At 50.4% G+C, this 71054-nt stretch overlaps 2 protein-coding genes across 2 annotated transcripts in view; both read right to left on the minus strand.

Moving 5' to 3' along the window:
• Positions 1-6797, minus strand: part of CSF2RB (colony stimulating factor 2 receptor subunit beta) — a 24153-nt gene extending 17356 nt beyond the window's left edge. The window contains exons 1-2 of the mRNA XM_026499677.4: positions 6500-6797; positions 44-282 (exon numbers count right to left, since the gene is read on the minus strand). Of these exons, the coding sequence (XP_026355462.2) occupies positions 44-119 (76 nt within the window). The 5' untranslated portion in view covers positions 120-282; positions 6500-6797. The remainder of the gene's footprint in view (positions 1-43; positions 283-6499) is intronic.
• A 30814-nt stretch (positions 6798-37611) lies between these two features.
• On the minus strand, positions 37612-55270 carry NCF4 (neutrophil cytosolic factor 4). The gene is made up of 10 exons (XM_026499681.4): positions 55070-55270; positions 49670-49754; positions 49161-49314; positions 46968-47038; positions 44153-44280; positions 42912-42969; positions 42162-42260; positions 39431-39561; positions 39127-39192; positions 37612-37993 (listed from the first exon to the last, which is right to left on the minus strand). The coding sequence occupies exons 1-10, from the start codon at positions 55099-55101 to the stop codon at positions 37798-37800; spliced, it is 1020 nt and encodes a 339-aa protein (XP_026355466.1). The 5' UTR covers positions 55102-55270; the 3' UTR covers positions 37612-37797.
• Between the last annotated feature and the right edge of the window lie 15784 nt (positions 55271-71054).

The following is a 71054-nucleotide window of genomic DNA, read 5'->3' on the forward strand; positions in this document are numbered from 1 at the left end:
TGTGAGGAGGAGCCAGGGAAGGGGAGGAAGCAACGGAGCTCACCTTGGGCCCCTGCCACGCTGGGCCCCCAGAACAGAGCCAGCAAGACAACGGGGAGCAGCCCCCGGATCAGCACCATCTCTGGGGCAGCTCTGGACGAATGGGGGGCCGGCTCCAGTGGGTCCAGGGCTGGGCAGGGACTGGGGGTCCTCACTGGCCTGGAATCTTGGATTCTTCCTAGACTGGGGGCCAGGCCAGACCCATGTCCCCGGGTCCGGTGAATCCTCTCTCCAGGACTCTGCCTGCAGAAGAGACATCAGCTGAGAGCCGGCCCCTCCCTTCCTGTAGCCCCAGGACTTGGCCCATGTTGCAGAGCGAGCCCAGGAGTGATGCATGGGCTCCCGCACCCCCTGCCACCTCAGCGTGGCACCCAGGGCAGTCCCTTCCTCTTAGCCTCAGTGCCTAGGGCTTGACTGTGAGGGAGAGGCACTTAATGGCTTCTGCAGAAATGGGTCCCCACCTGGTCGTGCATCAGGAACTCCTGTGCAAGCCCCTGGTGACGGGAAGACCTGGGAGGGAGCCCCGGTATTTGATCTGCTCTGGGCTCCCTGAGGGCCACTGACCTGACCTGCTTAGAGCAATCACCCAGTGTGGCATCCACGGGCTCCTGCCCTGGGTGGGATCCCTCACATGCTCACACCGGGCGCGCACACACTGGGGCCTGGTGCTGTCCCGCCCTCCCTGAATTTACTGTCATCCCTCCCACACCACCCTCAGAATGCCCGTTCCCTTTTCTCTGCAGAAGGTTGGGGATTTCCTCTTTTCATTTTGTCTAGCCCTGGGAAGTACCCAGGAGAGCAGAGCAGAGGACGGCGGTTCCTTTTCTCCCTGTGAGATTGTCTGAAACTCTGAAACTTCAAGATACACACACACACACACACACACACACACACACACACACACACAGAAGCAACTGTCTTCCTGGGAAAAGGACAGCTCTGGACGCAGCCGACTTGACCTTCAGCACAGGCTCTGGCCCTCCCATGCCAGCGGCCTGGGTTGACCCTCCAATGCACCCTGAACGTTGTTCTCTGCACCAGTAACGTGGGTACAAACATATGTATCTCACATGAGAAGAACCCAACGCGGTGATGTCTGTAGACCGGTTAGTCTGATAAAAGGTCAGAAAGGGGCGCCTGGGTGGCTCAGTTGGCTAAGCGTCTGACCTCGGCTCAGGTCACGATCTCAGGGACCTGGGATCAAGCCCTGAGTGGAGCCCCGAGTGGAGCCCCACGTTGAGCCCCTGAGTCGGGCTCAGCGGGGAGTCTCTTTCTCCCTCTCCCTCTGCCCCTCCCCCAGCTCGTGTATGTGCTCGCTTGCTCTCTCAAATAAATAAATAAAATCTTAAAAAAAAAAAAAAAGAGGCTCAGGAAAGAAGAGTAGGTTTGTTTGGAACGGGGGAGGAGAGGATCTGCGCACTTCAGCTCCTGCAAACGGGGGCAAGGCCGTGGGGAGGGGGTAGGAGTCCATGTGGCCAGTGCAGCTCGGTTTGCCCACCTGGGGCTAGTCTATAAACCCAGAGCTTCTGTTTGGGTCTTAACACAGGTAGAAATGCTACATATGTAAAAAGAGCGATTCATCCTAAAGTAAGTTAGAGGTTTCATACAATTCCAACAAAATTTACCACGATGGTTTTTGCAGGACCTCAGAAAAAAAAATATATGTGACAGCAGTTAATGAGATTTTTAATGATGAGGAGGGTCTCCCCAGTAGCAAAATATATTACCAATATCTGGTAAGGAAAGCAGTGTGTTGCACGCACACGCACACGCACAGGATAGATCAATGGACAGACTGACCAGGCGATTCGATTCTACCCGAAAATATAATACGTGATGGAGGATTCATGAATCGACGCGAAGGGACAGATAGAAAAAGTGCTAAGATACTTAACTGTAAACACCGCCACCTAAACCTCTACCCCGCACCATCCCCAACTATCAGGTTAATTACAAATTTAAATATAAGAAGTTAAATCATATTAAACTTGCAAATCATGTGGCAGACAGCGTCAACTCCTGAGCTGTCCCCTTCCTCTTTGCTAAAAGAAACTCCGGTTTCAACTGGGCTTGGTGCTACACAGAATAAAAGATTACATTTCCTAATCTCTTCCATCGCTAAGCGTGGTCACGTCACTAAATATTGTCGAAGGAGATGGGAGTGGAAACATTGAGTGTGCCTTCCAGGAATGGCTTCTTAAAGGGAGTTGGCTGAAGTAGGAGCGCCCATATTTGCCCTCCTGCCTCTCCTGCTTCTTCCAGCCTACAACTTGGAAGTGATGGCTGGAGCTCCAGAAGCCGTTTTGGACCATAAGGTTACCTTGAGGACGGAGCCCTTTGCAACAGAAAGAGGGAAGCCTGGATCCTTCTTGTCACTGTGGAGCAACGATACCAGCCTGAGAGTGCTTACCTCTCGACAACTTTAATGTGAGAAAAAAAACAAACTTCCATATTGTTAAGCAACTGTTGTTTGGAGACCAAACAAATGCAACTGGAAACAGAAGAAAACTTCCTAGGGCTTAAAGGAGACGACAGTCCACTGAGTGAAGGGCAAGCTCCATTTTTAATAGTCCATACTGAACCACTTGCTGGTAAGCTTTTCGTCATCCAAGAATAAAAGGATACTCCTAGAAGCTTCCAGAAGGAAACAGACATTATTTGCAATGGAATAAATGTCAGGTTGGCCAGATTTTCTCACAAGTAACCCTGAACTCTAAATAGATAATGATGTCTTGAAAATACTGAGGGAAAATATGTTTAAACCTGGAATCATTGAAAAAGTCAAAGTTACGTTGATGCTCGAGGGCAGAAAAACACATTTTGGAGGTGTAAGAACAAAAAAAGTTTTCAGATCTTTTCTGGGGAACACAATTACTCTAGGATGTATTTCAGGGAAAAATAATTGTCCAAGAAAGATAGTGTATGGTACTGGAATTAGTGGTGAGAAAAGAAGCCAATAAAACTTACACTAAGTAAAGAATTGTTACTTAGAAAGTGAAAATAAGTAAATTCACAATCACAATATTGAAGTAAAACGTAGATGATGTCAATGTGGGAGTTGGCTGAGATTAAGGGTGGAAAGCAGAGGAGAACCGAAAGCTCGCTAAGGAAAAGATCATGTCTTGTTTTGAGGAGCATATGTATGTTAATCACAACAAAAAGCTGATGGAAAATATACATTAAATACATGTGTTAAAAATGTAAGGGTCAAAAACCGTTAAGAGTGAGAGATAAGCATGGGAGCAAAGGGCTGATAGGGAGAGGGACAGGAGGAGGGAGAGGGAGAAAAGAGAAGAGAAAAAGCAAACACCTTTTCACTCAAAACAAACACGCACACCAAAATTTCCAAGCTTGTGAAGAAATTTAATGGTAGGAATAAAAACTGGAAATGAAAAAACAACAACAAAAAAGCAAAACACAAATTCATTCCAGGCAAAAAGAATGTCATAGAGCAATCTGACAAAGACTTTTAAAAGAACCATGCATCATGGCCACATGGGGATTATTCCAGAAAGGGATGAAGAGCCACTGAGAAATCTCTTCATGATTAAAAGAAACAGACCAACAGATTAAAAGTGAAAAAAGGACCAGCTTATCTTGACAGACGCTTCTCAATATTCGATAATACAAAAGCCATTCGCGATGAAACAAAAGAACAGATGAACCTCGACAAAGGAGGCATTGAAGGGAACGCTGGCGTTTCTGGGCGTCTATTACCAATCTGTAGTGACGTCAGAATCGAAAGGAAAATGTTCGTGTTCTTCTGGTCAAAGGAACAAACAGGGGAAGGCTGTCCACTACCACCATCTCCAGAGGTCAATCCTCCCTCCAATAATCTCTAAATTTGACACACTCCGAATCAAAACTCCAAAAGGATTTTTAATGTGCGTGACCAACTGATTCCAGAGGATAACAAACCCAAACATGAGAGATGGTTCTATTAGGCGGAAAAATAATGGGGCATGTAATCGTCAACAGATGGGATGGAAAACAGTAAGGAAAATAACCAAGTAGGAATTTGGGAGGTAAGAGTGGCATTTCTAATCACGGAGGAAAGGATGGACTACGTACTCACAATTATGATGTTGACACAGTTAGCTGGTAATTTTTTTAAAGTTGGATTATTACTGGGGCGCCTGGGTGGCATAGCGGTTAAGCGTCTGCCTTCGGCTCAGGGCGTGATCCCGGCGTTATGGGATCGAGCCCCATATCAGGCTCCTCCGCTATGAGCCTGCTTCTTTCTCTCCCACTCCCCCTGCTTGTGTTCCCTCTCTCGCTGGCTGTCTCTATCCTGTCGAATAAATAAATAAAATCTTAAAAAAAAAAGTTGGATTATTACTTTAAGTATTACCCACCCCTCCAAATCCTAGAAGGATTAAAGATCTAGAAGTCAAAGCCAAAATGATAAAAGTGTTACAAGTATTGCCTTAACCTTAGGGGTTGAAGGAGACACCAAATCCAAAAGCATAAAGAAAAAAACAACGAAATTTGAGTTAAAAGCGACTAACACACTTTCATAGGAAACAAGATATCTTAAACATGGTAAAGGAAAAAGCCAAGTGATCGTCTGGAAACATATTTAAAACATATGTAAATGCATTGCTAATACGCCTAATAAATGAGCCATTCCTACAGTAAATATGTAAAAGGCAAAGAACCCATAAGAAAAAGGACACAACATCTCCATACGTATCATAAAAGGAGCCTGGTTGGCCAACGAGCATACGGCAAATGCATAACTTCACCCATAATCAGGGAAAGGAAAAATCCAAGCAAGAGTCAGTTCATTTTCATCCAACCATTGGACACGGTTGAAAGATTGATCATCTCCTAAAGAGAAATCAGCCTTTTGTGCAAGACCGTGGGACTAGGTACATGTTAATTCAGCCGCTTGGAGGATGAGCGGACAATATTTATTACATTTTTAAACGCACAACCTCTTGCTTGGCAATTTCTGCTTCTAGGCATGTGGGCTGAGAAAGAAACATTGTCACAGGTGTGGAAGAATTGGAAAGAACCTAAACGGATATCAATATGGGATGGGGTAACCTGTGGTGTACCCCTACTAATAAATGTCCCTATTTCTTAGAGTTAATAAATGAGTTAAGTCTATATGTGTTATTGCGAAGCATTGTCCTAAATGTAATATTAGGTGAAAAAATAAGCCATAGAGTGATATGTATATTATAATCCCCTTTATGTACGAAGGCAAACTATATACTTGCAGCATGCTCAGGAAGATGCTTTGGAACCAGGGGACAGAGATAGCTGGCACCCGTCTTCTTTTGTGTTACAAGATTCTGGATCATTCTAACTGTTGGTAAAGCAGATACCCACGTATCCACTTAGTATTAAACCCGTCATCAGATTACTCAATAAGGATCCTGTGGCCTTGGTGGGCACGGCGGGGAGAACTGGTGACTGCGAAAAAGAGTGATCGAAAGCGAACAGGAAACGGTTCATTCTTATAAAACGATTAGAAAGCAGGAAAGATGAGACGTAGGGAAGATCAGAACCTGGTGATACGAAATTGCTACGGGGTCTTTGAAGACTAACAACTGTACATTGACAACTTGTCACTGGGGCCTGACTGGCAAGGCCCCACCTGCCCGGGCCGCGGTGGGGACCAGGGGAACCCCTGCGCCCCCACCCACAGGCCAAATGCACGCACCGGCGCACACCCTGAGGCAGCGACCCCTAGACATCTCCCCGCCCCCACACCGACCCCCTCACTCCGGCGGCCCGCACACTTGGGCGCAGAACACCCACACCTGGGCCTGAACCCCACGAAGCAACAGAGGCTCAGGGTGGAGCATGGAGCCAAAAAAACTTTCTTCCAGCGGGAAAATAGTCCCTGCGCAGGGGACTGGGCCCTTTCTCATTTTCAGAGTGAGCCTCCAAAGCCACACCAAGCTCTAGGCCGGAGTGTGACAAAGTTCCAGGTTTCCCACCCCGCCTTCGAGTCTCTTTGCACCCCTGCACCCCAACGGACAGCCACCCCCCGCAAGCGCGCACGCGCCCTGGCTCTCCCACTCTCCTTTCTAAACCAGCGTGTCAGGGACTATTGGAGCTCTTCCCGTTCCAGAGACTAGAAGGCCGAAGCCGGGGGCAGGGAGAGGATGTTCTCACCGCCACCAACATCTTCGCGACACTTATTGGCAAAGCGAGGACGTGCGCAGGTGTGTGACTCCCAGGCCTGAGCTCTCCACTTCCCTGGCGTCCTCCCTGCTGCCAGGACAGGCGGACCCCGCGGGGGACCTCCCCTGCCCCTACAGCCCTTCACAGGACACTCAGGCCAGGTGGCAGCGCTGGCTGTCACCTCGCCCCCTGGCTCCTGGAGTCCCAGAGCCACATCTGCCCACTCCACGCCCCCAGGCTCTCCTCATCCTCCGTTCCCAGCCCAGACACCCCCCAGCTCGCAAGCCCTCCCCTGAGCCTGCCCCTGAAAGCCAGACCATACCTCTTGGTGGTGGGACAGCTCAGCCTTCTTCTGCCGGAGTGTCCAGGCGACAGGAGGCCTCTCGCGCTTCCTATTTATGCTGACGTCGTCCTTAGGAAACAGAGAAGCAGAAAGAGGAAGCGACACCAGGCCAGGCCGGTTTCTGTGACTCTTCACAAGATTGCCCAGCTTCTGAGAACTGTGGACACCGAGATATTAACTTTTTTTTTTCTAGGCCTTCCTGAGTTTGCAAATGTTGTTCCTTCGGCCACAAGTACTGCTCCCTGTTCACTCCTACGCGTCTCCTCCTCCGTCAGCTTCGTGCCAAGTTGCTTCTCGCAGCCCTCCCTGAAGCCCCAGGGGATGCAGGGGGAGGTGACGGGCCCTAAACAGACAGACAGCGCCGCCCGGCGGGCTCCCACCTCTCCGACAGACAGTGCAGAGTGTGACCTTGTGCAAATCACCCAGTGGCAGCTTGTGACTTCACGGGGTCTCAGGACCCCCACCTGTTCCTCACTTACAAGGGCTGTCCAGAGAATCCAATGAAACGCTGCACGAGTTGCTCAGAGCTGGGCGCTGGGTAGCCCCCAGGTGTCAGCCTGTGTTCCTGTGATTTCCCTGGGGTCCTTCTGTCTTGCAACCCCCATACTGTCCCACAGTCCTCAATGTGCGTGGCTGTCTCTCCCCAGCGCAGCCTTGCGTGTGGCTCGAGTTTCTTGGCCCATCACCCAGCAGGTGTCCCGGCACGGAGGAGGCTCGTAGTGACCGTGTGGGGAATAGAGGAATGAGTGACTCTGAGCACAGCAGGCCTGGGGCTAAAGGCAAAGCGTGGGAGGTATGTCCTCCGGCGGAAAATGTAAGGGGGCAGCCAGACACGGTAATTAGGATGAATCGTATTTTAGTGTAATATTGTAAAAAAATAACACAAGAAATCCACAACAAATGAAATATGAAATTTTAAATAAAGATGCGCTCACCGGAGCTGGAGTGGGGCAGAAGGAAAAAGCGGTGCCGTCTCCTCTCCCGAGGAGAGACTTGGCGAGCAGAGAGGAGGACTCCGCCCAGGGAAGAGGGTGCAGTGGCAGGGGTGGGGATGAGGGGTGAGGGGCCCGGACCCTGTCACAAAGCCACTGGACTTCTGGCCTTCCTCCTGCCAGGAATGGCTCGGAATGGCTCACGGGGTGGGGGGAGGGGGGAGAAGCCCATGCTGGAGGGCAGAGTGGCTGCCCTGGGGGAGGACCTGGGTCCTCCCAGGCTCCTGCTCCTGTGAACTCCCTTCCTGGCAGGGAGACGTCATGCAGGGGTGCATCCAGGGCTGGAGAGGAGGGGGTCGAAGTAGTGTCCCAGACCTTTCTTCCCTCAGGCCTGGTCCCTGGGCACCGGGAGCCTAGCTGGGAGGGGAGAGGCCCTCCTGGGGGCCGCGTGAGGCCGCGTGCGCTTGCGGGCAGGAGCGCTGAGGCCTAAGGAGGCCCACGTGGACGCTGGGCTCTCCAGGCCACGGGACTTCTGCTACCAGGAGCTTGAGAAGCTCCGTCTCGTGGCCTGGAAGGGGCGTTGGACCCCCCACCCCCTTGCCCACCAAGATTGGGCAGGAGACCCACACTGGTCCTGGTTGACAAGCTGTGTGTGACTCCTAGGCCCGGCCGTAGGCGATCACAAAGCCTTCCCAGGCAGGCCCACGGGGGAGGCTGCCCTCCCACACCAGACTCAGGGCCACTGTGCCTGCTCTGAGGGGGCCTCTGAGGGAGGTGCGGCCTCCGCTGGTCATACTCGTTCACATATTTGCATCGCAGGCCCCGGGCAAAGGTCTTCTCGAGGGGCACCTGGAGGACACTTTCCCCTGCTCTGACTCACTCCCTGTTCTTTCCACTCCAAACCCTCACCCTCACCCTTGAACCCCAGCCTCCGTAAAATGGCCTTTTTTCCCCTGGTTCCCTTGACAGCAAGAGGATCCTTGCACCTTCCACTCCATTCTACACGGAAAATGGAGAAGGGGAGTCGGCGTTTTCTCCGGATGTCCAGCCCGGCTTATTACATCCACAAGGGATGGAGACTTACGCACCTCTTTCCCCGGGGCCCCTGGGCCGAGCTCCTGACAGCAGGAGCTTTCATCAGAAAGCTCCTTCCTGGGGTGGGCCAAGTGCCCCCCAGCCTCCAGGCTCCCTGTGTGACCAGCACGGACGGGGAGGCATGACCAGGACTCGGCAGTGAGGTGGCCTGAACACAACATCAGATTTGAACAGTGTTCACCTTTTAAAAATAAAGTTGCCAATGATATAAAAACAAGCAAGCAACCAGACAAGCAAATAAAACAAGAAAAGTTGATGTTCTCCAGGGGGTGCCTCTGATGCGGGGGTGAGAGCCCACAGGGGAGCGGGGCGCGTGATTACTCAGCGGGGTTCTGATGAAAGGGGGCAGACAATGCGCAGATCCCACCCAGTTCCCTGGAAGCCTGCTTTTCTCGACTCTGTGATTCCTGGACAACGGCCGGCATGTTCCTCTCCTCCTGGGACTCAGGAAGTTTTGCTCATACAGTTTAAAAAAATTCTCTATTGTATTTGCATTTAATAGATTTTCCCCTCCCTCCACTTGCACTCTCTCTCTCAAAACAACAACAAAAACAACACAAAAAAACCCCAAAACTTCAGGGGTACCTGGGCAGCTCAGTCGGTTCAGTGTCTGGCTCTTGAGTTCAGCTTAGGTCATGATCTCGGGGTCATGAGATTGAGCCTCACGTCGGGTTCTATGCTGGGCACGAAGCCTGCTTGAGATTCTCTCTCCACCCCCCACCCCCGCTCCTCCTCCCAAAATATTTTCAAGTTCCATACGCTAACGTGCACCAGTCCTAAGTGTGCAGTGCATACTCATAAATCTATACACTCCTGTAACCACCACTAGATCAAATACAGAACATTCCCGGACGCCAGAAGCCCCCTTTGTGCCCCCTCCCCATCACTGCCTCTCAGAGGTCTCTGTTACTCCGATTTCTCTCCCTGTAAATTTGTAGTGCCTATTTTTTACAATCGTAAACTATATGTCACATAAAATTTGCCATTTTTACCACTTTTAAGCACACAGTTCCGCGGCATCAAGTTCATTCATACGCTGTGCGACCATCACCGCTGCCCACCTCCAGAAATTGTTCATCGTCTCCAACGGGAAGTCTGTCCCCATTCAACGATAACTCCCCATCCCCCCTCCTCCCCGCCCCCGGTGACCACCATTCTACTTTCCACCCTTAGGAATGTGACCATCCCACGTGCCTCACGTACGTACAGTCGTACAATATGTGTCCTGTTGTGACTGGCTTATCGCACTTACCGTAATGGCTTCATGGCTCATTCGCATTGTGGCATGAGTCAGAACTGCCTTCTTTTTAAGGTGAGTAGTATTCCATGGTACAGCTAAACCACATTTTACCATTTCATGTGTTGATGGCCCTTTGGGTTGTTCAGCTATTGAGAACGATGCTGCTGTGAACATGAGTGTGCAAACATTTGTTCGAGTCCCCACTTTCAGTTCTTTTGAGAATATACCCAGAAGTGGAATGAACTGCTGATCAAATGGTACTTCCTTTTTTTTTTTTTTTTAATAACACTGTGATGAACGTCTTGGTATATCATCCCTACTGAATTTTTGGTGTCACTTTTTTTTTTTCCTCAAAGATTTTCTTGCTTTATTTATTTGAGAGAGAGAGAGAGAAAGAGGGCTCACTCACACACGGGGGGATGGGGAGGGGCAGAAGAAGAAGCAGGCTCCCCTCTGCGTGCGGAGCCTGAGGCAGGGCTCAATCCCAGGACCCTGAGACCATGACCCGAACCAAAGCCAGACGCTTAACAGACTGAGCCACCTAGGCGCCCTCGTATGGTACTTCTGTTTAAATATATAGAATTGTTGAATCATTAGACTGTACACCTGAAACGAATATAACACCGTATGTTAATTCTACCGGAATAAAAAAATTAAAAAAATAAAGCAGCTCTCTCAATAAATATGAAACCTTCTGACTGAGGAATCACATTGTCAGTTTAATTGGGCATGTTTTTACTTTCCCCGTGGCATATAACGCAAAAACATGTCTTACACCAGGTGACATCTAGATTCTATGAAACACACTACGTTATCGACAAGACCGTAGCACAAATAATGACCACGGCCTGAGCGTTTTCACGATGTGGCCAGACAGTGCAGACCCCGTGCTTCACTCACACGATTTCTTCCACTCCTGACAATATCCTTTAAGTAGCCAGGATTGTCTTTCTATTTACAGATGAAGAAATTGAGTCATAGAAAGTGAAACAAACTGAGGGCTTCAGAGGGGAGGGGGGTGGGGGATTGGGATAGACTGGTGATGGGTGGTAAGGAGGGCACGTATCGCATGGTGCACTGGGTGTTATACGCAAGTAATGAATCATGGAACTTTACATCGGAAACTAGGGTTGTACTGTATGGTGACTAACATAATATAATAAAAAATATTATTAAAAAAAATAAATATATATCTCACTTAAAAAAAAAAAGAAAAAAAAGAAAGTGAAATAACTTGCCAAAAGTAACATAGCCAGTTTATGGTAACGCTGCATTATTTTTTCTTTTTACTTTAATTCCAAAACAATTCCAAAACACAGAACGTGTTAAGGACAGCACAGAGAACCTCAATACACCCTTTGCGTGAAAACCCCATTCAAGCCTCACTGTCTTTTATAACAAAGGATCCAACCCAGGACCACGTGCCGCATGTGGACAGCACGTCTCTCTGGACTAGTAGCCCCTCTTTCCTTCTGTGAAGTCTGCAGGCCAGGAAAGAGGGGCTACTAGCTTCTCTATTGTAAAGTTAGTCCCCCACGGACCCTTTAAATCAGTAAGTATTTTGTGGAGCGATACCTTGAGACTGTGTGAAATCCCATCATCAATCTCCTTCGACCCCGGTTCAGTGAGCAGTGATGCCCCTTAATGAAATTAAATACGATCAGATTGGTCGCCCCGTTAGACCGTATCGTTCCTTCCTGCCACATATCTTGACATTCCACTGTAAGAAAGATCTTCATTTTCTTCCCTTGTTTTTATTCACCTGTTCAATCAATGCAAACTTATGGATTCCTGTTTTATTGTGCATACCATCAATCACAATGATTGATTATTTGTTTCGGTGTTTTCATCCCCCCAGGTTTGGCCAGGAAGAGCTCCTTCGAAGTGGCTCTCGCGTCCTTTGGACATACCCCCATCATTCCTTAGGCCGTCTTGATTTCCAGGCACCGTAAGATACTCCCGTCTTATCTTGGACTTCTGCCCCAGCTTTAGGCTCAGACATTTCTCCAAGATACGTTGACATCCTAGCCCCCAGGACTTTACCTAGAAAGAGAGTCTTTACGGGAATAACAAAGTTCAAGTGAGCTCACGAGGGTAGACCTGAATCCATTATGACTGGTGTCCTCATAAAAGGGGAATTTGGATGCAGAGACGTGCGCAGAGGGGAAAAGATGTCTAGACACACAGGGAGGGGTACAGGTACAAGCCAAGCAACACAAGGATCGGGGCCAACACCGGAAGCTAGAAGGGGCAAGCAACAGTCCTCCCCTAGGGCAGTCATGTCAGAGAGCGCATGGCCCTGCTGCCACCTGATTTTGGACTTCTAGGCTCCCGAACTAGGAGGCAACGCATTTCTGTCGTTTTGAGCCACCAGGCTCTTGTAACAGGCTCTGTTAGAGCAGCTCCAGGAAAGAAACGCCCCCTCGTTGGAGTTGTCCTGGCACATTCCTGCCCTTATCAGGCCTCCTTAGCGACTGACTTAAAAGGAAGGAAGGGAGGGGAGGGAGTCTGGAATCAGAATTAGGATATAGGCCCAACTGTCTCCAAAGGCTGGGTTCTTAATTATTTCACTCTTTTCATAGAATAATAAGAGATGGCCAAATAAACCTATTAGCAAGCAGATCTAAATAAGTTCTATAGCAGGCGTTGGCATACAATGGCCTGCGGGCCAAATATGGATTATAGTCTGTTTTTGTTTTGCATGTGAGCTAAAAATGGCTTTAATTTTTCTAAGGGTCAGAAAAAATCAAAAGAAGAATAATATTTTGTGATGTATGGAAATTACATGAAATTCAAATTTCAAGTTTTATTGGAACACATGCTAATTCATTCATGCTTTGTCTCTGGCTGCACTCTCTTTTAATGCTGCCATGGTAGTTGGTAGTTGAAACAGAGACCTATAGCCCGCAAAGCCGTATTTACTATCTGGTCCTTTATAGAGAAAGTTTGCCAGCCCTTGTTCTGTAGTAGATGTTCAGAGCAGCCAGTGAGAGTATGAGGAAAGAAGGTGACTTTTACCTAGGGAGACAAGGGAAGGCTTCCGGGGGCAGTGATGTTGGCTCTGGGGAGTGAAGGAGGTTATAAAACTTTGACATTCAATCACTTATTTATCCATCCAACAAGCACGGAGCACCTGCTGTGTGCTAGGTAAGGGAATAGGAGGAGGAGTAACACCTAGTGCTTAACCACATGGAATTCACAATCTAGGAAGGGTGCTGTGCAAACTGAGACACCCCCTCCCCCACTACCACCACAGTGGAAGCATGTGGAGCATTGATTCATCTCCTGGGAGGTCAGAAGAGGCTCTACATTAGAGGGCTTTCCCAGAGCTGGATCTTGGAGTTTAGGGAGACTTTTTCCAGACAGAGGAAAAGGGATATCTGGGCCGCCTTCTTGGAGGTGAGGGCTTTTGCACTAGATCTCATCATCCCTGGGATCTACTCATTGATCTGACTAGCTAAGGTAAGCACCAAGCCGTCAAGAGGGCCTCCACGTAGGAGCAGGCCTACACCCCTTCTTCTAGGCTCATAGGTAGTGAGCGACACCCCAAGGTCACAGCCAGCTAGTGACTGAGTCGAGTCCAATGTTACCTCTATGACTTTGAGCACAGTAAGGGATCCCAGGAACAAATACGAAATCCTGAGCTTCTTGTAACCTTTCCTGCCCCTGGATGCCCCAGCTCCTGGGACTTTGGGAAGAAAGATGACCAAGGAAAGCTCAATGGTGGCTTGTCTCCATAGGAAACTCAGAGAGAGAAGGAGCCTTAACCCTCCCAAACTTCTGCCTCTGGCCTCCCTCGATCCCCTGCAGATCGATTTAGCACCTTCCACATTCTGTTGTAGTTGCTCTTCTCTCTCCCCCTTTTCAGCCTGACAGCCAGTCAGGAATAGGGACCATTCCATTTAATACTTATGCTGAGAAGTTGTAGATTCTCAATTAATGTCTGTTGAATGGAGTGGAACACAGTTGGATTGAATGGAGTGGACAGAATGCTATTGGATCCCATAGGAATGGTACAGGCACCAAAGATGATCTCAGTACGACACGGGTGGCCTCCCTGCCTCAACCTCAAAAGTCACAGACTCTTCCAATAGCCCCCTTTTTAAAGAGTAAATACTGAATTCCCTTTATGGGTCTTATCTGGTAATTTATCTGTAATCGTACTTTAAAAAATTTATGATATCTAAGTGGACTTCCTTCTTCTTTCTTGAGCAACTGCAACTACCAAAACCTCAGTTCATTATCTCCCCAGCACAGCCATCCCGTCCTGAAGGTCGTTCCATAAACAATGTATGTTCAGTACTTCTGACCCCCTTACCTTCCCACCTACTATTAGATCTGGATTTGTGTTAACTCTGCTCTGGCAAAAACTCGGGCTTCTGTGACGTTCAACCTGTTCCTTGTGCCACTTTCTCTTCAGGCCTTATCGTGTCTCTAAGAGCTTGCCATCAAACAGTCCTACCTTGCATTGCTCTCGGTGCTGGCCTTTTCTCGCAGGGCTGCCACGTTGCACAACTTCAGGGGACACCCAACACGTTGTGCGCTACAGGGTTGTGAGTGGTGTCTCCTGAGTTCTGCAACACGGTGACCCTGAGAGGTCCCCACAGTGAACTGTCATTACCTCTTTCAAAAAGACCATCAGTCTGGGATTTCCATTCCCCAGGACATTAGCTCTGAGCCTACTGGAGTTGTTTTAGACACTCAATGAAGCTACACTCCCAGCCTTATGTGTCACCACTCACAACTTGCCCAAACTTGATTCTTCTCTCCAAGTGCTCCCTGAAACGCATCGTGTCCAAGACCTTGAGTCATTAATTCCCATTTCTCTCCCCTGTGTTTTCAAACTGGAGAGTTTGCCTAAGCCGTACACATAATCAGGCTACTGCCATCTATAAAGACAAAACCCTCCTTTGCCCGGGCATTCTTCTCAATCCCCATCCTTCTCCTCATTCATTCATTCATTCAACCAATATTTTTGAACACCTACTGGGTGCCAACCCTTTGTTCTAGGTAGTTAGGATTTTATTGGTTAATGAAACAGACAAGGGTCTCTACCTTCAGGAGTCTCACAATCTCCCAAGGGAGATACACAATCAACAAGGAATATAACAAATTAGTAAAGGATAGAATGCATATAGTATTTTGGAAGGAGGTGAGTGCTATGGAAGAAAGAAGTAGATCTGGGCAAGGGAATTGGGTGGGCATGGGGAGAGCTAGTTGCAGTATTAAATGGGATGATCAGGGTACATCTCCTCGGGCAGAGGAGACATTCACCATTTCTAAAGTGTCTTGTCTACATTCACTGTCACCACTTCTTACCTCCCACTTATTCCTCAGCCCAGGGAAATCTGCTCCCTAAACACTGCTTCTGACAAGACCAACAAAGACCTCCATATTGCCAGATGTGGGGTCACCCTCCAGCACCGTGGAAGCAGAGCTTGAGACTATTCAACATGCCACGCTTGACACACGTTTGTGCCGTGGCCTCTAGGATACTACACTTTCCTGCATCCTTCTATTTCTCTTTTATCATCTCTTCTTTCTCTGCCCATCCCTTTAGTGATGGTGTTTCCAAGACCCCTCTGTGCTCCTGGCTCATCTCAAGCTGCGTTTCCCCTAGAAAGTTTCATCCACACGCACATGCTGTGAAACCCAAATCTGTTTCAACCCTGACCTCTGGAGAGATCCACAGGCTCCTTTTTGCTTATGAAGGGTGAGTCTCCTGTGCTCCTACCAGAAACTTGCTCAGCATAACTAAGTTTCAGGAATTTGGAGGGCCCCTTGGCAGAACAGGAAGAAGGCAGTGGAGGGTTTGGGTTAGGGCCTGAGGTCTGGGGTAAGAGAAGGAACAGAAGGCTTGTGGTGGGTGTAGAGGCCCGGGAAATATGGTTATAAGCCCAAAGAGAGACACCACCAGTGAGAGCTTCTTGGGCTGGGAATGGCCATTTTTGGCAGTGATGGCCTTTTCTGAGTGGACCCAACCCTGGAATCATGGCAAAAGCAGGATGCTTAGATTGCCTTGACTCTTAGCATAGGGTTAGGAGAGAGAACACCCTTCTCTGCCTGCCCTGGGTTCCTGCCCATGATTTACCTCTAGCAGCCATCTGGTAAAGGGAGCAGGTGTGACAGAGCAGACATGAAATCACATGACATACCAACATGACCAGTCATCAGGAGGCACAATGAATCAGCTCAACCCCAAGTGTCTCTCAGGCATCAAGCTATAGTTACATGTTTGTAAGAAACACCAATTTTTTTTTTTTTTGGCCAAAGCACATTGACTTTCCACATATCCTTCATACACAAGCCCATGAGTAATAATCACCTAATCCACAAGGAAGCAAGTCACCATGGGAGAGAGCAAGCAGAAACAACAAGCAATAGACATAGACCCCTAAGAACCAAAGACAGTGGATTAATTAGATCTTGGCTATAAGATATATTCCTGCCCCTGGTCCCAAGAAGGCAGAGCTTGATTAATCTAAGTTACTGATGATAATTCTCCTCTTTCCCGTGATTGGCTTAGAAAGGAGCATGTGTACTCAGTCTGGCCAATGAGGCATGAGGGTAAACCTTTCCTTGTGATGAAAAGTATCATTCCTGCTTCTGGGCATGCCCCCAGTCCTCTGCCAATGACACCTGGAACCACTCCAGCCATCATCAACCAAATTCTGGGCCGTGAGAGCAGGAGGAGGGGCAGCACATGGGTGCATGGTGAGGCTGAGACCCTGAGACCTGTTGAGATTCACACAGCACTGCCCGAACTTCGAGCTCTGTATCTTGTAACCCAGCTACTTTCAGTGGTTTTTGGTTGCTTGCAGCTGACAGGTCCTCACTGCTGCACCCCTTTATGTTCTTTCCCCTTTGTGACGTCTTTGCTCCACAAACCCTCCCAGGTCTTCCCCCAGGGTGATGCTAAGCAGGCCCTTGCTGCTCCAAGGGTGGTTCCAAGACCACCAGCAGCAGCATCACCTGGTGTTACGTCAGAAATGCAGAATCTTACTCCCATGGAGCAGGGTTTTGTTTTACGACCACACTTAGCTTCAAGGAAAACTGGGAAACGCAGCCTCGAACACGGTGACTCCGTGCATTAGTTTCCTAGAGTTGCAGTGACAAATTACCACAGACGTGGTGGCCTGAGACAGCAGAAATCTTTCCTCTCACAGTGCAGAAGCCAAATGTCCAAAACTGCCACATCAGTAGGGCTATGCTCCCTCTGGAGGCTCTAGGGAGGATCCAACCTTGCCTCTGCAGCTCGCAGTGGCTCCCGTGTTCCATGGCTTGTGGCTGGGCAACTCCAATCTCTGCTTTGATCTTCATATGGTCTTCCCTCTTTCTCCCTGTGTCTATCCTCTGCCTTTTTGTTATAAAGACACTTGTCATTAGATTTAGGGCCACTTGAATAATCCAGGGACAAATTTCATTAATTACCTCTGGAAAAACTTTTTCCAAATAAGGTTACATTCACATGTTTGGGGGGTTAGGATGTAAACATATCTTCTGGGGGGGCCACCATTCAACCCACTACATTATGTATCCAGCACCAATTCTTTTATTAAGAATAAGGAAGTACAGACACTGGGGGATAACGATGGGCGTTCTTGGGAACCCACAGAGCCAGGCTTTACAGAATTGGGGAGGCCACTGGGGAATTGCAGGTGGCTGAGAATCTGAAGCAGCTCTGGTTTCACTATCATCCGCTCAGCAGCAGCACCTGCCACCACTGTGACCACTCCCCCCTATCTCTGTCCCTATTCCTCCTGCCACTCCCCATGAGCACCCCCGATTTGACTCCCTGAACTACTATTCACGGGTCCCTTGGGCTCTTCCATCTCAGAGTCTCTGTTAGCTGCCTTCTCTCTTTGTCACAGGTTGGGCTTCCTGTCAGACAGACCCTCAGTGGAGTTTGGTATTTTGCAGAGTGCTTATTAAGATGTGCCCTTGGGATCAAAACCTATAAGAAGGAAGGAGAGGAAGCAGGGCTGGCAGCTGAAGCTGAGCTGTGATGCACGTCCAACCACAGCCTCACCCATAAGTCTATATTTATTTTATTTTCCATGCAAAGTAAGTGGCCAAATGCTCCGCCTAAAACTCTGCCCATTGGAGGATTTTCCCTTGCCACTGTTTTACAAGACCACTCCCATGTGGGCCTGCAGTGCAAACAGTATGCTCTTACTGCTGGCACCCACATACCCAGCTGACCCATCTATGAATCAAGCTTAGTGTTTTCTTCCTCTATTGGCTTGTCCTAAGGGACCTTTCCAAGCTGTGCAATCAAGCATGAGCTAAGGGAGAGGCATTGGTGCAGACAAGCAATGTGCTCATGCAGCTTGCTTATTTTATGCCCCCCAGTCCTGTTCATGCTTGATCCCAGGTAGACCACTTCCATCTGATGACCTAATACCCTGGGCCAGCCCCACATCATGACTTGGTGTGTTTGACAGAACCCAATTCATGAATTGGCCACACAGTCGCGGGGTGTCCCATAATCAAGCAGTGTCTCTGCTAGGGTCCCACAGCATGCAAAGAATTATTTTCCAAAAGGTATATCATTCTCCATTGCAGATGGCATACGCTTGCCCCAGGGGTCTCCGTTATGATTCTCTCATTGGGGCTTTTGCCACACGCACCTTTTCCCACTGATAGCTCCGGTATCATAGATTCTGTTGAAAGGTCCCTGAAGGAGTTGTCGGTCAAGGCAACAGCACTTCCAGCCCCTGGGGTACCAGTCCTTCATTGATGGGGCATCTCAGGGGTATATCAGTGTCCACCACCAGTGTCAACTTCCGTTCCCACTAGCAGATCTTCACTCTCTCACTATGCCTCCTTTGTTCAAGTTCACGAAGGAGAATCAAACAGACTCAGTGAATCCAAGTATCACAGATAGATAGCCAGCTGTGGGTTAGGATGGCTTTTGAGGGTCAGATGCAGAGATGGCATACTGAGGTTTGGCCCCCCTCGTGCTCTTATCAAGACAATGGAGATATCCACCTACCTGCTACAGTGCTGTTGGAGAAAGTCCGTGAAGTTACCTATATAGCATGGTTAGCATCCAGCAGGCATGAAATTATTGTAAGCTTTCTTAATCTGTTCCTTCTTTTCACCCCGAAAACAGGAACAATTAATTTCAACTCATTTCCTTCCTTTCGATACAGTTCAGCTCAACAAACACACACTGTGGCAGCCGAGGTCTGTTGTCTACTCTACAGGTTTGTGTTAGCTGCTTCTGCAATGATTCCCATCTCCTGAAGTCATGTTCAGGAAGTCTCATCCCACACTGCACCGGGACTGGTCTGTCTGACTGATGGAAGACAGCAGGAGATGACGTGTCATTTCTGATATTATAATAGACACTGTGGTTTCCATCTTTGCTTACTCATTCTCTCTCTCTCTCCATCTCTCTCTCTTCACACCCCAAACCCCCATCCAGATAGCTCAGCCTGGAGAAGCTAGCTGCCATGTCATGAACAGCCCGATGGAGAAGCCTACATGGCAAGGAACTGAAACCTTTTGCCTACAAACAGATGAGCCAACTTGGAAGTGGTTCCTCCAGCCCCAGCCTTCAGATGAGTGTAGCCCCAGCCGACAGCTTAACTAAAGCCTCATAAGAGATCCTGAGCCAGAGCCACATAACTAAGTTGCTCCCAAATTTCTGACCCACAGAAGATGTGAGATGATGTTTATTGCTTGAAGTCATTAAGCACTAGGGTAATTCAATACATAGTAATAGATAATTTCTGTATTCTTTTCACCCTATTTCTTCTAACAGAACTACTATTTTTTTTTTCGGTCTCTGGGAAGATGTCTTGTGCTCAGGGAAGGTGATTCTTTATTGCAATCCGTAAGAAGAACCATGATTTTAAAAATGAAGAAGGAAGAAGGAAGGAAGGAAGGAAGGAAGGAAGGAAGGAAGGAAGGAAAAGGGAGAAAGGAGGAGGAGGAGAAGGAGAAGAAAGAAGAAGAAGAAGAAGAAGAAGAAGAAGAAGAAGAAGAAGAAGAAGAAGAAGAGAAAGAAGAAGAAAGAAGAAGAGGAGGAATGATTTAATAAAGCAGTTTTGGAAGCCTCCTTCTGTTTGGGAAGTGATTAGCTTAAGGATGAATATCTGCCCTGTTTTGATCAAAACAAAAACGGCGGTCAGCTGGAAAGAGCTCCTCTTCGCAATAAAAAGACATAGATTTGTAAGGAGATGGTCTTTTGCCCTTCCCTTCTTCTGCCTCCTTCCATCCTTGAACATGGACTTGAAGCCTGGAGCATAGCTATCTTCCAACCATGGAGCAACACGAATGAGGGAAAAACCAAGAGAACCATTCACACCCTGGCCCAGGCATTATCAAGGCACTGGACCAACACTGGTATCCCTCACTTCCAGATTTATTCTGTGAAAATAAAATGAAGCCATTGCAGACTAACGCAACCCTAACCGGACAATCTATTAAGCTCTTACAATTTTCTGGCCACTATGCAGAACATGAGAACTGAGCACTGAATAAGACAGCTATGATCCTGCCTTTGTGAAGCCCAAAGTTTTGTTTAAGACAGAGACAACAAGCAAAAGTGTGATGAACCTTTCAAAGCTTTGTAATATCAAAGTGTAGCTGCTAGGGGAAGTAGAGAGCAGAGCTGCCTAATCTCTGGAGGTTTAGGGAACGCACCCCGAAGGAAGTTTCATTTAAACTGAGGCTGGAAAGATGCGTAGGAGCTGGTTGGGAGGGAAAAGTGTTGGATAAGAGTCTCTGAGATGAGGCATTTGGGAACTGGGAAGAGCAGGGGGTGAAGTGCACAGAGAGAGGAGGGAAGAGCAGGGATGTCGGGAGATGGAGATACGGTGACAGCTCAGGTTCTGGGGGGCTTTGGGGCCACAGTGAGAATTTGGGACTTTATCTTACAGGCACTGACAAGCTATGAGAATTTCAATCAGGGGAGTAATAGAACCAGATTTGGTTTTTGAACAGATGGCTCAGGCTGCCATGCTGAGAATACACCGGGGACAGGGACGCCACCGAGCAGGCAGTCACCAGGAGGAAGAGGATGCTTGGGGTTCTGGTGGTGACAGGGAGGAGAGAAGGGTAAGTGGATTCTGGACATATTTAAAGGAGAGAATCACAGGGTCTGGTGATGGTAACCCCACAGTCCTGGGAGAAGTGGATGGAGGGCAGCACCAGGTCTAGGGGAGACGCGGCCTCCGAGGGCAGTTGCTGTTGGCACATGGAAGATGCCCTTTCAGGATTCGTTCAAGGGATTGGCTTCCCTGGCAGGAGAGAAGCTGGTCTGACATTCCGGAGCCAGAGAATTTATGTTTTGAGACCTGATGATTCCACTTCCTCCTGCCTATGCCCCTCAGTGGACCATCTCAGTGGCTTTGCCCTGGACCACCAGCCCTCGCGAGGCCAGAAAAGCACCCAACACCCAACTCACCAGCGGGGCATTCTGAGCCCCAAATCGAGAACTGCAGAAGAAACCCAAATCTCTGCCCTGAAACTGCGTGCTGTTTTTCGAGGGTGGGCCAAGGTGGTAAAGGGGATACCAGGAACCGAACTGTGTGGTTCGGAGTCATGAGGAAGATAAGAGCCCATCAGCATTTATCTGTGCAGAGACAGATAAGACAACTGCCCTCGCGTGAGAAGTTTACAGGAAAATCCCTGCCCAAAAAGCAATACTCTCTTCTGAGAGGTGGGCCTGGTTCATGAGGTTTCCCAACAGGAGATGCAGAGCTAAGGGACTTCAGGCAATTACTAACGGCAGGCAGCCGCAACTGCCCCGGGACAGGTGTGTCCCCATCCCAGGCTGATTACAGTGACACAGAAAGCAAGTTTGTTCTGAGGGACAAGCTGTCAGTGGGGAGCTTGGTCCCCTGCCTCAGGGCTGGGGCTTAGGACCAGCAGGTGCAAGGTTAGGAGGCCAGGTCGGGAGGGGCAGGACAGCCAGGCCTCCTGCTTGAGCTTTAAAAAAAAATTTTTAAGACTTTATTTTATTTTTTAAAGATTTTTTTTTATTTTATTTATTTTAGAGAGAGAGTGTGTGAGCAGAGGGAGGGGCAGAGGAAGAGGGAGAGAATCTTTAAGCAGAGTCTGCACTGAGTGTGGAGCCCGACGTGGGGCTCGATCTTATGACCCTGAGATCATGACCTGAGCCGAAACCAAGAGTCGGATGCGTAACCGAGCCACCCAGGTGCCCCAAGACTTTTTTTCTTTTTTAAGAGCAGATTAAGGTTCACAGAAAGATTGGGAAAGTATAGAGATTTCCCATTACCGCCATACCTCATCTTACTCCGTCTCCCCACTACCCGCACCCCCCACCAGAGTGGAACATTTGTTAAAATCAATGAACCTACATCAACACATCATTATCACCCAGAGTCCATAGTTTACACTGGGATTCACTCTTGGTGTTGTACATTCTAAGGGTTTGGATGAATGTGTAAGATACATATCCACCATAGTGGTATCATAGAGAATAGTCTCCCTGCCCTAAAAATCCTCTGTGTTCCCCCTATTCACCCCTCTCCCAATGCCTCACACCCACTGACCCTTTTACTTTCTCCATTGTTCGGTCTTTCCTTCTTTTTTTGGAGAAAGTTTCCTTTTTTTTTTTCCCCTTGTCTCCTTTTAATTTTACTAGAATGTCACACAGTTGGAGTCATACAGTATGTAACCTTCCCAGACTGGCTTTGTTCACTTAGCAATTTGCATTTAGGTTTTCTCCATGGTTTTTCCTGGCTTGATAGCTCATTTCTTTTTAGAATTGAAAAATACTCCATTTGTCTAGATGGACCACAGTTCACGTATCCATTCATCTACTAAAGGACATCTTGGTTGCTTGCAAGTTTTGGCAATTATGAACAAAGCTGCCAGAAACATCTGTTTGCAGGTTTTTGTGTGAGCACACATTTTTTTACTGCTTTGGAAGAAACCCTTAGACTGTCTTCCTGAGTGGCTATACCACTTAGCATTCCCACCAGCAACGAATGAACATTCCTTTTGCTCCGCAGCCTTGCCGGCATTTGGTATTGTCGGAGCTCTGGATTAGGACCGTTCTAAGAGGTGGGTAATAATACCTCATCGTTGTTTTAATTTGTGTTTCCCTGATGATTTATGATGTGGAACATCTTTTCATATGCTTATTTGCCATGTACATCTGTGGTGTCTGTGAAAGACTTTGGTCCATTTTTAAATCGGATCGTTCACTTTCCTATTGTCGAGTTTTAAGAGTTCTTCATATATTTTGGATCACAGTCCTTTATCAGACGTGTCTTTTGTGAGTATTTTCTCCCAGTCTGTGGCTTCTCTTCTCATTCTCTTGACATTGTCTTTTGCGGAGCAGATGTTTTTAATTTTAATGAAGTCCAGCTTACCAATTACTTCTTTCATGGATCATGCCTTCGGTGTAGTACCTAAAAAGTCATCACCAAACCCAAGGTCATCTAGATTTCCTCCTATGTTATAAGACTTTCACAGTTTTGCTTTTTACCCCTTTGAATAGAATTTATAGATCAAATGAGAAGACTTGACATCTTGACAATATTGAATCTTCCTATCCAAGAACATGCAATATCTCTCCATTTATTTAGTAATTCTTTGATTTTGTTCATCAGAGTTTTGTAGTTTGCCTCATATAGATTTTATACATATTTTGTTGGATTTACACCTAAGTATTTCACTTGTATAGGTGCTAATGTAAATGGTACTGTGTTTTCTATTTTAAATTCCACTTGTTCATTGCTGGTTATAAGAAAATGATTGACTTTTGTATATTAACCTTGTATCCTGAAACCTGTTATAATCACTTATTATTTCCAGGAGATTAAAAAAATTCTTTCAGATTTTCTGTATAGATGGTCATGCCATCTGCAAACAAAGCAGTTTTATTTCTTCCTTCCCCATCTGTATATCTTGTATTTACTTTTCTTGTGTTATTGCATTACCTAGAACTTCCAGTACAATGTTGGAAAGGAGAAGTGAGCAGGGTGTTATACTTACACCTTATACCTGATCTTAGTGGAAATGCTTCAAGTTTCTTATCATTAAGTATTATGTGCCTGGTAGGTTTTTGTAGATACTCTTTATCAAGTTGAGGATCATCTTGAGCTTTTTTAGGGTAGGGCCTCTGGCATGGAGAGGTATGTAGAAATTCAGCTGCCACACATAAATGGGCCCTGGCTCTCAAAAACAAGGCTAGACCCAGGGGTGAGAATAGAGTCTCAAGGAGGGTTAGGGAATAGCTGTGACCCTGTGAATCCCTCCTGCCTTAGGTCAGCTCTAGTCCTAGGGCTGACGATGGATCTGAACCTCCAGCTGGGGAGCGGGAGGACAGTGCCTCATGCATGGGAAAGGAGGACCTGGAGCATCACTGAGAACTCTGTCCTGAGGGGTTGAAGGCCATACCCAAGACAAGAATGCAGGGACCCCCCCCCCAGGAGGCATCTTGGAGAGATACCTAGACAGACAGATCCTGTGAGTGTGACTCAAGGCCTGGAGCTGCCTCCAACTGAGGGCAGTCTGAGGGCGAAGGTGTGGATAGAGGAGCCAGAAGAGGTGGGTGTAGGGTGCTGGGCTCAGAGAAGGCAGGCTGGGCTGGGACCTTGCACAGTCACGGTGAACCTGGAGCACTAGCCCTGGTTGGGGGAGCTGACAGAAGCATAAGAGGGGGCTTGAGGCCCACATGGCCCCTTAACCCCATCCTGGGAATCACTACCCCACCTCACCATTGCAGGGACTTGTCTAGAACTCATGGACTGCTCAGACTCTGTTCTCGATTTCAAATGCATCTTCCTTGCATGAGATTCTCCTGCTCTCTAGACTGTGGTTTCATTCAGGTCTCTAGACCGCTCTCTCTCTATTGGGTAACTGTTTCCTTTCAACTGATATACTCCTGAGTATGACAGAGGAAGTGGTAAGCATGTGTTTTGGGGTGATTAGTATGGAAATGTGGGTGCTGACCAGAAACATGCATTCTCTCACACCAGACAGTCTCAGGTGACGAAGCAGGGTGGGGTTGGGATTTGGGGGGGAGGCGGATGAAGATAACTGAGTAGATTCAGCTTGTGTGGGGTCAACATCCTTGGGGCCAGGGCCATCCATCAGCCCTAGGGGTCAAGGCCATCAGGGCCTCCCCCATCTGGGAGCTGCCCTGGAACCTTGACCCCCTGCACTGCTCCTTCCTTCTAGCCCCCTCCTCTCTGCAGGTGGTTCTTCTGTAGACTCCTAAAATTCGTTGCATCACCATCTCCTTACGTGGCCACTCCCTCTGCAGCCTCAGGGGTTCCTGTTCCCCCAACACCCATTGAGGCAGGATGCTTCAAAACTGCCATGAGGGGATTCTAAGCTCCTAGGATTTTGTTTTCCTACTGATTACAAAAGAAAAATGGGTAATAACTCTGGTTAACTGAGGGAAGTCACAAAGGTTCCAGAACTTCCATAGACCCTGCCCTTATCCTGTACAGAATGGTCAGTTGTGCCCAGTGATGTGCTAATTCTGCTTTGATGGTTTTGTGGGAGAATTCCTATTCTTTTGTTTCTAGGAAGAGGAACCCCACTCACCTTTAACCCTTCTTCTTCTTCTTTTTTTTTTTAAGAAGTCTCTCTCTCTCTTTTTTAAAGATTTTATTTATTTATTTGAGAGAGATAGAGCATGAGCACGGGGAGTGGCAGAGGGAGAGGGAGAAGCAGGCTCCCTACCGAGCAGGGATTCCGATGCAGGACTTGATCCCAAGACTCTGGGATCATGACCTAAGCAGAAGGCAGACGCTTAACTGACTGAGCCACCCAGGTGCCCCATCCTTTAGGGCTTCTTGAGAGCGTTCTTGAGGCGGTTTCACTCCCCACTTGACACTGAACTACCAAGAGTGGAAGAGACGGCGGCTGTCGGTGGCAGCTGGAACTGGTCACCACCTTCCCCAAGAGACCATCAGGACAAGCCCAGCACATCGACTTCCTGGTTTACCCCAATCACCGCTGAAAGTCTGGGCCTTCATGTCAGAGAGCTCTTCTGTACACTTCCTAATCATGCCCCTGTCTGACCCCTCAACTTTTCCAAACCCCTCCCAGTACCCATGGGGACTCATGGTCTAGCTAGGGCCCACTCTCTCTTGGTCTCTTTGATGCCTGCTCCCTACATGCCTGTTATGGGTTAGATTGCATCCCACCAAAATTCGTATGTTGGAGTCCTAACTCCCAGTACCTGAGAATGTGACCTTATTTGGAGACAGAGTTCATACAGAGGTAATTCAGTTAAAATGAGGTCATTATGGGCCAAATGGGGTCAAATAGGTCCCTAATCCAATATGACTGGTGTCCTTATCAAAAGAGGAAATTTGGAGACAGACACACATACAGAAAGCACCAACGTGAACATGAAACACGGCCATCTATAAGCCAAGAAGAAGAAAGGATAGACAAGACCCTTCCCTCACACCCCTCAGAAGGAACCAACCTTGCTGACACCTTGATTTTCAACTCCTGGCTCCAGAGTTGAGACAATAAATTTTAGTCAGTTAAGCTGCCCATTCTGCGGTACTTTGTCAGGTCGGCCCCAGGGAACTACTATCTATACCCTGAGCTCTGACTCCAAGCTGCTCACCTCTGAAGACATGGCAGCTCTCTCCAGTGGAGGATGGTTCCCTCTGTTCCTTACACAACCCCAGCTCGTTTGAAGTTCTTGGCACAGAGTCTACTGTGCCCTTTTGTGTTGCTGGCACGGCCGGGGCTCCAGTCAACCCCCACCCTTCACTGCTGACTTGAGTACCCAACTCACCCCTACTCCCACTGCCTCAGGTCATCATTTCACAAGATGATGCCACCCAATTCTTGGCTTCCTGGCCACTCCTTGCACTGGTGGCAGAGCTGTGACTCAGAGCCTAGTTCTTTCCACAACACTGCAGCCAGTAGGTGAAGCCCGTGGATTCTGGAGTCATCGACTGTGGAGTTGATTTCTGGCTTGGCCACCCAGAACTCTGAGTCTTTGGGCAAGTCTTTTAACCTCTTTAAGCGAGTATCAGTGTTTATCTATAAAGTGAAGATGATACTGGTATCTACTTTATGGGGTTGTTTTGAAGACGAAATCAGAAAATGCAAATAAGGAATTTTGTGGTCCGTAATAAACTCATCATACATCCTCTCATCACTATTATTATTTCCTGGAAGTAAGAGCAGTTGAGTGGGTAGAACTTTGTAACCCAAGAGGATGGGGGCAGAAAAAAGAGAGGACAATCCATGGGATCGTTTACGTGATTACATACTAGTGGTAGACTTAGGTCTGGAAGACAGATCTTCTAAGTGCCAGACAATGACTTCTAAATCCCAATACAATACATATAATTAACTTATATATTTATTGTATAAGGCAGGGTCCAATCCAGAGACACAAAGTTCACACCAGTTATTTGACCCAAGAGATCTGAACATAAACAATTGTTAATTAAGCGTCTGACTTCATCTGACTTCGTTTTTGGGTCACCCCTTCCCTGACAGGGCAGAAAGACTAGCAATCATGGTGTCTACCAGATGGCCTCTGTCTTCCCTGGGACATGGGGATAGGTAGCCCCGCTGACCTGCTAGCCCCGGGTGCCTTTCTAATTCAGCCTTCAGAAATGCTTTGTGCTTTTGTGCAAGACTTTGATCTATCCACCCAACTTAGGTTTTGTTTTGGCATTCTCTGCCCTCCCTTGTCCCCCCCCCGCCCACACACACTGATCTTCCGAGGTTCTATGATTCAGTCATGGGGATTCTAGGATTCCGATTGCCCAGGTGTCTGTGCTTATAAAACGTAAGGATCTGCAAGAGCCAGTGCTGCTTCTCAAAGGCCTCACCAGCCAAGCAGGAAGCACCTAAGCCCCAGACCAGATGTCCCAACCGGTGCTACTTGGGTCCAGGTGTACATTGTTTAAAAGTCAAATGAGTGAACAAGTCGCTCCTATCTTACAGGAAATGTCCTGCTAAGTTCTCGTAAGGCACGGGAGGAAAAGCACACAGCTTGTAAAAAGTCCAGTGAGCAGGAATAGCCAGGCCACAAGCACGGTTCCCGGAGGGTTTGGTGTTCCCTTTGCAGGAACTGCTGTGGGGCGGGTTGGGCAGGGGGTGGTGGGACAGCGTGATCCGGTCAGGGTGTCTGTGATGGCCTCCAGCTCCAGCCAGCCCTCCCTGTGCCCCTACTTCCTGCCTTCCCGGTCCGCAGCTCAAATGCTTTGCTTTTCATTAAAGCTTAGGTCAGTTCTTTTTAGGTCTTCTTTTTATGAAGTCTGCATTTATTAGGTGGCTGCTGTGTGCCCGGCAACGGACAAAACAGAGCTCCTTATTCTACAAAACCCTGTGACAAAGAAGATACTCTTATTAGCCCATTTCACATACAAGGAAACTGAGTCTCTTACCCAAGTTACCCAGCTAGGAGGTGATAGTGACAGGACCCATGTTTTCACGCAGGCCACAGGGCCTCCCTTGCTTCCCTGCTCTTCACAGCAGCCTCCAGGCGGAGAACTGCCTCCTTGTCCTTTTTAGCATGAACTTCCCTTCCCCCGCCCTGTGCCCAGCAGCACCCGCCCTTCCTTCCTCTACTCGCATTCCCCTTTGCCCCTAAAGTCAAACCTCTACACCAAGGCTACTGTCAGGGTTTACTGCTTGGAGGGAAATAGAACACTGACCAGATCTGCAAAGGTGGAAAGTCCCAAAGTTTTCAGCCTGGGAAGAGCTTCGAAACCCTTCCCCAACCCAGGGCTGACTTGGACTCCTGCCCCAACCTTTCTTCTCCGAGGCCAGCCTCCCCAGCCCACAGCCTCCTCCTGCCCTATCTTTCAGGAAAGCCCCACTTCCATCACATCTGTCAGCCGGAATGTCAAAAAACACACTGAGGTTCAATAAATTCATGGATTGCCTATTGCAGCCGTGGGCACCCAAACAGTAGAAGCCGCTCCTTCCAGGAAATACCGGCACCATCCAATCATCGCAGAGAAGGGCGCTTGCCATCCTCTCTCCTGCCATGGCCCATCGAGCCAGGAAAGAAAGAACTGATCAGTGTCACGTAGCATCTAAAAAGGTAGCAAGTAATTTAATTCACACAAAATGAAGCCAAAGTTGTGGACATTGGAGAACAAGAACTTCCCACAGAAACCAATGTTAAACTTTTAATCTAAATTGTATCTTTAATGTCATACTCGATGCATAGATAAGAATATGTGTCACGTGTATGTAAGCTGTGAATTATAATATAACCAATCACTGTGAACCCATCACTCAAACCCAAGTACTAGAACACGGTACCAGCCACTTATATCTGTCTTCCTCCCTATGCGCTCCTTACCTCCCTCCCAGAAGTAACCACTCTCCTGAATTTTGTGTTTGCTATTTTTTTGTTCATAGTTTTTGAGCTTTATCAAAATAGAAACATATCTTTAGAGACTTGATTTCTTCGTTCCATTATGTTTCTGAAAATCATTCATGTCTTCATGTGTGTTTCACCACTGTGTTGTAATTAATGGATGAAACTACGGTTCTCCAGACGGGTGTTTGGGCTGTTTACACTTGGGGGGGGGGTTGCAGAGAGACCTGCCACCGAATATTCTTGGTAACGTCTCCTGGTCACATGCAAGAGTTCGTTGTTGGGTCATGAAATACAGAAATGTTCAACTTCACAAACTAATGACAGTTTTCCTAAGAGATTGAATTAATTTACTTTCCTCTTATTTCTACACAGTTTATTTTCATATGTTTATTGACTGTTGTCTCTGTAATGGAATTCTTATTTATGTTTTTTGCACATTTTAAAATATATTTGTCTGCATTTTTCTTATTGACATGTAGGAATTCTTTATATATTCTGAATACTAGTCTTTTGTCAGTTATATGTCTTGCAAATGTTTTCTAGATTTTGGCTTATGTTTTCCCTGTGTCTTTGATGAACAGACATCCTAAGTTTAATGTAGTCACATGTATTAATGTTTATTTATTTTTGTTTTGTTTAAGAAATCCTTCCCTAGCCCAAGATTAGGTAAATAGTATCCTTTGTATCTTCTCAAAGTATTGCTTTTCCTTCTTAGGACTTAATACATCTAGAATTGCCTTTTGGGATAGTTTGAATTAGGGATTTGATCTCTTTTATTTTGTGTTCCATACAGTTGAGCAATTTGTCCACCCACCACTTTTAAATTTTTTTCCTGCTTTCCCCCATTGATTTGCAAAGGTACCTCTTTCATATATCAAATACCATGTGTGCATGGTATTTCTGGGCTCTCTATTTTGTTCCACTGTTAGATTGTAAATTCCTGCACCAATATCACACTGCTTTTCATTTCCATTGCTTTATATGAAATCTTGCTTTCTAGAAGGCCTGTCTCATCACTTTATTCTTCTTCAGGAGTACATTAGCTATTCTGAGTCCTTTATTCTTCTATTTAAATTTTAGAATAAACTTATGAAACTTTAAACAAGACAACAAAAGAAACAAAAAATATTGGAGTATTTTTTCTAATTGCATTCAACCTATGGATATCTGTGGGTCAATGGGAAGAAGTGAAAACTTTATATGATATTAGCTTCCTATCCATGAACATGGGCTGTCTTTCCATTTATTTTGGTCTTTAATCCTTCAGTTGAGTTTTGTAATCTTATAGGTATAGGTCTTGTACACCTTTAGATTTATTTCCAAGTAGCTTAAAAATTGTATTGATGTGAAATTCTTTTTAAATTATTTATTGTTGGTATATAAAAAGGCAATCAACTTTTAGGATTAATATCATCTGCCACATAGCTAAACTCTAGTATCAGATCTAATAATTTGCCTGTACATTCTTTAGGGTTGTCTATATAGACAATTATATCAAATGTGAATAATGACAGATATGCTTTTGCTTTGCAGTCCTTATACTTTAATTTCTTTTTTATGCCCTACTGAGCTGGCTAGGACATCTAGTGTTGCATAAATGGGCAGTAACAGGTGTTCTTGCCTTCTTCCTGCCTTTCAAAGAAACTGCTGCTAATATTCCAATATTTTTGTATTAAGAATGATGTTTGAGGTAGGGTTTTTTTGTTTATGAGAGAGAAAGAGAGCACGGGGAAGAGCAGAGGGAGAGGGACAAGCAGACCCCACACTGAGCAGGGAGCCTGACATAGGGCTCCATCTCAGGACCCTGAGATGATGACCAAAGCTAAAACCAAGAGTTGGACACTTAACCAACTGAGCCACCCAGGTGCTCCTATAGGTTTTCTTGAAGACAGTCTTTATCAGCTTAAGAAAGTCTCTTTATTCCCAGTATACTAAGAGTTGTGTGTGTGTGTGTGCGTGCATATTTGTGTGATTTAAATCATGAATGGATCTCTAAATAGTATCAATTTTCTTTTCCCACATCTGTTGGGATGACCATAAGTTTTTCTCCTTTAATGTCTTAGGCAGTGGTGAACATTTATAGATGTTTAAATGCTAGACCTCCCTTACACGTCTGGCTTAAATCTAATGTAGTCATTTGTATTACCTTTTTTTTCCTGTACCCTCCTGCATTTCATTTGCTAAAGTGTTTATCCATATTCATATATGCAATTAGCTTATTCTTTTTACTACTTGTACTATCTTTGTCTGTTTGGGCATCAGGATAATTCTGGCTGCATAGATGACTGAGGAAGTACTTTAGCTTCTATTTCCTGGAAGTTTTTTGTGATATTAGCAAGATCTGTTCTTTGACTGTTTGGTAGAATTCACCCCTAAAACTGTAGTATAAGCCTAGTGAGGCACAATACTTCTGCTTCAATTTATTTAACAGTTTTAAGGGAAAATACAGGCTTCTAGTTCTCTTGATAAAATTTGTTTACCAAGGGACGCCTGGGTGGCTCAGTCGGTTAAGTATCTGCCTTCAGCTCAGGTCATGATCCCAGGGTCCTGGGATGGAGTCCCGAATTGGGCTCCCTACTCTGCAGGGAGTCTGCTTCTTCCTCTGCCCCTCCCCAACTCGTTCTCTCTCTCTCTCTCTCTCTCAAATAAACAAATAAATAAAACAAGCAAACAAAAAAACCTGTTTACCAAGATATACTATTCTAAAATTTAAAATTAGGATCTATGGCTTTTGGCCTAAAATGCAAGTAAGTTAGAGGAGTATTGTATAAAATTTAAAATTAGGATCTATGGCTTTTGATGGATTTCTGCAAGTTACTTTTAAATCTCTCTTTTTTTCTGTCATTATGGTCCTTTTTCATTCTTAACACTGTTTTCTTTTATCCTTTTTTTTCTTTGCTCTTCATCAGTCTTGCCAGAGTCTTTCCAAAGAACCCATTTGGGGCTTTTTTTTTTCATCATTTTCTATCGTATTTATTGTTGCTGTTGACGTTGACTTCTGTGCTTATCTTTGTTATTTCTTCCTTCTCTCCTTGTGCTAATTCTATTGTTCCTCTTTTAACTTCTGTTATTGTAAGCTTAGCCTGTTAATTTCCAGCTATTTTTCTTTTTATGCACTTTCTGTATTGTTATATTTGACCATTAAAACTTTTTTTTAAATCCTCACACATTTAGAAATTTAAAAACACACTAAGTAACTGATAGCTGAAAGAATATAATCGTGGGGCGCCTGGGTGGTGCAGCTGGTTGGGCGTCTGACTCTTGGTTTTGATTCCGGTCATGATCTCAGGGTTGTGAGAATGAGCCCCACATCGGGCTCTGTGATTAGCACAGAATCTGCTTGGGTTTCTCTCCCTCTCTCTCCGCCCCTCCCCCCACTGCACACTCTCTTTCTCTCTCAGATTAATAAATAAATCTTTAAAAAAGAATATAATCATAATTGAATTAAAAGAACACTTACTACTGAGTAACACAAAGATATCAAAATTTGTGGGATATGATAAAGTCACATTTTTAAAAATTAGAGCCATTTGGGGTCCTTGTGTCACTGAGCCAACAGCCAGAGAAAGGAGTCACTATATTGGCTGGAACTCTTGATGCCTATTACCAGAGAGGAGATTAAGTTGTTTCTACACGAGAGGTGATGTCTGGAACCACAGTGATTCATGTGTATGCCTGACAGTATTTTCTTATCCTCTAGTCTTGGTCCGTGGCAAACTGAGGCAACTCAATAAAGACAAGACTTCCAAGAACTCAGATCCCATAGAATGAAGTGATGGGTCATCCCACCATTTGGCCCGTATTTGGCCAATGTGCTGGAGGAGAGTACGGGAACAACGAAATGAGTGGTGGGAGGAAGTAATGACTTTTTCCAGAGATATTCCATTAACTTAGATTTCTTCCTAAGAAGCCTGTTTCGGATTGGGCAATGCGTCATTACCTTCTACACATTGTTAATTGCAAACTGTTCAAGGCTATTACCTGATCACAGATATTCACCACTTTGGCAAGCGGAACGTTTTCATCTGCATTCATCATGTCATCAGCACCATCATGATGACCAGCCAAGCCTTACCTGTACTTAACACCGCTTCAGGAATTTCCCCATCACGCAAGGCATGAGCACTAGATGAATCATAGAGTTTACCGTTTCTTTACTTACCGACTCCTCTAACTTACTTGCATTTTAGGTCAACACACTTCTTGTGCAAGAATGAAGTTTCATATCACCATCTTCTCCTTAGTCCCAAAGAGAAGTCTTCAAAGCCCTTATGGAAAGGTTCATTTTTCAAATATCACCATAGACGGAGGCTGTGTCAAGTCTCTGTATATGCTGATTTGTCAGCATCATTCCACGCATTGGCCATTACGTAAATAACATTCTGAAGGGTAAACTCTTCTGGGGAGTCATGAGTCTTGGGCTCTGTGATTATAGCAAGTGCACAGTTTGAAAAGCAGTGTTTATCTTCGTTCTAAAATTCTTTGTACTCGGGCTATGATACACATATCTCACTGGGGAGACGTAAACGCTGAAACAGTAGCGTTCATGAGAAGTTCAGGAAGGAGGTGTACATGGCCGTTTTCCAGGAATGACAATAATGTTTCCTAAGTCTTTTTTTCCAGTCCAGAGTGCCTTCAATGAGTTTGCAACTGGTACAAAGTAGTTATTAGTCAGTCAGAAAACACCTCTGGCTACCCGTGTTGTCTTGTTCGCATGATAAAGGACACCTTCCAAAGATGGCACATGTTGGTTTTTTTCCAGTTAGTTCTACATGGATCCTGTGTGTACCTGCAGCACTTGGCAGACCAAGAAGAGTCCACAGGGTGTAACCATATGGTGGCTCCTCATCGGCCTTTCTAGAGAGAAGTTTTCTCCCCACGACCAATAGATCGGTGTCAAAGTGCAAATCGGTTAATATCATAGCAAACCCACGGATGCAATTGTCAGGAGCTTCATTATCAGCAAAAGCTTTTTCATCGCCAATTTTGACATTTTTGTACTTTGGTTATTCATAAAGTCAAAACTAAAAAGTCACACACACCCCCAAAGCAACAAAGTCTAAGGGAACAATAGAGACAATTGGTTATGGTAAGCATAACTACGTAGCTCAGGGTCAGGAACTGTCACTAACTCTGTGCCAAGTTTACACAAAAATAGACTGTGGGTCTCTAGAGACACCCCCACCCCCACCCCCACCACCAAGCTGTCTTTTGCTTAGTAGTTGTCAGGCATATCTTCTTATATGCTTTTACTTTCCCTGTTTCTATGTCCTTAGATTTTATGTGAGTCTCTCATGTGTACGACACTCACATGGACTTAATTTTCTAAAAAATCTAATCTGACAATTTTGTAATTGGTGCATTGAGTCCATATACTGTTTAAAGTGTCAAAATTATTGATATATTTGAATTTATTTTTTGCCAAGTCACTTTCTGAATCCTCCTTCTTTTTTCTTCTTTCTTGCCTCCTTTTTTTTCTGAAGATTTTATTTTTAATTAATCTCTACACCCAATGTGGGGCTCAAACTTACAACCCCGAGATCAAGAGTCACATGCTTTTCTGACTGTGCCAATTAAAAAATTGGTTTCCTTTCTTCTTATTCATTTTGATGTAAATATTAGGAAACACATATGTTCTTTTCCTATTCTTTGGATGATTTTCATTGAAATTTTACCCTGCACATTTCATTTGGCAAAGCCTAACTAATGTTAGACAATTTTTAACTCTGGTTGTGCATAGCGTAAGCACCTCAGAATACTTTAATTCCACCTCTCCCAATGCACGTATGATTATTATCATCCAATATATTAATTCTGTCCTTTTTTTAACTCTAGACATTAGACACTATTATTAATTTATATTGAGAATGTCTTTGAATTTATATGCATGTGTATGAGTCAGGATTCCATCAGAGAAGCTGATCACTAGGAAAGATGTAACAAGAGTTTTGCCTTGAGGATTCAATCTTCCTCAATCGTGGGAACTGGTTAAACCTTTTATATGATGCTATTGCATCTATGTCAGGTCTGCCGGGGAGGCTGTCAAAAATAGAAGACATGTGCGACTTGAGAGAAACAAGGGCAAACAGAAACCTCCAGGCACAAGCTGGAACCATGAGGACGGGCTGGAACCACATCGGCCTCTCACCACCTCCGAGACTCCAGTGAGGGTGAGCTGCAGAGGAGACTGGTGCTGAACACACATCCAGCACAGGAGCTGGGACCTGACATTGAAGGGGTTACCGAAAGCCTGTTGTCATTCTAAGTGCTGTCCTTTTGTGGCGATTTCAACTTTCGCTCACTGCTTTGAAGATCTTCTCTCTGACTTTTGTGTTCCAAAGTTCCACCCTGTGACCCAGCAGACGAGCGACAACATGCATGACCTGCAGCAGGATCTCTTTACTATGGAGAAGCTTCCTGCTGCAAACAACCCCCTTCTGAATCTCGTGCAGAATGGCTCTGATGGCCCCCACCCATCTGGATCCACGCAGGGAAGGAAGTTCTTGGAAATACCGTTTCAGCTTAGCAAGTCAACATAAGACAAATCCACCACAATACTTATCATTGCTTTTGTTAATCATGTGTTCTTGCATCTCAAACCGTCCCTCAAGGATCTTCTTCTTCTTCTTGAAGAACGTGCTTTAAAGATACTTTGAGTTCAAGGATCTTGGTGGCAACCTCTCAGTTTTTATCTGTACATGTCTTCATGTCACCGTCACTATTGAAAGATGGTTTTGCTGAGCATATAATTCTTGATTGAAGGTTATTTTGTCTCCAAAATGTGGATACCATGCTGTTGACTTTGGCTTCCACTGATACTGTTGAGAAGTCCACGTATCATGCTAATTGTTATTTTGTAGTGACCTCAACCTTCTCCACTTTTAAAATCTTCTCCTTGACTTCAGAGTTTTTACAGTTTCAAAATGTAGCCAGGGATGGAGCACTTTTTATCTCTCCTGCTTGTCCAGACATGCTCCTTAGACCCACAGATTTGATTTCTCATCAGTTTTGAAATACGGCGTCTGCCATCTCCTTAAATGTTGCTTCTCCATTCTCTGTATTTTCTCTTTCTGAGATTCCAATTTTTTAAAAACCACGTTCTGTTGTTTGTATGTCTTAACTTCATTTTCATATTCTCCAACCACTTGTCTCTCGGTGTTATAGTCTGGGTAATTTCTTTGATTTTCCTCTTTTCCAATGCACTGGTTTTCTCCTCTCTAGGATCCTGTCTGACCCACCCACTGGGTTTTCTGTTTCAGGAGATGCACACACACATCTGCACGTGGGTACACACATAAGCGTGTACGTACATTCCAGCTCCCTTTTGCAAATCTGCCTGATCATTTTCTTTGGCTTGTTCATTTTTATGTTTTGATTCTTTATTGCTTTAAACATTTAGTCACATAGTTCAAACACTTGTCGTCCCTGGGGCTCTAAAGCTAGTGCTTGTTCCCACTGCCTAGTCTCACTCACAGAGAGTTAGTGATCTTTGACTATGAGCCTTTGCTTCATCTGAATCCATCAACCCAAACTGAGGACATCTCACACCAGAGGGAGCCTTCTTCTGCTTCTGCTTGGAGGCAGGGATGCCGCTCTGTCAAGGTCACCTCAGCCCTCACTCCCAGGGCCTGGACCCATCACAAGAGTCCCTGGCCCAGCCTCCCAACAACATGGCCTCCCTGGGGCTCGAGCATTCTGACAGCAGTGCCTCTGCATTTCAGAACAACTCCCACCCCTCCATGCTGTGGGTTCTGGCCCCAGCTGTGATCATGGGGGGCTTGGGGGGAAAAGGGAGAGGGAGGGTCACTGAAGAACCCCACCCCTTCTTGTGAGGTGGTGATTCTTTGCAGACTGTCCTACCTAGGGCCCCTCAATCAGTCTGGCCAGGCCACATGTTAGAAGCCAAACAACTGGATTTGCTACAACGGAGCTTTCAAGTTCTGTTGAATTTTTGCTGAACGGATATTTTCTAGTGTGCTCTTATGGGTTGTATTGTATCACCCCCCCACCAATATATGTTGAAGTCCTAACCCCCAGGACATCAGAATGTGCCCTTCCATGGATATGGGGTCTATAGAGAGAAGTGAGGTCAAAATGGAGTGCTTAGGGTGGCCCTAATCCAATATGGCTGGTGTCCTTATAAAAAAAGGGGAAATTTGGACACAGAGACAGACACACACACAGAGAAGATGTGAAGAGACACACGAAGAACACTGTGTGAGTATGGAGGATGGAAATGACGCATCCATAAGCCAAGGAATCCCAAAGAATGCCAGAAAACCCCCAGAAGCTAGGAAGAGGCAAGGAAGGATATCCCAACGGGTTTCTTGGGAGCACGGCCCTGCCAATGTCTTGATGTTGGTGGACAGGGCAAGGGAACGGGGCAGCTAGAATACAGGCCCAATGCCAGGGCCCCCTTCCATATATAAATGACCCCTAACTGACACTCATTAATAGGGATTTTACTCCCTCTCCATTCTTTCCTCAAAAGATACTGTCTTTTACAGTCTGGACCTTTGAGATGAAAGGCTTTATTTCACTTCAAGACCAAGTGTGCAGATAGACAGAATACAAGCCAAGCCCAGCCGGTCCATGGATTCGAACCAGGAAGTCTGTCCCATGCTCCCAGGCTTTCCTGGTCCTAATTTCCTCGGAGGGCTTCTTACCAAGGGTCCCTCCCTGCCCCAGGGACACCATCGCCTCAGGGGACAGTGTTGTAGACGGCATAGTCATCCTTCTGGGTGACGTGCAGCTTCCAGGGGAAGAGGCGCTTCTGGGAGGGGAGCCCTTGGGCCTGCCTCACCATGAGCGCCACGTCCTCATCTGAGAGCAGCCGCACCAGATCCCCGTCGGCATCCCGGTAATTTAGGGCGATATCCTCCCTCTGGAACTCCCGTCTGGGTAGGAAAGATCACGGTTAATAAAAGGTCCAGGGGCCTTAGACCTAAGCCTAAGGGAGACAGGGAGTGGGGGCTGAGGGAGTTTTAGAGCCAGGATTTAAGAATCAGAAGAGGTCAGAACTTGACACAGGCCTTATCACCTGTGTGGTCCAACGTCCCATTGTACAGATGGAGAAACTGAGACCTACGGGGAAGAAGGGGCCTTCACAATAAATTAGTGGCACAGCCTGAAATGCCTTGTGTATAAATGTGCAGAGTTAAGAGCCATCGTGGGGAAGAGGAGTGAGTTTGGCCAGGCACAGAGTAGAGAGAATTAAGCCCCCAGAGCTAGCTGCATGCCGCTACGGAGGAGAACTTTTGAAGGACTGGGACTGTCTGGTGTGGGGTGCACGTGGCTGGTGACAGTAAAAACTGATACAACCTTCCTATTGGTAACTCAACAAATGGGGTTGGAAGCCTAACAGACTTGCAAACACCTTGATTCCAAAATTCCACTTCTAGAAACTCATCCTGAGGGAACAATCAGGCAAGTCACCAAATATGAGAATCCCAGCATTATTTCTGCTAGCAAGAAAGGGGAGGATGATCAAATTGGCCAAGAAGGGGATGGCTACATTGATTACAGCGCGTCCCCAGAAGGACACCACGCAGCCCGCTGACATCATATTTATGGGGTGAGGCTGGAGGTGTGCATGGAGCCCATCTGGATGTGTATCTAATGATGAGAGGAGGAATATCTATACTTCACTTCTTTCTACCTTTCTGTGATTTCTGACATTCTTGGTTTTTTAATTAATGAAGAGGAATTCCTTTCATAGTCAGGAATAGATTCAGGTTATTTCCAGTCTGTGGGACCAGGCTGGCTCTTGGGAGCTGGTGGTCCTCTGACGGCGGAGGACCCAAGTCCAAGGTTTTTGGCTGGGAAGTCTCTAGCTCTGGCTGCAAATCCTCACTCGCAAACTGTGTGACCTCCTCCAAGCCCTTGTACGTCTCTCTGCAGACCCCCACTCATCTCCGTCATGGGAGGCTGCTATCTGCCCCGCTAGGGATCAAACAGACGCCTTCACTGGCTCTGTTCCTCCCTCCGTTCGCTCCTCCAGGGGTCTGGCCCCCGCCCTCCCGCCTCTCACCTCATGAGCTGCAGCAGGTCCTTGAACAGCGGAGTGCTGCTGAGGTCCTCCTCCACCGCAATGTCCCTAAGGGGACAACGGGCAGCGGTGAGGGGGCATCGGGCCAAAGGGGGACACGGGAACAGGCCAGCAGGACCACGCTGGATCTTGACATCTTGTTACCCAGCTGTGGCTTGTCTGGAGGGCAGGATGAGCCGCTGCGGGCTTTTAGTTGGGCGAGGGGAGCTCTGCTTTACTTCTCAGCGCCCAGAGTGTGATGTGGGGGGCAGGGCGGGGCGGGTGGGGAGGGGGCCAGGCCACGCACTTGGTGGTGCTGATGGTGTCCTCATAGTAGTAGCAGCGCAGCCAGTTGGTGGGGTCTTCTTCCTCCGGGAAGTCCTTGAGGATCTTTACGAACGACTGTGGGAAGATTCCCGTAGCTCCCCGGACAGTACCCTGAGGAGGAAAGGAGGGGCTGCCCTGTCGGTGGGAGGAGAGGCAGCGGGGCCAAACCTTGCTCCCCCCACTCCCTTATGATGATGAAGACGAGGTCGTATGCAGAAGAAAAAGTGACCAAGGTCGCCATAATGTTCACCCCAAAAGACATATTTCTGTTCTAGAATAGGTCAAGATCTCACTTTATCTGGAAAGCTGCTTTGATCTAATTCAGTCACTCATTCACAGACTTCGTGAGCACCAGCCACGTGGCAGGTCTGGGACTCAGAGTGGATGGCAGTCCTTGCCCTCTGGCTGGGAGCGCGTATTACAATGGGTGACGGGCAATGCGGGCCATGCGCAGGGACGTGGGTCAGCTTCATGCTCAGCCAGCGGCCACGGTGTTAAGGAGGAACACAGAACAGGGGAGGGAGATGAAGGGGTGGCTTTCTTCACTCATTCATTCATTCGTTCATTCATTCATTCTGCAGATAGCACAGAGCACGTGCTCCAGAGCCAACAGCCAGAAAGCTCTGCCCAGCCCCAGCCAAGCAATGTTCTCTTAATCTTCACAAACCTAGAGAAGACATAGTATCCACATCCCAGTTCCCTCAAAGTAGTCCCCTCGCTGCTCCCCTGACCCTCTCCTTAACCAAGGCCAGAAATCAGCCAGCCTATTCACATAGAGAACTTTTCAGAAAACAAGAAGGTAACAGGCATTCCTTATTTCTGGACAGCTTCCCAGCAATACCCTACAGCTGCAAGAGCCATAGGTCCCAAGACAGGGCTCCAGGACCGGGGTACGATCAAAGCTGCTAAGTCTGTGAGACCAAAGGTCCACGCACCTCTCTAGCCCCTGGAGGCCAGGGACCCTCCCCTCCCCGCAGTCCCCCTGGGGCCCGTCCCACCACCTCCTTTAGTTACCCTCTGCCTCAGGAGCCTCGACAAAAGGGAATCTTGTTTAAGAACAATAGGACCCAATCCAAACAGCTGGAGCCAGGGCCAGGGCTTCCCATCTCCATTCACTGAGTCAACATGAACCCTGTAGGGGCCACGCATGCCGCGCGTGGGAACGAAGCAACGATCAAGACAAGCCCTGGCGTCAAGAGTCTCCTGTGACCTTCCCAGCAGCCCCAGCGCCAGCCCGACGGATGCATCTAGGCCCTCTATGGGCCAAGCCCCGAACAGCTGCGCCTCGGGAAGCCCTCCCAGGACCGCGATGAAGAAACTGCCCGACAGCGATCTCGTTTACAGAAAAGGAAACCACAGGGTTGAGCAAAGTTCCCAGGGACGTAAAGCTAGTTAAAAACAGCCAGGAAATGACAGCAGATAGTCTCACACCAGAACTCAAGGTCCGCATCACTGTCTTTTCTCGCTGCCCACACAGTAAGGGAAATCATCCCAGGTGACACACCAGTGAGTCTCAGCTGCAGGTGATTTCGTCCCCCAAGGCCAGGTGTCTGGAGACACCTGATTGACAACTGCAGGGCTGCTGCTGGCGTCTCGTGAGCAGAGACCAGGGATGCGGCTAAACCCCTGCGATGCACAGGCTGGCCCCACACCAAGAACTGTGGCCCCAGAAGTCAACAGTGCCGCGGCTGCGAAACCCCATGACAGGCCAAGATGCTAAACTCAGTAGATTAACCGACTTGCCCGAAGCAACTGGAGACCAAGTGTGGTCTCCAGAATCTTCTATTCCAGCCACACACCTGCCTCCCCTGTGGCTGTGTTCCTAACACTGTCCCCAGCTGGCTGCTCTGATTTCCAGGACTATCCTCAGATGGCATCTCTTCCCTGGGGCATTCCCTGCCCCTGTCCCCTCTGATTTCCCCCCACAACCAGACCCGAAACAACCTCACCTCCAACTTACCTCCAACCTCACCTGCAACCTCACCTTCAACCTCACTCCCATCCTCACCCCCATCCTCGCCCCCATCCTCATCTCCATCCTACCTCCAGCCTCACACCCATCCTCACTTCCATCCTCACCTCCAACCTCACCCCCATCCTCACTCCCATTCTCACCCCCATCCTCCCTCCCATCATCACCCCTATCCTCACTCCCATCCTCACCCCATCCTCACTCCCATCCTCACCTCCAGCCTCACCCCATGTTCACTCCACCCTCACCTCCAGCCTCACCCCCATCCTCACCTCCAACATCACCCCCATCCTCACTCCCATCCTCACCTCCAGCCTCACTCCCATCCTCACCTCCAGCCTCACCCCCATGTTCACCCCACCATCACCTCCAACCACACTCTCATCCTCACCCCCATCCTCACTCCCATCCTCACCTCCAGCCTCACTCCCATGTTCACCCCACCCTCACCTCCAGCCTCACCCCCATCCTCACCTCCAACCTCACCCCCATCCTCACTCCCATCCTCACTCCCATCCTCACCTCCAGCCTCGCCCCCATGCTCACCCCCCTCACCTCTAGCCTCACCCCCATGTTCACCCCCCTCACCTTCAGCCTCACCCCCATGCTCACCCCCCCACCTCCAGCCTCACCGCCATGCTCACCCCCCACCTCCAGCCTCACCCCCATGCTCACCCCCCCACCTCCAGCCTCACCCCCATGTTCACCCCCCTTCATCTCCATGCTCACCCCCCCTCACCTCCAGCCAGTCTTTATTGATCCGACTGAGAAGGATGATCACATCTCCAACTTTGAAATTCAGTTCCAGTTTGCTGTTGCCAGTGAAGTCAAACAGGGCCTGGGAGAAGAGTGCAGTAGGGCAGGAGGAAGGGAGCATTCACTGAATTCCTACGAAACTGCTTTGCATACTTCAGTATCCCAGTTAACAGATGAGGAAACTGGCTCAGGGAGCACCGCTGACTTGTCAGAGGCCACTCCATGTGTTAGTGGAGGAGCCAGAATTAGAACCCAGGTCTCTCTGACTCCAGAATGGTACTCCTTTCAGACCTGCTGGGATGAGCACAGAGGGGCAAGGATCCAAACTCCCTGGGCCGAGCACCTTCCTCAGCCCTCCAGGCCTCCATGTGGGCTCCTGAGCTCCCATAAGCCAGGGCACTGACCACACTGTTTCTACATGTGTGTCCCCAGGGAGCCGGGAGCTCCTTGAGGCCAGGGCCTGGTTTGAGTCATCTCTGATGCTTCAGTCACCATGGTGGGGCTGGCCTGGAGGAGGCCGGATGATGGATGGCCGCATTCCCCTCTACCTGAGCGCTCCCCATATCACCTCCTGTCAGCTGAGTTGGGTGCCCTTAGGGCCGAGGCTGAGGCCCCTCCAACCTGCAGCACCCAACGCCAATTGTGGGCACACACAGGGCACCCAGCAGGAGGGGCACAGTGGCGAAGGGTGGAGCCCAGAGGTGGGGTAGGAGGCCTGGCCCAGTGGGGTTACCTCTGCTCGCGGAGCTGCCATGCGGTCAAAGATGGCGCCTTGTGGGGACTCGCTCTTGCTGTGGAGACAAAAGGGAGGCCTGGTTCCCTCAGGGCCTGGCTCCCTGCTTCTGTCCCCAAACGAGCCCCTCATTAGGGGCAGGAAAGGCGGGGGAGGGAGAAGACATTAAAAATGCAGCTACAACTGCTCCTCTGGGCCATCTCACACACACACACACACACAACACACACACACGCATGCGCACACAAGCTCACACAGTTCCCATTGCCTATGGGGAAGGGACTGTATCCCCTTTGTGGACCAGGAAACAGAGAATCAGCAAGGAGGTGGGGAGGAAGATACACATTTGCTCAGCATCCTAACTTATCAACACTTTCACGTCTGTTCTTCCTTCTACTCCCCGCACCTAACCTCTAATTTCTCAGCCAAGGAAATGGGTTGGAGAGGCCCTCTGCGCCAGGGCTCGGGGCACAGGGCTGCCGCATGGCTCAGCTAGAGTGGAGACCATGCCTGCCCGCGTGCCTCTGGGAGATGGCCAGGCACCGAGAGGACACTCAGAGATAGTAGCCTGAGGAAGGAGGGAGGCCCTGGGAGGGAGGCCGGGGCTCGGGGGCCCTGTCCCTGGAATTCTTAGCAGCAGCAGCCTGGCCTTTGGAAGCGCAGCCCTATCACAGTGGCTTGGATTTTCTGTGATTATTTTCTGCTTAGGAGAGAGCTGGAAGGGAGTGGTGGGCTCTCTGGAATCAGTGAGGAAGCAGCAGTGTCCCCTGGGGGCCAAGTGTGACACCCCAGAAGCCACAGCCAGCCCCATGGAACTGCACGATCGGGGGACAGGGCATCCCAGGACATTCTCTGGAAGTGTCTGTGGAGAGAGCAGCTCCGCCCTTCTCTCCCCCTCTCCACTCTCCCCAAGCACCCCGAGTCCTGAGGCATCTCCCATGGGTGCTGGGGCACCCAACTCTCCCCATCAGTGGCCCAGTCCCTGTCCTCCGGTCCTCACTGTCACACACATCAAAATGCACCCACCTTCGACCCCTCCAGGCCCTGTGCTCGGTTTTCCAAGCTCACCTAACAAGCTGCACATCCTGGGGCGTTCAGGGATGGAATTGATATCTAGTTTTTCTCTTCCTCCAGGGAAAAGAAGTGCCTTTGCCACAGGGGTATCTGGGACAGAGTGGTTAGGAGCACCTGGCAAGGGGCCTGGGGCCTGTCCCACGGGAGCGCAGGGGCCGGGCACTTACACTTTCCGGGTGCGCGGCCGGAGCCGGCGCAGCGCCTGGGGCACCTGTTCCGAGTCAAAGGACGACTGGTAGAAGAAGATCCGGACGTCCTCGTCCATCAGCACCCAGATGGGCAGGCTAAGGAGGCTCTGCGTTTGGGAGAGGAGGCAGGACGAGGGGTGGGCAACAGAAACGTCTGGACATCCCAGCCCGTCTGTCCCATCCCCGTCCCCCATGCTGGTCCCTCTCTCTCTAGTAACGCTTTCTCTGGCTGCTCAACGTGGCATAAGCTTTCCTCCTTGGTTCCAGATCAGAGGGGACCAACTGCTTGAGGACAGTTCCTTTGGAGAGGACAATAATGGTGACAACAGGTAAAATGATGCGGTGATGACAGTCCAGACACCGTATTGAGTGCCACACTGGGTGACCTCACTCCATCTCACGACCACCTGAAAGTTAGTGTCAGAGAGGTTAGGGGAACTGCCCCAGGCTACCTGGCCTAGAGAATGACAGAGCTGGACCACCCAGAGCCATCTGCCCCCAAGGCCCAGCCTTGAGATAAAAATGAGACAATAGTGGGAGGAAGAATACCTCAAATGACCCAAAACAATAATGGTTAGTGGTATTACAGCCTAAAAACTGCTTCCTGCTACTTGATCTCATATCACAGTTGGGGAAACTGAGGCTCAGAGAGGCAAAGGACCTGACCCTGTTGGCAGAGATAAGGAGCACTGGAGTCGGGACCCTCACTCAACCTCATCCTGGTTATACCCACCACTTATACTCCGTGAGGACGCAATGTACCTGGACCCCGGCAGGGTCATCCTCCCAAGCTGCACAAAGCACAGGTCCCCAGGAGTACTCCAGACGCACCCAAACCCCCTCGGAGAATCCCATGGAGGCAGCAGGAGGGGCCCAGAGGTCCATCCTGGAGGAACTGGGAATGCAGAGCCCGGAAAGGACACGGCTGTCACATGGGGAGGGCTGGGAGGCAGCCCAGAGATGGGTTTAAGGGTACAGACCCTGAGCCAAGCTGCACCTGGGATCAAATCCCACTCGCCAGCTGGGTGACCTCGGGCAAGCACGCCTCCCTATGCTCATTAATAAAACGGGGATGATCCTAGCGCCTGCCTTGTGGGATGGCGTAAGGGTTAAATGAGCGATGTGTACGCAACACTTAGAACACTACCAGGCACCCAGCAAGTGTGCCGTCAGAGTTGGAGATGATTGCTGTCACTGCCGCTTCCATTACAACACAGCGCGCTGGGTACACAGAGCCGCGAGTTCGAATCCCAGCCCTCCGATCCAGCTGCTCTATGACCCAGAGTGAGGGCTCCATTGCTCATTTGTGAATAGGGAGCATAGCATCTAACTCACAAGTCATTGAGGGAAATAAATAAGCCTATTCATTTATCCTACAAATGTATGTCAAGAGCCTCCGGGCTGCTGGTCAAAGCACCCCACGTGGTTCCAGGCAGGTGTCATTATCACATGACCCGTATTCTCCACAAGGACAGTGGCGACACTGGTGGGTGGAAGTTACAGGGAATCAGATTTTTCTAATAGCTGTCCAACAGGGGATGCGCAGGGAAGCGTGGTAGTGAGCTCCCCGTCCCTGAACATTTCAAGCAAAGGCTGGGGTTACCCATAGCAGAGATTCCTGCAGTGATTGACTCCTGGGCTTTGAGGAACCAAATCAGACAGATAGGCAGAGATGGGATCCTCCAGGCGGCTGGTGGCTAAGCCTAGGTGTGGGGGGAAGAGCCCCCAGCTCCACCGCCTCATCCCTCCCTCCAGAGCTCTCCCCTCTCTTAGCCCTGCAGGAGAAGACAGGAGCCTCCAGCCGCCCTGAAGGAACAGCTGTCACAGCGCCCCCTTGGGGGGAGATGCCTCCAGTTCCCACCCACCCTCTGCTCAGAGCCTAGAATTCCTGCAGCCACTGGAGAGGGCCGAGGTCTTCTTCTCCTGCCTCCCAGCTCCTCTCCACTCCTCCTGCCGCTCACGCCACTGGGAGCGATGATCTCTCACGTTCTGGAAGCTTCCAACATCACTCCCCTCCCATGAGATCAGTGAGCTGGAGGCATTGCCCCATTTCATAGGTGAGGAAACCAAGGCCTAGAGTGGATGAGCAACTCGCCTCAAATCACCCAGTCAGTATCAGACAGAAGACTGACAACCCCTAGCTCCGTGCCCTTCAGCCATGAGAATAGAAGAGGAGGGGAGCCCTCATTGGCTGTGAGGGTGCCTCTGTGCTCTGAAGTGGGCTTCCCTCGCTAATTTCTTAAGGTTGCCATCAAGCCTCAGCTTGGATGCCTCTAGTGATGGGGTGCTCACTACCTCATGAGGCACACGGTCCCTTTCTTGCACAGTCCTGATTGGTAGCAGGCCTTTCCTGACCAGTCTGGTCTCTGCCTTCAAGCTGCTTCTTTCTCTGTGCTCTCATCTCCTAGGGATGCAGACAGTTTACAAGAGCCTTTCTCCAGTTTGTACAAAGGCACTGTGTGAGCGAGGTGAGGCCCTGGCCCATCATGCCCCTGTTACATAGGCTGTGGTTTTGTGACTCCCTGTCCATGTCCCCACCAGGCAGCAGGTACCTTGAGGACAGATACTGGATCCTATTCCCCTCGGTATCAGAACGCCCAGCACAGACACCAAACTTGTCGATTCAAAGCGTGGTTCCTTGTTCCTTCTCCACTGCTCCCACCCCACCCTCTGGAGCCCTGAGAACACATCCTGTTTCTCTCCCCAGGCCTGGCCCTTAAGGACTGAAGATGGGGGCCATCGGAGCCAGAGAGCCACCCTCCCAGGGACCAAGGTGACACGGCCCCGCCATTACCTTCATGTAGGCGTTGAGGGCAGGTATCCGCATCTCTGCGATCTCCTGTTTCACTCCCACGTAGACTTTGGCTGTGGAAACGCAAAGAGCCGCCCTGGCAGCCTGGCCCAAGACCGCGGGGCTCTGGGCTCAGAGCCGCCCACCCAGGCCAGGAATCTTCCCCATCGGCTCAGCCGTGCTGAAGGGGCCACCCCGGGCCACCCCAACTCTCAGCTTGCGTTCTCTGGGTTGTACTGTCGCCAGCTGATATTTTTCTTGTTTTACTTATTTATTGCCCTTTTCTACATGCACACATGCGCACACACACACACACACACACAGTCACGATTCTTGGCTCCAAGAGAGGAGGATCTCTGCTTTGCCCGCAGCTGTAGTCCGTCACCTAAGACGAGGGTCCTCAATGCCAGCTACACATTTAAGTCACTGGGGGAGCATTTAAAAATCTCATTGTGTAGGACTCGCCCCAGAATCATTAAAGCAGAATCTCTGGGGGTGGGACTTGGGCCTCAGAATTCTTTAAATCTCAAGGTACTTCTAATATGCCCCCCAAGGTGAGGAACCAAGGGTCTAGCATAGTGCCCCCATCAATCAGTATTCGTTCAGTAGATGAATAAATTGTTCCTCAAAAGCCAGGCAGCATGTTAAGGGAAAAGGGAAACAGATGTTGGCTGACCCAAGACAAATGTCATCTCCTGGAGCCTTAGGTGGGGGCCCTGGTCGAACCATTCCCCCAAGAACCCCCAGCAGAAGGCAAATGTCTGGCTCCTGTTGCCATGAGATGGGCAGGGGCTGGTGTCCAGACGTGGTAGGAGGGCAGCATCCGGGGTCTGGGGTAGGGAGGCCTTGGGATTTAGCAGCACAAGAGAGACGTTAAGGTCAGAGGTCAGATTACCTGGTTGTGGGGAGGGTGTTGGGAGGGAGAAGAAAGTCAGGGATGGCGCTGTAGAGAACACATAAGAACCTTCCAAGGAGCAGCAGAGGGGGCAGATTCCGTAAGAAGTGGAGGAGCAGCCGGTGAGGTAGGAGGAGACCAGGGAGGAGGTCAGGGAGAGCTTCCCGGAGGAGGAAGCGGAACAGTGAAGGTGAGGCCAGGATATGCCCACAGAAGTCCAACTTAACAGGTCACGGCCACAGTCCCAAGGGGAATTCGGTGGGGCAGTGACAGCAGAAACCAAGCCGGTGGATGAGCAGGGGATGGGAGAGGAGAAGGGGGACCGTGAGTGACTCCTAAAAGAAAGGAGATTTTGAGGGCTGTCGGGGCTCGAGGGGGCTGATGGCCAGAAAGCCTCCTCGTGGCACAGGTTTGTCTAAAGGCAGGAGCACTGAGGCTGTGGGAGAGCCTGGCAGAGTCCGTAAATACGGAGAAGGCAGGTGTACAAGGAGGACCAAGTTGCCTCGGGAAAGCTACAGAGAGGAGAGAGGGGCAAAGCTCCCTGGAGCCTGGAGGGGAGGCTGGCTCAGAGCAAGACCACCCTTTCGCCTGCAGCCCAGAGACAGGGAAGGAGCAGGTGCGAGTGGGAGTGGCTCCAAAGCAGAAGAGAAGCCAGGAGCCCGGGGGCGGGGGGGGGGGGGGGGGGGGGGGAACAGCTTCAGCTCCTCCGGGACCTCTGCCGGGACCTCTGCCAGGACAGAGAGAAAACAAGAGCAAGCCAGAGGCAGAGTGTGGAGCCCCAAGACGGAAAGGTCAGGAAGCGTCTCTGCTGTTGGTGGGAACGGTGGTTGTACGCGACCTGTAGGGCGTGGGGGCACCCCGAGACCACCCGCGCACCCGGCACCCCACACTCCTGCACGGCTCGAGAGGGCAGGCGCCGAGCTGCTGGAGATTTGGGCCAATCCGAAGTGCCTGTGTGGACTGAGCGGGGGAGAGAGGCCAGGAGGCAAGGGGTGAGGGGACTGTCCGGAAGAAAAGCTAGGGTGCCCACCGTGTTCCAGCCGAGCGGGTAGGGAGGAAGAGCCCCGGGGAACTGCGGGAGCTGGGGCGGCCGTCAAAGGGCAGCTCTCAGACAGGGCTGCAGGGGGCGCTGAAGGTGAGTCCCCAAGACGCACTAGGGACGGATGGCTGCAACGGGGCGGGGGCGGGGCAGGAGGTCAAGGGTGGAGGCTGGAGGGGGCAGCCGGTGACTGCCAGGACAGCGCGGTCGTGCGGCAGGGCGCCCAGCTCCCCAGGCCAAGGACCGGGCCGGGCCGGCCTACCTGGCAGCGTGGGCAGGCTGCAGGTGAACGGGCTGGTCTTGTTCTCCGGCCCAAACCGCTCCTCCAGCTTGGCCTGCAAGGCGTAGAACTGGCGGTAGCGGCGATAGATGAGGTACTTGGACCCCCCTTTTGTCTTCACCTCGATGACGAAAACCTAGGGAGGACACAGGCCAGGATGTAGCGAGGCCACAGGCAGAGGAGGGCGGGGGTTCGAAGGTTTTAGGATTAGAGCAGCGTTTCTCAACCTCAGTGTTCTGCGGTGGGGGAGGCGGCGACTTCTTTGGGGTGGGGGCTGTGCTGTGCGCCGGGCGGAGCCGAGCAGCCTCTCTGGGCTCTTCCACCAGAGGCCAGCAGCACCCCGCACCCCCGCACCAAGTCTCGAGATATTTACCACCCAACGTCCCCTGGAGGGCGAAATCGCCCTATTAGAACCGCTGCGAGAGAAGTTAAGGGGACGAGAGAGTTGGAGGGTCAGAGGTCAGAAGCTGGGGGTCAGGGGTCCGTCTTACGAAATAGCTGGTGAAGCCCCTCTTCTCCTCGATGTCGGCGATGTTGGCGGAGACGGCAATGTCGTCGGGAAGCTGCTCAAAGTCGCTGAGGGAAGAGAGCCTTGTTACCACCTGACGGCCCGCTGGGCCTAAGTGTGCAGGAGGGAACCAAGGGTGTGTCCGGCACCCCTCGGTCAACCCCCCTTCCAGGGCCAGGCCGTGACATGGCCCAGGACACTCGGAGATGGGCCGGATGTCAGCAGCCATATTGCAGTCCGGCCAGTCGCCCTGTGGTGATTCATCCAGGAGCCGCGCATTAAGGAGCATCGTCCATGGTCAGACCCTGGGCGAGGCCCTGGGTCACAGGGGGAAACAAAGTCAACCCGTGTCCCGCAGAGAGAATGGCTCCTCATGCCCAGGCTGGGGAAGTCCTCCCAGAGGACGATGCCGCGTTTGAAACAGGTCTAGAAGGTCAAACAGAAGGTCAAAGGGAAATCCACCAAGCAGGCCCAGAGGCTTGGGGGAGGGCCTTCCAGGCAGCGGGAACAGCATATGCTAAGGTTTCAAGGCTCGAGGAGTAGGCTCAGGTCTAGTGTGACCGGAGTTAGCTGAGATTAGAGACTGAACAGGCAGGTGAGGCCAGGCTGAGGAGGGTCTCCAGTGTTGAGCTAAGTAGACCCTGTAGGCAACAGCGAGCCAGGGAAGGCTTCAGAAGAGAGTAAGAACAGAGGGATCCTGGCTGTAGGAGGCCAACTCAGGCAACTGTGTGCAGAGGAAAGGGAGGGCCAAGACGGAAGGGAGAGAGCAGCGCTTCGAGGCCCTGGAGTGGTACAGCTGGGAGATGGTGGGGGCCCGAGCCAAACAGCAGGGACAGGAGGAAAGAACAGACACAGAGACAACCCTGGGCAGACACTATTTCATTGTGTCCCCTGCTTCTTCCTGCTATTCAAGCTCCATTTTTTTTAGTGTGGCAATGTGCCTAGCCTCAAGGTGATAGGCCATGACTGGTCTGAACCAAACCTAATAATCCCATTCCTATTTCCCAGCCTCCCCTGCAGCTAGGACCAGCCACGTGACCAGTTCTGGCCAATGAAATGTAAGAGGGAATCTGCATCAGGGCCTCTCCAGGAGTGTCCATTTTCCTGATCCAGAGGAAGGGACAGGCCAGCGTGTTTTCCTCTCCTTCCCCCTCTGCCTACCTTGAAAGCAGGGGTGCCGTCTGGTCCCACAGCAGCCATATTGCCCCCATGAGGCAAAGACGGGAGGAAGACCAAAGGAATCTCTGGGATTCTGGTCCTGAGGTCACTGAGCTGCATAAGCAGCTGTGGCCTACCTCTGGACTTCTTGTTATGTGAAAAAATAAGCCCCTGTTTGTTTAAGCACCCACGAATTCCTTGGTGCCCTGCAGACGTATATACTTCCAGCAGACACGCTACCCATCTGTGAGTCATTCCTGACTGATGGCCAGCAGGGTCTGGGGACTGTTTGGATTTGGAGGGGAAGAAAGGGCAGTGTCAAGAGTGACACCTACGTGTCACCCATATGCTGACCAGGATGGGGGGGAGGGGAGCAGTGCTGATGGACTGAGTTTCAGGCATCCTAATGTGAGGCCCTTGGCCCCCAGGTTGTGGTCTAGCAAGAGCTCATGGGGCTCTAGAGCTCAGTGGGGGTGGTTGGGGATGGGGGGGATGGATCTCAGCTGGAGTCGGGGAGGTACCACGTGCCCGTGACCTGTGGTAAAGACCCCCCCGGAAGAGCAATCTGTGAGCAGAGGGGGCTGAGAGGGACAGGTGAAGGACAAGCAAGCAGACAGCCAAGGGGACAGAGAAAGAGCAGCCAGGGGTGGCTGAGTCCAGAGCAACTGGGAGACGGGGTAGGAGTGGGGGCGGGGCTGCCACATTGGCAAGCTGGCCAGGCCCTCGGGGGAGATCTGTGTCCCAGTCTACACACCCAGTTCCAGCTGCTGCTGGTCCCCACGTGGCCTGGGCTGCGTGGGACCTCTGGCTAGCTCAGGGCACTGGTGGCTGCCACTGGGGGGGGAGGGACTCAGGGTGGCAGTGCGCAGGCAGAGGAAATCCCCACCACTTCCTAAGCAACTTAGTGGCCACTGGCAGCCTCCCCACTCACTTTCCACACAGGCCCCCATGGCAACACCCTCAGGAGAAGCTTCCTCCTCCACTTTCTCCCCAGAGGCTGTGCATTTCATGGTTATTTCATCTGCAATAGGACGGGGGCGGGGCAGGCAGGAAGGAAGGAACCAGAGCATAGAAATGGCCCGGGGCAGGGGATCGGCCAGGTTGGTCATAACTACACTTAACAGTCTCCTGAGTGTGCGCCATGCTCTTCTGGCACCTTTTTACAGACAGGGAAACTGAGGCACAGAGGGGTTACAGAACCTGCCCAAGGAAATGGAGAAGCTGGGATTTGAGCCTAAGCAGAATTTTTTGCTGCCCCAACAGCTCACTGCATGCACATAGATAAATCCTAGCCCCCCCAGCCTCAGTTTCCCCACCCAGGGTAGTAATAATAATGGCAAACGCTTGTTAGCACCTAGCGTAGCTCACATACTGTTCTAAGCACATTCGGACACGGCCTCTGCCCCCCTGGGTCTCATGGCTGAGTAAAGGAGTTCGACACTAAACAAATAACATCATTTCAATGGTCAGGGAGGCTGTGTAGGAAAAGCACACGCTGTTGTAAGCTATCCCAGAGCCCGGTCATTATTATATCCGCCCCCCACCCCCAGCCCTGGAGAACTAGTAGTACAGCAGGCAAGAGAGCTTGGCAAGCAGGCACTTCAAAGATGGGGCTTATGTCCATCAGAGAGAAAAGCAGGGTGATTTGCATGTCTGAGGTTCACTGCTTGCTCAGACGGAGGATGGTCAGGGAGGGCTTCCTGGAAGAAGTGGGGCCAGGTCAGCGGGAGAAGCAAAGAGGAGTTGGCCACAGCACGACAGGTAAGGGAAACTGAGTGCAAAGGCTCTAGCCATACAAGAAAGGGGCAAGTGCAAGGAACTTCAGGGTGGAGGCAGTCTGAGAGCGGCCAGAACACAGAACGGGAGGCAGAAAGTAACACAAGACACAGGCAGGGCCCATCACACAGTCCCTGAGCCTTGCCCTGGGGCAGTGGGCGACGGAGGCTTATGGGGGGGATGGCACGAGTCAGGAGGTCACATATGTCACAAGCCCAGCCCCAGAATCCCCACGAAAGCAGGGACCCTGCTCACTGCTGCACCCCCAGGGCCCAGAACAACACTAGAGACATCGTAGGTGCTCTGTGCCGGGCCACCCCCCTGTGTCTTAGCAAGTCCTCTGGTGGTCAGTATGGGAATGGCCTGGCTGCCTGCTGGGGGCTGAGCCAGGAGGCTGCTGCCCCAGGGCGGAGGTGGGGGAGCAGCAAACCCAGCCGGAAATCCCCCCAGAAGAGCCTCCCCCGGAGATCTCAGCCAGGACCCCTTGGAGCTGAAGTCCACTCGGGGCCTTCTGGGGCCGGGCTGCTCTGGGTTCATATGCACCCATGTTCATCAGGCGAAGGCCACTATGGAGCCTGGACGGGAGGGGCTGATTGAGGCCCGGCAAGACCCTCAGGTAACAGCTAGGTCAGGTTTGTGGCTCCTGCACGCAGTAGGTGCTCAACACATGCTTGTTGGAACCAAACTCACTAGCCCAAGATAGTCCTTTCGAACTTTGGACGTCTGGGTTCTGGGGTCTTAGAAAGTCCTGCTGGACCCTCACCCTCCCTTTCCATCCTCCACTCTGGCCTCAAGCAGCATGCATCCGGGGCACCTGAGGGGCAGGGAGGCCAGTGACCCCCGGACCTGGCTCCCTGGCCCCATGAAGGGAAGCAGGAGGGCGCCCCTTCCTCCTCCTCCGAGGGGCAAGGGTGGCTGAAAAGACCCAGGGAGTGGGAGGGAGGGAGCACACCGTTGGGGCGGGGAGGGGGGGGGTCTGGGTGGGTGTCATGGCTTCTGATACATTCCCTGAAAAATAGGAAGTGCCACGAGCCTCACATGGCAGCTACTTCCCGTGTGTTTGTGGGTTCAGCTGGTCTCCAGTGAGAACCTGTCCGGTGGGGCAGCCCCAGCCCCGGCGCCACCCCCCAGCTCACCGAGGCCCTCTTGACCCCTCTTCCAAGCATTTGCTTACGTGACTTCTCCACAAACACACACACACACACACACACACACACACACACACACACACACACACTGACAAGCTTTCTTCTGACCTTCAGCCTTTGGAAATTCCACCTCCAGCCCCTAGACTCCACTGTGGACCCTTTGCTGCCCACTTGGACATGAACCGGCCGGGCCCATCTCCGGCGGCCCCCAGAGTCACTCCACACAGTGGGCACGCTCTCTTTCTGATGTCGCCTGCTCTTCCAATCCAGGGCAGGAGCCAAGCCCCGTGGCCTCAGGTACCCCCCAGCTCAGGGCACAGTGTTGCGGAGAGACGGGCCCTGGCTAGGCTGTGCTCCAGGTGACCCTGCATCTGCAGCACGACAGGATGGGACTAGAAGGAGCCAAGGACATTCTCCAGTTCAGAGATCCATTCACTGATTCACTCATTCGGCAGCATAGCCGGAGCATTTAGTCTGTCCCCGTGTTGTTCTATATATGGGGGGCACAGCAGGTGATGAGGGGACAAATACCGTCCTGGGGCCTGCTGATGGGGGAGCCTGTGATACAGAAAACAAATGAGCCAGTATAGAATATTACACAAGTTGGGGCGCTTGGGTGGCGCAGTCGTTAAGCGTCTGCCTTTGGCTCAGGGCGTGATCCTGGCGTTATGGGATGGAGCCCCACATCAGGCTCCTCCACTGGGAGCCTGCTTCTTCCTCTCCCACTCCCCCTGCTTGTGTTCCCTCTCTCGCTGGCTGTCTCTCTCTGTCAAATAAATAAATAAAATCTTAAAAAAAAAAAAAGAATATTATGCAAGTGGTCTAAGGATTCTGCAGAAAAAGGAAACAGGGTGAGCGGTCAGAGAGCAATGCAGGGGCTGTAAGGGAAGACTTTTGACTTTGAGCCAGGCCCCAGATAAAGAGGAAGAGGCCAGACCCTGTGATTCTGTTTGAACAGAAGATAGAAAGCCATTGCTGACCATGGGGTGAAGCAGCGAGCCCAGCCTGGGGCCCAGGACACCTGTCCACCCTCTACACCCGCTCCTGTGTGACCCTGGGAAAGTCACTTCCCCTCTCTGAGCCTGGGCGCCTTCATCTGTGCGTGAGGGAAGTGAGCCGTGACTAGAGGCTTCCTTGAAACACTTCTAAGAATCCGCATTTCTGAGCATCCGGGTTCTGACTCAGCTCTGGCCTCTTAGCTTTTAACCTCTATAAGGGGCTGCAGGAGGGTGGGCCTCTGCCCCCAAGGCCTGCCGGGAACAGCGAGGAGGCCCAGGGAGGGCACTGGCTCCGGCACTCACCTCTCAGCCCGCAGCTGCTGGGCCAGGGCCATGGTCGTCGGTGCTCCCGGGGAGAAGGTGGAGAGAGTCTTCACCTGGCCAGGCCCCGGCCGGCCGACTTCACCTCTCACTCACCTCTAGCCACCCTGTGTCTCTGCTGTGGTCCCAGGAGTCCCCAGGAGCCAGCCGGGGGGAGGCCCCACCCCTGCCTCTCTCATTGAGAAGAAGCTCCTCCTCTGGGCTCTCTAGGTCTAGCCCTCCGCCCACACTTCCTCTTCCCCACCTCCCAGCTGCACTGCCAATTGGGGAAGTACCCACCCTTGGATGCTGGGTTTGCAGGAATCCACGGACTCGGGGGCTTTGAGGACTTCCTGGATGTGATTTCTTGGTGCCGGGCTGCCATGCGACATCAGAGAGCTCCATTCCATCGGAGACAGGGTCCCTGTGCTGGCTTGGCCACCAAGGGGCCTCGTGAACTTGGAGAGTTCATGAACTTGGCTCATCACGCCCAACCCTCTCACCCTCACTGCCAAGCCTTTGCCCAAACTATTCCCTAGGCCTGGAGTGCTGGCTTCCACCTTGCCTGCCATCCCTCGGGCTCTGGGCAAATGCCACCTCCTCCAGGAAGCCTCCCTGGTTTCCCCAAAAGAGTTAGCATTCAGTTACCTCTCTCATATAGAGTGCAAGTGTCAGTTTATGCTTCTGCCTTCCCCTTCCCCAGGAGCTCTGGGCTATACTCTTCTCATCCCTGGATCCCCAGGCCTGGCCAGCCAGTCGGTCCTTGCTGGTTCTGCCCACCACAGTGAGCTTTATGTTACAAACCTGATCACATCTTTTCCTGCTTAAACTCTTCAACTGCTTCGCCTTGTGCTTAAGGAGAAAGTCCGAACTCCTGGTCCTGCCTGCCTCCAGTATTCAGGTGCTGCTTCTGGCTGGCAATTCTGTGGCTCCTCTCACGGGTATGGCTACCGGATTCTGAAGGGAGCTCTCTGAGAAGTCCACAGCCACACCCAGTAACCGCCAATCCGTCACGCACACACTCACACACTCTCATTCACACTCAACTCTCACTCACACATTGCAGACGCAATGCAGAAGAACAGCAGAGAGAGGGTAGAGATGGGAAGCCGCCGTGCCCTGCCATCCCCGGGCATCACAGAATGGGCCCTTCTGACTCCATCTGTCCCAAACCCATGCCCTAGCAGTGCCCCTAGGACTGGGACAGGGGTCTGGGGGTCAGAGCCAGCTGCATGGAGACCAGAGCCAGGGTCTCCTACAACAGTCCCTTTTTTACCTTCCAGATGAAGGGACTGGGGACGGGATCCCGAGGGCTATCTGGCTGCAAGAATGGAGGGTGATTGACAGCCTCAAGCCCTTCCTCTGAACCTCCTTCCTGCTCCAGCCAGCCACCCCAAGGGACCTTATGCCCCAAACAGAGTTCAGGGAGGAGCCAGAGTCCCCAGGAGGGTACATGGCCTGGGCCCAGCTCCACGTTCCTGACTCCGTGAGGATCTCCCTCCCTTCACCCAGCCAAGGGCTCTTCTGAAACCAAGATCCTTTACGGACTCCTTGGGAGGCAAGGACAGTTGGAGAAACACAGAGGAGAGGACACAAAAGGAGAAAAATAGAGAGATAATCAAGGTCTATTTACTGAGCAAGGCATTTGGAAGACAGAGATAAGACGGCAGGGTGAACACAAGCTGAAATTCCCCATCCTACTCCAGACATACAAAAAAGGCTGCATTTTATATATATATATATATATATATATATATATATATATACACACACACACACACACACACACACACACACACACACATATATTTTAAGTATTTTAAACATATAGATCCTAGCTCACAAGCAAGAAAGTATAATGTTCAGGTTCTAAGAGAGGGAGAACCAAGACCAGAGAGAGGGGCTGCTGCCTCATACTCTGTGGGAAAACGAAGGGTGGATATGGGTTATTGAGATTTTAATGCCTAATCTGGGACTAGGTCTGGGCTATGTGTCCTGCTGTCGCCTAGAAGTCAGATCTGATTCCCAGTGTGAAGTCAGGTGTCAGAACTGATTAGAGGAACAGCCTTTCTCAGCTATCAGCCTGGGGTCACTGCAGGAATGGAGATACTCTCCCAGGCCAGGGGTAGAACAAGGGGTACGTCCACCGGATCAGAGCCTCAAGCCTGCACCATGCACTAGCGTGAGGCCTGGCTCCAAGCTACCCACAGGGGGTGGAAATCCCAAGCTGAAGCATTACATCGAAACAGTCTGCAATCCACGAGCCTGTAGGAGCAACAACAAAACCACCCCGTGAGCTCACAAATCAAAATGACAAATTGTGTACAGCACACCTACACTCTGAAAGACAGCTTACAGACTCAACAGACAGAAGAATTCACACCCGGAGAACTAGAGATAATATAAATAATGACTCCAGTGCAGTCACTGGTGTCTCAGGGCTCCTGGGCTACAGGATAAAGCAATGAAAAGCATGGTCCCAGGACAGGGTGAAGGGGCAGATGTGGCAGGTGTCTGCAAGCAACCAGCCATGGCTGAGGTCAATGCTGCCCTGGAGTTGGTCAGGAAAGACAGGAAGTGACCATTTTAGCCAGAAAGGGTGACACAGCGGTGGCATGTGATGGTCTGTATCATCGTGTGTGGATGATTGGAAACACATAGTTGCACACGCGTGTGTATATAAACACATACAACTCTGTGGAGGGACGTGTGAGTATGTTTAGGTCTCGTCCGCACAAGAGCACAGCAGCATTGCGCACAGTAGGGAGACGGGGAGTACGAGAGGCCAGGTTTACATGCTGGCGTCTAAGCGGGCACATCGTGAACGTGAACATGAATGCATTAATAACCTCTGAACGTGGGCAGCCCATATGTCCTCTTTGATCCTCTCTTTACCCATCTGTAAAGCAGGCCTCCTGAAGGAGGTGATATTGGGAATTCATGAGAAAAATGAATGAAAAGTGCCTAGACACATGGGAATTTCTTATTCTTGTTCATAGTTTTCAGGGTGTGTATATGTGTGTGTGTGTGTGTGTGTGTGTGTGTGTGTGTGTGTGTTTCAGGGACGACAAGCCCTCAAGCTCACCTTCCCACATTTCTCAAGGTCTTGCCTTGCCATCCCCCACTCCCTCCTCCTCCCAAGAAGCCTCCGTGTATGGCCCTGACTCAGCCACTGGGCAGCCACAGCCTCCGCAGTGCAGGGGGGAGGGGTGCAGGGCTGGGAAGATTGTTTAAGGAAGGGCCCCAGGGCCTGTGGGGGGCCAGTTCTTCCCTCCCCTGCTCCTTCCCTCCCTGCCCCCGGTTCTGCTGAATATGGGCATTTCTCTGGCCCCTCATACACAGAACACTGCTGCTAATTTTATGCCCGAGCTCTGAAACGGTGTAATTTGAGGCCACTCTGTCAGCAGTAGGCACCCGTGCTGCTACTGCTCCAGGGGTGGAGAACGAGGCAGACGGCTAGCCAGGAAGAGGAGCCAAACTCCTCACACATTCCGTTAAGCCAGTATTCACCGGGCCTTTCTGAGGATGTACAAAGAAATGCCCAAAGTGACCTCTGGCATATCGAGAGTTGACTTCCGATGACCTCCACTGGCCACAGCCTGGGAGGAAACGAACAGGAGTCATGGAACAGCGGGATCGGTAGCTCCCCGCCCAGGCGCTGGAGCTCAGATATTTTATTGCTAGAAGAAAGCACCTCTGGCCTTCCCTCCCCCAGGTTGCTTTGAGAGCCTACCCAAACCTAATAACCCAGAGATTCAGATCCGAAGGAAAATCGCTGGGGGCGGGGGGGGCACGGGCTGGAAGCAACTGACAGTTAAGGGACAGCCTGACAGTGACACGGAGGATGGAATGCCAAGAGAAAGCAGGTGCAAGAAGTCAACAACAAACGGCAGGAGCCGCTCCGAGAAGGGGCATCGCTGCATTACAGAAGATGGCCAATGTCTGTTCAGAGCCACATCTCCAAGGACAGGTTCCATACGCTCAGGCCACACCCGAGGCACTCCCAGAGGACGGGGTGGGATTGAGGGCTGGCTCTAAAACTCAAAACATGCATGGCACTCTTAGCAGCCCTGACTGATGCGGGTGCTGGCGTATCTGAGATAAAGCGCGGCTCTTGGTTTAGAGACGAGGAACACGGCCTCCAAGGAGCCGGTGGTCAGGCCCGAGAGCCCCAGTCCCAGGAAATGGGGCACGGTGACAGGCGGGGGCTGGGGAGGAGGCAGGACCAGGCGTCCCAGATTAGGCTGAGCAAGATTCCTGGGGATCCCTCACGCACTGAATTCCTCAATCTTGACCCACATGTGTCTCTCCTTGTAATTTATGAGGGGAGCGTCACTGGACCTCCTCCCTGAGCCATAAATAGCCACCCCTGGCCGTCCCCAGGGAGTGGTATTTGGAGACAGAGGGTGTGGACGAAGCCAATCGGAAAGCAAGCTCCCTGAAGGCAAAGGGCTCTGCCTTCTCTTTGGTGCCCCAGCTGGCAGCAGAGCTGGGTGCGGAAATCAGGTGCCCTGGCTCTGGCACGTGGCTGACTGGAAGTTCATTTTTCTTGTTCATTTTTCTAAGTGGAGATGATCGTATTTGCTTCCTAGGATTACTGCATTACTCATTGTTTCAAAATGTATCGAGCACTTCCTATGTGCCAGACACCCAGCCTGTGCCCGGCTCCAGATAAAAGTAATTGCCCCTGGGATACATACTTCCTGGAGGTGTATTAAACAGGATGATGAATGTCAAGGGCTTAGCATGGTACCCACACCTAGAAGGTGGTCAGTAAATTACAATGTTGTTATTATTGATGATAATTTTCTAGGTATGGATTGGACCCTCTCCTGGTTTATCTCGCCATGCGCACTCTGCTCCTCTGTATCTTAAAACTTACCACATTAGATTCTAATTTTCCCCACATTCCTCTAACCCACTCTCACCGAGCTTGACTTTATGGAAAGGACTTTGCACTTAATCAATATGTAGACGGAGACAGACCACCAGGGGGCGCCGCGACTCAACATCCCGGCTCCCGCTCTGCAGCGCCACCTAGAGGACAAATGTGATGAGCCGCAGTAGAAGGAACAGCCCCACTAGAGGGTCAAATTGTGAACTAGCCCAGAGGAGAGCTGCGTGCGGGATCCCACTGTCCTCCCCAGAAGGGCCATCGGTCCGAATCTGAGCAGGACTCGTGAGAAGATGCCCCCAGAGGCTAAGGATCCTGAACCTCCTCTCCACTGATCAGAAATAGACCCCGAGATGCACTGAGTTTCACCATCCCCTCCACCATAAAATTGCAGGAGCGCATGAGTTAGCACTTGCAAAATCTTGGAACAGTGCCTGGCCCAAAGTCCAGCTCAGTACATGTTGGCTCCAGTTATTGCTCCTTAATCCCCATAAAATAGGTCATACTTTTATCCCTGGTCTGGAGATGAGGAAACTGAGTCTTTATCGGATCAGGAGCCTGAACCAGAATGACTTAGTGAGTGAGCGGCAAGGTAAGATTTTGATGTCAGATCTGGAGGACTCCAAAACACAGTCAGTAACCGTGCTGGACCGGCCCCCAGTCTTTCATGTATTCATTCCATAAGCATTCATTTAGCATCCACTCCACACAGGCATAGAGGATACACACAGGAATCTGGCACAGCTGTGGCCCTCAGAGAGCTCCCGCTGCTGCTGAAATACACACATAACCACGTAGGCATGCCTACACGCGCACACTTGCGGACATGCAAACACACGCACGTGCGTGTGCACACGTGCCCACACATGCACACATGCACGCATACACACACGCATACAGAACGAAGTACAATTCCGGGAGAAGCTGGGAGATACAGAAGAATCCAGTTTCCCAGTTCCACGCCCAGTACTGTTTTCAGCCCCCAGGTGGTCAACAAACACAAATGTCTCCAGAGGCCTAGCAGGTGTCCTCCCCGGTTCAGATGGATCCTGGGTGCAAAGGCAAGGGGCGGGGAGGCGGTGGCTTATTGCCTGCCTCTCCACCCATCACCTTCCGGCACAGAACTCCAAGGACTCCCAGAAGTCTCAGTTTGAACCTGACCTTCCCGCTTTGCACAAAGGTCTGCCTGTCAGGGTAGAATCGAGCTTGTTTCAGTAGTGGCTTGTGGGCTTGATCCACAGCTTCGCGTGTGTAGATACCCAGGGTCTGGGTCTCCGTCTGTGCTATGGCTCCTGTCCCTGCAAGGGCTGGGGTCAGTAAGCCGGGCCGAGGGACTCGTAGGCCATGGCAATCCTCCGGAATTCATTCGAAAGGAAAGAGAGGGGCGCCTGGGTGGCACAGCGGTTAAGCATCTGCCTTCGGCTCAGGGCGTGATCCCGGCGTTATGGGATCGAGCCCCACATCAGGCTCCTCCGCTGTGAGCCTGCTTCTTCCTCTCCCACTCCCCCTGCTTGTGTTCCCTCTCTCGCCGGCTGTCTCTCTCTCTGTCAGATAAATAAATAAAGTCTTTAAAAAAAAAAAAAAAGGAAAGAGAGTCCAGCACAGTGTTTAAATAAAGAGTGATGGAATCTGATGAACGTTTTTTAAAGATCCCTTTGCCACGTGGACGGTAGCCCACAGGAGGTGGCATTGGAAGTAAGTAGACAAAGCGCCCCCTTCTTACAGCTTTCTGATTCAATTTTTAAAAATCAGCTTTATCAAGTGTCATTTGCATACAATAAAACTCACCGACTTAAAGCGCACAGGTCAATGGGTCTTGACAATTATGCAACCAACCACATCACAATATAGGTCATTTCCATGATCCCAAAAAGATTCCTCAGGCCCCTTGCCACCGACCTCCCTGCCCTGCCTGAGGCTCTGGCAACGACCAACCTGCTTCCTATATTCTGTCATTTCTGAAATTTCATACAAATGGAATCATAGAGTATGTGGTCTTTTGTGTCTGGCTTTTTTCACACAGCATCAGGCTATTGGAGATTCATTGCTGTTGATGCATACATCACTAATTCATCCCTCTGATGACCGAGTAGGAGCCTCCTACATGGACGTACCACAGTTGCTTATCTTTTCATAAACTGATGGACATCTGTGTTGCCTCCCGTTTAGGGTTATTGACACAAAGCTACGACAGACATTCAAGCATAAAGGCTCATGTGGACGTGTGTTTCACTGCCCTTGGGTGAAGATCTAAGAGTAGGGTGCTGGATCCTATGGTATTTAACTTTAGAAGAACACTGTTTTCCAAAGTGGTTGTACCATTTTACATTCCCACCAGCCAGTGTATCAGGAAGCAGACACACCAAGGTTCCAGGTCCACGCTGGCTCGGAGATTGTGGCTCCAGGTCTGTAAACACGGGGGCATTGAAATGCAGTCATAGCCTCTGGGCTGGTTATTAAACCATCTCCTCTCCGCTCCAGATCTACGCTTCTATGCTCAGCTTTTGGGAGCTGGTGTTGGTTCTCCAAACCCCATTGCTGCTTGGCAGACTGATTCCCATTTGTTTCTGCCAATAGTAGCTCCTACCAGGAGACCAGAAGGATGGAGAGGAGGGAGGCATTTGCTCCTTTCTGTTTGCTCCCTGTACCCGACAGCACTGCCCTGGAAGTCAGCTCTGGTTTTTTCCATATCCCCAGAATGAGGCTCATCCCACCCCTTCCTCGGAGGTCTGAAGTTCTGAGTCCCAGCCACCTGAAGGCCCTTCTCCAAGCTTCTGAGGCACCAACACCAGCTGAACAACTTCCCCCCCACCTGCTCCTCCTCCAAGCTTCTAGGTTGCAATAACCCCACTCTCTTCCTTCTGTTTGCACAGCCATAGGAAGCAGGTACTCTATCTGGTTACCTCAATGTCCCCTTTTGCTTTTCGGTCCTCCAAGATCTGTTCAACCAACCCCCTATATTAAGTTCTCACTGCGAAAATAACTTGCGTGTTGTCTTCCCAACACGCAGCCGGTCTGGCAAGACACAAGCCCATCTCCTGGCTGGCAAGACACAAGCCCATCTCCTGGCTGGCAAGACACAAGCCCAGCTCCTGGCTGGCAAGACACAAGCCCAGCTCCTGGCTGGCAAGACACAAGCCCATCTCCTGGCTAGGGCGTCCCAAGGGAAGCAGGATCAACAGACAGGAGGAGCCCATGCTGGGAGCAGAAGGATGAGCCCTTGGACAGCTCACCCAACCACTCTGACCGGCAGTTTTTTTCTCTACCAAAGGTGTCCAGCTAGAGCCTGATATAATTGAGGGCTCAGTAAATATTTAAGGAACTGGGAGAAGAAGGCGCTTTATATTAACTACGGACAACTGCCCAGCTGGCAGGCGCTCCAAATTTTATTCCTATGGGGGGTGCAAATTCCTCCCCTTCTTTACTCTATGCTTTTGTTCTTCTTGACCAGAAATGGCTAAAATCCCCTAGAATTCATGCTCACCGCCTTCCTTTGGTGAGAAAGTCCCAGAGTGGTAATGGACTTGCGGGCGCCCAGCTAAAAGTAACATTTCCCAATCTACCTTGCAAGTGCAGGGGACACATGACCAAGGGCTGGCCAGGGGGCTGCGGGGGAAATCTGTGGACACAACTTCCTGGCTGTGCCCTCAAAGAGAGAGGGTGTGTCCCCTAGTCCCCTGCTCCCCCTCCTGCTGGCTGCAGAGGCCGAGGACAGAGGACAGTTAAACAGCAAAGTAGAGGGTTTCTGACCCAACCCCAGAAGGCTTACACTCAGACTGTTCACAAAAAGGAAAGAAATCTCTATTGTGTTCGAGCCACTGGTATTTTGACCTTTGTTACAACAGCTGAACGCGTGTCCTACCCGAAACACTAGAGCAGGGATTGGCGAACGTTCTCTCTAGGGAGCCAGGTAGTAAATATTTTAAGCTTTGCGGGCCACTGGTCTCTGTCACAACTACTCGAATCTGCTTTGTAGACTGAAAGCAGCTGTGGCAATAAATAATTGAAGGGGGGTGGCTGTGTTCCAATAAAACTTTATTCAAGAGGCCGAGGGAGACCCCCAGAGAGGAGGGTCCCCCTGACTGCAGTTTGCACAGCCTGGACTCTTCCGAACTTGGCTTTCCTGAAGGCACCAAAAGGGGGAAACTTTAACCTTCAGGAAAGCCGCGGCTCCGGGCTGTCCCATGTCTGCAAGGGGCTCTATTGGAAAACCAGGATTGCCTCCAAGGAGTAATACAAAGGAATGCCAAGCTTCTCATAGCCCCTCTCCCCTACCCACCCCTCCTCCCCCACCCTGCAGCTGCTCCGTAGCCCCTGCACACACTCCATGGAGCCCCAGCCCCCAGGGCATGCCTCCCTCCTCTCTCGCATCTCCTGGATCCTACAGATCCCTTCGGCCTCTCGCAGCGCATCTCAGTGCGTTCTCCCCACTGTCCCCCCACCTCCATGATTCTATGGGCTTTTTCTTCAGCCTTGGGATTCTGGGCAAAAGCTAAGATGCAAAGCTGGTCAATGGCTCTTTGGAGGCTGGGGGTGGCTCTAGCTCTACCTCTCCTGGGTTGGGAGTCCCTACCTGTAAGAGCTAGTCTCCTAGACTTCCCACCCCTTCCTGCTAAGGACTGTGTACCATGAGCACCTGTGGGTCAAGGACTGTGACATTCATTGGTGAACCTCCAGTGTCTAAAACGGGACTGACAAGTGTGTGGATGGTGGAGGAAGGGCGTGAAGAAGGGGACAAAGCGGGTGGGTGGGCTCACAGACTGCATCTCCTCCTTGGGGCCCCGCCCTCCAGGTTCAGGGAAGAGCTTCCCCTGTCCCAGCCCACAGTGAGTGACACCTGCCCAGCGAGCCCCGGAGGCCGGAACTGCACACCCAGGAACCAGACAGCTTCGCAACAGGAGGTCCTGGAAGTTCTGTAACTGCCCTTCATCCTCTCACCCTTTGGCAATCTGCTCCCACCCCTGAGGCCCTGAGGCCTCCTGTCCTCTGCGCACCCCGCCCGGGGACCTTCCCCAGCCCTGGTCTCCACCAGTTGCTTCAGTTTCCCCATGCCCACTTGCTCCCCCAGTTCTCCCTCCATGTCTGGGGGCCCCTTCCTGGGCTCCTCCCTCTTCTACTTCCTCAGTCCCCTCCCCACACACCTGTGCTCTCTCTGGCTGCAGGCTTCATCCACTCCTGCGCCCCCATTACCAGCTGCTCCCCAGAGGCGCCCCAGGCCCGTGCGTGCAACTGCCTCCGGGCCCCACCGCACGCAGATGCCCCCCCAGCTCTGCAGAGCACCCCTCCTCCTGCAACTTCTGTCTCCGCCGTTCACCCCAGTCAGAGACCTGGAGGTCACGTTGCCTTCTTGTCCTCCCTTGGCTGCTATAGCCAATCCCCAGGAATGTGCTTCACCTCCAAATGTCCCCCGAGTGCCCCCCCCGCTCCCCATCCCTACGGCCTCCTGTCTTGCATGCGCGGCTCCAGCAGCCACCTACCCGATCTTCCCGTCCCACCTCTGCCCTGCAGTCTGTCTTCCCCACTGGCTGCAGGAGGCCCTTGATAGAAAGAACTTACCGAGGCTTCCAATCCTCCAGCTCTCCGGAGAACCAGACCAGCTTGCTGTCATCCAGGCCAGGCTCCCTCCTGACTCCGGCCTCCTCCCTCTCCTCTTCCAGCTTGGGTCCATGTTGCAGGCTGGTGGTGCCCCATGACACCCACATCTTCCCTGCTTGGCCAACTCCTGTTTCTCCCGAAGGACTATCTACCATCCCCTGGTTGTCCGGGCTGTCCCATGTCTGCAAGGGGCTCTATTGGAAAACCAGGACTGCCTCCAAGGAGTCACAGGTGGTGTCACAGGTGCTTAAGATGAGGAAGTTAGGATTGTTATGGGGGGGCCTACAGTCCCGGGGGCCCTAACAATGATCCCTGAGTGCTGCTTTCACTCTCACGATGACATTTGATACTCAAACCACTCAGACCAGTGTAGCAGTGAGAGGACCGGTCATCCTGTCCCCATTTCACATAATAGCAGGATCAAGACTTTCTCCAGCACCTTCACCCCAACTCTTTCCACAAGTCCGCTTCCTCTAGTAAGAGGAGGAAGAGGGGCCTTCTCTCCTCTGCAGCCACACCTTTCCACCTAAACCCCGGCCTCCTTGAGTCCAGCAGCGTCCCACGTGGGGCATGCTCCCCTCCCCTCACTCCCACCACACCACATTTATAGACTTTCAGGGAAGAGTGGAGGGTGGAGGGATGACCAGAAGGGTGAGGGGCTCTGCACACTCTGGGTGCAGGAAACCCCTCGCCGGCTGTCTCTGTCTTTGGGCCCAAAGCATGGGCCCATTGTGCGACCCTTCCCTTCCAACTCTTCCCCATACCCAGGGGCTCTGACTGCCCATTACTTCTGTTTCTTGACTTGTCAGTGTCTGAATAAAGGATGCAGGCACTTGGTTTGTGCCAAGGAAGAGGAGGACTGAAAAGTCCCCCCCCTTCCCACCCCAAGGGAACTACTGAAACCCTTCCATTATTCCTTCTAAATTCCTCTGTATTTCTAAATAAAAAGCTTATATTGCTATTTTTTCACTGATTATTAGATATGATGCCTCGGTTTCCTCTTATGGTAAATGAGGATTCAGTGTTCTCGGTATTGTTGCACTGTATTAAATCATTTCTTTTTCCTCTTTGGAAGCTTTTGGAAACATCTCTTTATCTGTGCTCTTCTGGGCTCACATGATGACGTGTGTTGTGTGGACTATTTCTCTCTCATTTTCCTATTTCTATGATAGGCCTAACTCCATCTGGACACTCATGATCTTCAGTTTGGGAAAGTTTTCTTGGATTTTTTTTTTTTTTTTTTTTTTTTTTTTGGCTAATTTTCTCTGTTCTCTCTCTCTCTCTTCAAAAAATTTTCTAAGTCAGATGGGACACCTCCTGGATTGCTTTTCCAAGCCTGTTCCTTCCCTTTGTATTATCCATCTTCATTTCTTCCTGTTATAGCCTGGAAGCTATTTCTGTGACATACTTCTCGAATCTGCTACTGAATTCCTATTTTCCTACCTTATATGAAGTTTCCGAGACCTCTCTCCAGTTTTCTGATTATTCAGTTGTCATAGCATCCTATTCTGGTTAATGGATTGTATCAGTCAGCTTTTGCTGTGTAACAAACAGCCACAGAAATCTCCAGCAACACACAAAAATAAGTTGGTGTTTTTTTTTGTTTTTTGTTTTTTGTTTTTCTCATTCATCTGTGGTTTGACTGGAGTCCTTCTGATCCAGGTGATTCACTCTTGAGTCCAGTCTAGAGGGACAGTGTTTCTTCGAGGCTCTTCTTTTATCTTTTTCATTTGGTGTCTCTGGGTCGCATCGGCTGCTTTCCTTATGTGTCTCATACTCTTGGGTTGTTCACTAACATTTAACACAAATGTACTACAAAGGCTGATCAGAAGCCCGCAAGTGCAGGCGAGGGCTTGTGGATTGACTGGTGTCCATTTCGGTGTTGGGACAGAAAAGCAGCTATATTGTTGGGAACTCCTATTACAAGAGCAGGCATGAGTCTTTTTCTCTAGGAAATTCTCCAGTAACTTGTTTGGCAGCTGCCAGTCTCTGCCTAGGATGTAGGAACAGGCTAGGGTGCCCTGTGAGCGGGAGGACCAGGAAGATGCTCTGACCATTGGAGATGCGGACCTCCAATTAATACCTTGTTTTCAGCCCCACGTCTCATCCCGACCCTCTGTCATGCCGGCGACCTTGGTGTCCTAAGAGTTTCCTCCCCAACATCTCCAGAGCATAAACCTCCTGCAGGAGGCTCGAGGGTAAGCCCCTGGCCACCAGGTCTCATCTCACACCATCATCCCCTCCACCTGCTCCCCTCGCATCTGGACCTCCTTGGGGCTCAAGGCTCAGTCTGTTTCCTTCTCACCGGTGTGCCCTCTACCTGCTGACTTCCTTCGGCCTTTCTAAATACGTTACCATCGTTTCAAACAAAGCCCCTTCCAAAAGTGTGTCGCAATCTATCATCTCTTGATACCTCCTTCCTATTCCCTCTGTGTTTGTGGGATCATGCTTTTTCTATTTTTTCTCTACAACGTCAGCAAACGCTCAGAAGGGAAAAGACACCGAAGCCTACCTTCCCTCTGCAGAGGGCTTTCTTGCTTTGTGTGTGCGTAAATGTCTTCCATCCAGACTCGGCCCAGGAGGCTGCCCCTCTTTAACGACCCCAAAATTAATCGAGGCGTTTTCCTGGACTAGGAAGTCATCCTCCAGGAGTGAAGCAGGACAGCCATTTCATTTTTCCAACTGGCCATGTACATTTTTTTCGTGTTCTTTACATTGTGCCTCTCTTCACAGATGAGGAAGCTGTAGCTTGGGTTGGAGGATGAATTGCCCAGGGCCCAGCATGCCACCTGATGGACAGCACAGGCCACGACGAACAGGAAGACACACAGCAGAGGGGGATGACTTTGGAGACAGGTGTCCTACCTGATCCGTGGACACACCCAGAGGCCAGTGCAAGGTCACCCGGCTCCCGTCCAGTCCAAGAGCTCACCACCCCTGCCACCTGAGGAGCAAGCAGCACCCTTCACTTTTGGACGTGTTTACGAAACTCTTGTCTCAAAGGCAAATGCAATTTGCAAACCAATTTGGATGACGGTCTCGGGTGTCAAATCATGACTTTGCCTGCCATCCCCTGCTGTTTGTGTCGCACGCGTGCGTGTGTGTGTGTGTGTGTGTGTGTGAGAGAGAGAGAGAGAGAGAGAGAGAGAGAGAAAGATGAGAAAAACAGGCTGAGAGCTCCCTGTGCTCATCCTGAGTGAGCAGCCCCAGGGGCGAGGGGCCTTTAAGCTGAAGAACCAGGCCAGATGGGTGTCCACAGTGCCATGTGGGGAGGGAGGCTTTCCAAGCCCTGTGGGCAAATTCTGGGGAAAAAAAAAAAAAACGGGTCACCGGGATCCTGAGCAGGCTTCAAAATAAAAGCCTCCAAATAGTGATAGGCTGGAGGTGGGACAGGGCCAGAGGAAGCCGGGGAGAGGGGAGCAAATAGGGCCCAGGGATGGGGAAGGAGCTTTCTGGGGTAACAGGCATAGCTATACCATTGCTAAAATGTTGAGATGCTTCTAAACCAGTCTGTTTAAAAGCACTGCTCCTTGGAGCCTGTGCCCCACCCCCACTAACCCCCTGGACCCCCCAAAGCTCCTCACAATCCATCAACTGAAGGGTTAATGCCTGGTCCATTGGGAGGCCTGCAGGATCCTACTCGCAGACCAGACAATTGTCGTACAGATTTTGAATATGACCCCCGGAAAAAATAATGGCACGAACTGACCTGGACGGCATGCTGGCTTACGGAGCACTCATTTTATGCGCTATCGCACCGGCCCATACATCAACCAGGGTTTACCGGCACCCCCTATGCTAGGCCCCGGGGAATCAGGCCAGAGGCAGGTAGGCTGAAAGTCAGGGGAGGCTCAGAGATCTGGGAGTTGGTTCATTTCACTGAAAATGGAGCAGGAGGGGAGACAGGAGAGGAGAGGCAGATAGGTCAGCAGGGGACAGACCAAGGAGAACCTTGTAAGTCAAACTAAGGAGTCTGAGCTTTATCCAGCAGCCCAGGAGCAGTCGGGGAAGATCTGAGCAGGGGAGGTGCCAGATCAGATTTGTGTTTCACTGAGAACACCATGGAAGCCAAGGGGAAGATGGCTGGAAACAGGGCAAGACTAGAAGCTGGCAGACTGGGTACCCAGCCGAGTACGTATCTCAGTCTGAGGGCTGAGAGGCTCTAAGGAGAGGGGCAGCGGAGATGGGCAGGCAGAGGGCGGGGTCACAAAATCTGTGGCTGATTCCACAGAACCACGCCGTGTACCAAGCAGGTTCACTGCCATCCCCATCGGAAAGACTGGGGGTGTTGAGGCTACCGAACAGAACCAGGAGCCCACCTTTACCGAACGGGTATTCAGCACTGTGCCAGGGGCTTCACGGGTAAAGTGTCCAATGGGGTATGCCTTCCCATGATTCCCATTTCACAGATGAGGACACAGAGGCAAAGAGGGGTGTGTAACCAGTCCAAGGTCACGCTACTTGGAGGCGGTGGATCCGGATGATGTCAGACAATGTGAGAAGAGAAAACTCAGACAGAGACTCCTGCTGGTTTTAAAGACACGTAGATCCATTCTGTGTGACACGTAGACTCATTCATCTATGTGTCTTTCAAAGGAAATCCCAAGAACAAAGGGTGGAAGGGACTAGAAGGAAGTGCCAGCCCAGTATGAGGAGTTTTCCAACAATCTAGGCTGCCTCGTGAAGAAGTAAGCTCTTAGTCAATGGCGGTTTGCAAGAATGAGGCCATGCCCCTACAGGGTGACCCACCCGGAAAAGAGGGACACCAGGAGAAAAGAACCAGAGAGGTTTGGTTAGGAGGGGAGCTCTGGATCCAGACTCATTAGGTCCACACCCCAGATTGCTCCCTACGAGCAGAGTGACATGGGGAAAGTTAGTTAGCCTCTCTGTGCCTCAGTTGTCATCTGTAAGATGGGGCTAAGAATAGTGTCTGTCTCACAGGGTGGTTAAGCGAATTAATACATGAACTTACCATTATCAGCATCCTCATCACACCCCTGGACGTGGGTGGCATATGACACTGGCCCCGGGGATACAGTCCAAGAGCTCGCTAATCAGGAAAAACAACCTTTCTCTGGATTCTTCTGAGGGGCAGGCTGCAAGCAAGTTCCAAACTCTAGATGGTAAGCTGTGTCAGCCTTCCTTTAACTCATGCCCTCTTTGTGTTTACTTCTCAGCTGTCCTCCCTTAGGGTTTAAAAGTTAAGTGTCTTTTGACAGTTTCAGGTTGATTCCACCGCTCTAAGGATAAATGCAGGACAAGTTCAGGGCCTCAAGTGGGAACATTAAAAGGATGTCAGTGACCCCTTCCCAGCCCTTGAGGCCAGAGTGGAGGTGCCGGGAGGGGTAAAATCCAGACTCCAGGGAAGGTCTGTCCATTGCCTACTGGGACACTGGACTTTTCAGGCTCGTTATGCTCACACCCTTGCCTGTCAGGGTTGTAAAAACAGAAAACCAAAACCCAGAGGTGGGAGAGAGGTCAGTAAGTCAAATGAGAACA

The sequence above is a fragment of the Ursus arctos genome, unplaced genomic scaffold (assembly GCF_023065955.2).
Source record: "Ursus arctos isolate Adak ecotype North America unplaced genomic scaffold, UrsArc2.0 scaffold_21, whole genome shotgun sequence".
Classification (NCBI taxonomy): domain Eukaryota; kingdom Metazoa; phylum Chordata; class Mammalia; order Carnivora; family Ursidae; genus Ursus; species Ursus arctos.

Excerpts from the sequence above, each read along its gene's own strand:
- NCF4 (XM_026499681.4), bottom strand. The coding sequence starts at position 55,101 with ATGGCCCTGGCCCAGCAGCTGCGGGCTGAGAG. Across the intron at positions 47,039-49,160 it reads CAGCCTGCCCACGCTGCCAG|CCAAAGTCTACGTGGGAGTG; the intron begins GTAGGCCGGCCC and ends GCGTTTCCACAG. Across the intron at positions 39,562-42,161 it reads TCAATAAAGACTGGCTGGAG|GGTACTGTCCGGGGAGCTAC; the intron begins GTGAGGGGGGGT and ends TTTCCTCCTCAG.